Source organism: Homalodisca vitripennis, chromosome 8 (assembly GCF_021130785.1).
Source record: "Homalodisca vitripennis isolate AUS2020 chromosome 8, UT_GWSS_2.1, whole genome shotgun sequence".
In the NCBI taxonomy this organism is placed as follows: Eukaryota; Metazoa; Arthropoda; class Insecta; order Hemiptera; family Cicadellidae; genus Homalodisca; species Homalodisca vitripennis.
In genome coordinates, this window is record NC_060214.1 from 126,939,639 (window position 1) to 127,011,727 (window position 72,089).

At 35.5% G+C, this 72,089-nt stretch overlaps 1 protein-coding gene across 2 annotated transcripts; it reads left to right on the forward strand.

The window, feature by feature from the left end:
• The first annotated feature begins 22,243 nt into the window (after nt 1–22,243).
• Nucleotides 22,244–55,749, forward strand: LOC124368337. 2 transcript variants are annotated; one of them, XM_046825612.1, is made up of 2 exons: nt 22,244–22,387; nt 54,058–55,749. In XM_046825612.1, exon 2 carries the CDS (start codon nt 54,062–54,064, stop codon nt 55,262–55,264), a length of 1,203 nt encoding a protein of 400 aa, XP_046681568.1. In that variant the 5' UTR covers nt 22,244–22,387; nt 54,058–54,061; the 3' UTR covers nt 55,265–55,749. The 2 variants fall into 2 exon arrangements, with proteins under 2 accessions (XP_046681568.1, XP_046681567.1); XM_046825611.1 differs by having other exon boundaries at nt 22,251–22,400.
• The last annotated feature ends 16,340 nt before the right edge of the window (nt 55,750–72,089 follow it).

The window sequence follows — 72,089 nt, forward strand, 5'->3', positions numbered from 1 at the left end:
TAATAGCGTTTGATTAACATCAAATTATAATTCTAATATTGAAATAGGTCTGACGTATATCTGTTTCAATTCTATATTTATACATAATGTACGTTATTATCACGAGTGTATTTCCAATCCAAAAATGATTATATGTACTCTTCATTACAATATTATGATTTAAAAAATACTTTTTATATTTGTATTTTTCTAACTTAGTTTTGTATAAAATTGTAATTGCACTTATGAGGCCCAAAATGTTGTTAAAAACTGTTCAGACTCCTCTGGTAAAAATGAAACAACAAAATTCAATGTAGATTGGGAAATACTCTAATGTAATATTGTAATGTAATGTAAGTCTTTTACTCTAAAAAGATTAGACCGTGAATGATGCAATACATTCAGTGTAAAGTACAAGTCTACGTACTGCGACAGTTAGGTTGGTGAGTTAAGATTAGTGTCCGTGAATGATGCAATACAGTCAGTGTAAAGTACAAGTCTACGTATTGCGACAGTTAGGTTGGTGAGTTAAGATTAGTGTCCGTGAATGATGCAATACAGTCAGTGTAAAGTACAAGTCTACGTATTGCGACAGTTAGGTTGGTGAGTTAAGATTAGTGTCCGTGAATGATGCAATACATTCAGTGTAAAGTACAAGTCTACGTATTGCGACAGTTAGTTAGGTTGGTGAGTTAAGATTAGTGTCCGTGAATGATGCAATACAGTCAGTGTAAAGTACAAGTCTACGTACTGCGACATTTAGGTTGGTGAGTTAAGATTAGTGTCCGTGAATGATGCAATACATTCAGTGTAAAGTACAAGTCTACGTACTGCGACAGTTAGGTTGGTGAGTTAAGATTAGTGTCCGTGAATGATGCAATACATTCAGTGTAAAGTACAAGTCTACGTACTGCGACAGTTAGGTTGGTGAGTTAAGATTAGTGTCCGTGAATGATGCAATACAGTCAGTGTAAAGTACAAGTCTACGTATTGCGACAGTTAGGTTGGTGAGTTAAGATTAGTGTCCGTGAATGATGCAATACAGTCAGTGTAAAGGACAAGTCTACGTATTGCGACAGTTAGGTTGGTGAGTTAAGATTAGTGTCCGTGAATGATGCAATACAGTCAGTGTAAAGTACAAGTCTACGTACTGCGACATTTAGGTTGGTGAGTTAAGATTAGTGTCCGTGAATGATGCAATACATTCAGTGTAAAGTACAAGTCTACGTACTGCGACAGTTAGGTTGGTGAGTTAAGATTAGTGTCCGTGAATGATGCAATACATTCAGTGTAAAGTACAAGTCTACGTACTGCGACAGTTAGGTTGGTGAGTTAAGATTAGTGTCCGTGAATAATGCAATACAGTCAGTGTAAAGTACAAGTCTACGTATTGCGACAGTTAGGTTGGTGAGTTAAGATTAGTGTCCGTGAATGATGCAATACATTCAGTGTAAAGTACAAGTCTACGTATTGCGACAGTTAGGTTGGTGAGTTAAGATTAGTGTCCGTGAATAATGCAATACAGTCAGTGTAAAGTACAAGTCTACGTACTGCGACAGTTAGGTTGGTGAGTTAAGATTAGTGTCCGTGAATGATGCAATACATTCAGTGTAAAGTACAAGTCTACGTATTGCGACAGTTAGGTTGGTGAGTTAAGATTAGTGTCCGTGAATGATGCAATACAGTCAGTGTAAAGTACGTACTGCGACATTTAGATTAGTGTCCGTGAATGATGCAATACATTCAGTGTAAAGTACAAGTCTACGTACTGCGACAGTTAGGTTGGTGAGTTAAGATTAGTGTTAAGATTAGTAAAGTACAAATCTACGTACTGCGACAGTTAGGTTGGTGAGTTAAGATTAGTGTCCGTGAATGATGCAATACAGTCAGTGTAAAGTACAAGTCTACGTATTGCGACAGTTAGGTTGGTGAGTTAAGATTAGTGTCCGTGAATGATGCAATACAGTCAGTGTAAAGTACAAGTCTACGTATTGCGACAGTTAGGTTGGTGAGTTAATATTTGTGTTCGTGAATGATGTAATACAGTCAGTGTAAAGTACAAGTCTACGTACTGCGACAGTTAGGTTGGTGAGTTAAGATTTGTGTTCGTGAATGATGCAATACAGTCAGTGTAAAGTACAAGTCTACGTATTGCGACAGTTATGTTGGTGAGTTAAGATTTGTGTTCGTGAATGATGCAATACAGTCAGTGTAAAGTACAAGTCTACGTATTGCGACAGTTAGGTTGGTGAGTTAAGATTTGTGTCCGTCGGGACTACTCATCACAGAACAGTCCAAGTAGGAAAAATAAGAATGAGCCAAACAAAATTTAAATAACCTGGAAATGTGTGAAACAATATTCGATTACTATATTCTTAGGCATACATTGCAGTATTGCATAAAATGCCACCATCTTGAATATTTAGTTCTTAGACTCTATAACTCTTAAAGCAAAGCTTCAAATATAGTTTCTATGCCATAAATCAAGCCATTAACTCGTTATGAATTAAGCATTTAAAAAAGGTTTAATGCAATTAATTGTTTAAGAATTGCTGTTTGTAAGTTATATTATAATAAAATGCAAGGAACTTACCGCTTTGTTCGGTGACTGAAGAGTGAGACGACAGGATCGCCTCTCGCAGATAACGGGGTGTTGGCCTCAGAACAAAAACAAAACTTGCTGATAACGTTTATTAGGTTAAGGCATCTGCTGAGTATTGTCGTTTTATTGTGTACTGCAATAAAACAATAACATTGCCAGTTCACTGCGCTGTATCTTTAAGACGTACGAACGATTACTATGGGTTCAATTAAATGTAGAAATCGATTCCTAGTCAGTCTTAATATTTATTGTTAGTATGAATAAGCTCCAGGATCCATGTGGATTAACTTGTCGCCAACGGGTGTAAAGAAAAATATTTAGATGGTTAAAAAATGAGGGCTGAAAGACAAACTTTGACCGGTTTTGAAATCATCTCTCAAGGAGTTAAGAGACAGTAAAGTGCTTTTTGTCTCTAATGTTGGTGTATTTAATGTTAATATCGAAACACACGCTACCACGATTGTTTTTCAGATATTTTAAAACAAATTTGAATTAATTCCACTATTAACACTTTAATTCAATTTGTACTATTTATATTCCACTAGATAAGCATTATACAAGTCCAGTTTCAAATACACAATACATATCAAAAACTCATAAAAAATTCAATTATAACGTTATATAAAATTCAATTTAACTGCTATACCTTCTCATAACGTAGCTATGGTAGGAAGGGTTGATTCAATGTAAATGTTCAGTTTAGCACCAGATCACCTTCCTCTTAGTACAGCATCTGAAATCTGACCCCGTTAAGCCGCGTTTACACTGGAAACAAAACATGTTTATAAACAGTGTTTCGGAACAATGTTCCTCAAATCGAAGAATAACTACTTGGAACAATGTTTCGGAACAGAAATTCGGTGTTTCTCCACATGTTTCTTGTTTCCCGTAGAAAGCGGTAAGATCAAAGGGTGTTTATAAACATTGTGGAATGTTTCGGAAACACAAGACGTTTAGATATAGGAACATTGTTGAGAAACATAAATCATCAGGTCTACCAATAATTTTTTATGCGTTCTGTTGGTAGAACAAGTTGTCAGTATGTTTTGTTTCGATGGAATGAAAACAATGGTTTCATACAAAGGCAAGAATTCCAAAAATGTGTTGCTTCTATCGACTTGTCATGAAAAGCCATCAATTGATAAGGATTCAAAAAACCTCTAATCATTGAGACATACAACGCAACCAAAGGTGCAGTTGATACTTTGGATCAAATGTGCCATCAAATGACGTGCATCATGTGAATTTTTTGGCGTGATTAATATCATGCTAGTAAATTCCTATGTTATTTACACTAGTAAGTAACATGGTGAAAATGGGCCCGAAACCGCTTTCAAGGAGAAACTTTGCAATGCAAATCCAATATGACCTCATCACACCATGGCTTCAGCACCGTATGAACTACCCAAATTTGCTAAGAAAACTCCGCTAATCAATTGCTGAAATAATTAAGGCACCTCTTCAAACAAACAAAGTTAATGTCCCTCAACACCCCCGTTGAACAATTTGTGGAATATGTCCATCAGCAAAACGGAGGATGACGTCAATCTTTTGCTGCCGATGTGCCAAGCCAATCTGTGCCGAGCATCGCGGAAAATGCTGTGTCCATTGTACAGATGAGATTTAACCATAGACTTAGTTTAAAAAATGTTTACTAAGCTGTATTATAAGTGTTTATACGCAATTAAATGGCATTTTGGTAAAATAAAATGTATTTGTACATTTTTTGAATCCTGTCGTAATTTTTACGATTCGTTAGCTTTAACGTAACTTTTTGAACACGTTAGCTCTCTAGGGTTAAGTTCTTTGAATAGGTCACTTCCACTATAAACACCTTGTGACACAAGTGAAGGCCTTACCCAGAACCTCCTGGGTTCTCTGTCACATAACAAAACACAGGTAGCGGCAGCTAGAAGAAGAACATCCTCCTCGTCAGACGACATCTTCAAGAGTGGCTGTCCTAAAATGTTTAGGAACATTGTGTGCAACATATTTCATGATAGTAGCAAAATATAAACAAAGTTCCAGAAACATTGTTTCTGGAACTTTTCCAGAAACAATGTTTATAAACACGTTTTGTTTCCAGTGTAAACGCGGCTTTACAGACTTATACTTAGTGTTCCCATATTTTTTAACTTTTGAAACGATGGAGGATTTTTAAATCCCTTTAGAGAGTATTTACACGACCATGCATGAATTTTGTCAATGTTGGATACAGGTCAACTAGTATCATAGTTCATAGTTCAATAATTGTTCTTTTTTCTAAACAGTTATGAAAAAGAAGAAGCCGTAAATATGAATTCACTAACTCAACTCAGAACAACAACATAATACTCAATCACATTTCTGATCAATAACAGCTGTTTGATATACAGCAGCTGTTTATAATGCGACAATCAGTTCAAAGAATCTCGTACATATCGACAATCTTTCAAATGTCGTTAATTAATTTCCGTCTCGCGTTTAGGCTGATTAGGGGAATCACCGCAGAGGTTGTGGGTGAATTTAACACGAGAGTTTCCATCCCACAAGCTGATTTTAAATTGGTGGAATTATGAGTTAATTATCTTAGGAAAATAAAAATGGGTGATTATTGTTGATGAATTATCGGGTGCGTTAACATGAGTTGATTATCGTGGGCGAATTAAAGTGGGTTAATTGTGTGTGATTTGTGTTAGGTGTATTAACATGAGTTACTTATTGTGGGCGAATTAAATGGGTAATTATTTTGAGAGTGAATTATTGGGTGTATTAACATGAGTTGGATTATCGTGGACGAATTAAAGTGGGTTTAATTGTGTGTGATTTGTTAGGTGTATTAACATGAGTTACTTATTATTGTGGGCGAATTAAATGGGTAATTATTTTGAGTGAATTATCGGGTGGTATTAACATGAGTTGATTATCGTGGGCGAATTAAAGTGGGTTTTAATTGTGTGTGATTTGTTAGGTGTATTAACAATGAGTTACTTATTGTGGGCGAATTAAATGGGTAATTAATTTTGAGTGAATTATCGGGTGTATTAAACATGAGTTGAATATCGTGGGGCGAATTAAAGTGGGTTAATTGTGTGTGATTTGTTAGGTGTAGGTGTTAACATGAGTTACTTATTGTGGGCGAATTAAATGGGTAATTATTTTGAGTGAATTATTGGGTGTATTAACAATGAGTTGATTATCGTGGGCGAATTAAAGTGGGTTAATTGTGTGTGATTTGTTAGGTGTATTAACATGAGTTACTTATTGTGGGCGAATTAAATGTGGTAATTATTTTGAGTGAATTATTGGGTGTATTAACATGAGTTGATTATCGTGGGCGAATTAAAGTGGGTTAATTGTGTGTGATTTGTTAGGTGTATTAACATGAGTTACTTATTGTGGGCGAATTAAATGGGTAATTATTTTGAGTGAATTATTGGGTGTATTAACATGAGTTGATTATCGTGGGCGAATTAAAGTGGGTTAATTGTGTGTGATTTGTTAGGTGTATTAACATGAGTTACTTATTGTGGGCGAATTAAATGGGGTAATTATTTTGAGTGAATTATTGGGTGTATTAACATGAGTTGATTATCGTGGGCGAATTAAAGTGGGTTAATTGTGTGTGATTTGTTAGGTGTATTAACATGAGTTACTTATTGTGGGCGAATTAAAATGGGTAATTATTTTGAGTGAATTATTGGGTGTATTAACATGAGTTGATTATCGTGGGCGTATTAAAGTGGGTTAATTGTGTGTGATTTGTTAGGTGTATTAACATGAGTTACTTATTGTGGGCGAATTAAATGGGTAATTATTTTGAGTGAATTATTGGGTGTATAATCATGGAGTTGATTATCGTGGGCGAATTAAAGTGGGTTAATTGTGTGTGATTTGTAGGTGTATTAACATGAGTTACTTATTGTGGGCGAATTAAATGGGTAATTATTTTGAGTGAATTATTGGGTGTATTAACATGAGTTGATTATCGTGGGCGAATTAAAAGTGGGTTAATTGTGTGTGATTTGTTAGGTGTATTAACATGAGTTACTTATTGTGGGCGAATTAAATGGGTAATTATTTTGAGTGAATTATTGGGTGTATTAACATGAGTTGATTATCGTGGGCGAATTAAAGTGGGTTAATTGTGTGTGATTTGTTAGGTGTATTAACATGAGTTACTTATTGTGGGCGAATTAAAGTGGGTTAATTGTGTGTGATTTGTTAGGTGTATTAACATGAGTTTACTTATTGTGGGCGAATTAAATGGGTAATTATTTTGAGTGATTATTGGGTGTATTAACATGAGTTGATTATCGTGGGCGAATTAAAGTGGGTTAATTGTGTGTGATTTGTTAGGTGTATTAACATGAGTTACTTATTGTGGGCGAATTAAATGGGTAATTATTTTGAGTGAATTATTGGGTGTATTAAACATGAGTTTGATTATCGTGGGCGAATTAAAGTGGGTTAATTGTGTGTGTGATTTGTTAGGTGTATTAACATGAGTTACTTATTGTGGGCGAATTAAAGTGGGTTAATTGTGTGTGATTTGTTAGGTGTATTAACATGAGTTACTTATTGTGGGCGAATTAAATGGGTAATTATTTTGAGTGAATTATTGGGTGTATTAACATGAGTTCATTATCGTGGACGAATTAAAGTGGGTTAATTGTGTGTGTGTGATTTGTTAGGTGTATTAACATGAGTTACTTATTGTGGGCGAATTAAAGTGGGTTAATTGTGTGTGATTTGTTAGGTGTATTAACATGAGTTACTTATTGTGGGCGAATTAAAGTGGGTTAATTGTGTGTGATTTGTTAGGTGTATTAACATGAGTTACTTATTGTGGGCGAATTAAAGTGGGTTAATTGTGTGTGATTTGTTAGGTGTATTAACATGAGTTACTTATTGTGGGCGAATTAAATGGGTAATTATTTTGAGTGAATTATTGGGTGTATTAACATGAGTTCATTATCGTGGACGAATTAAAAAAGGTACTTATTGTGCGTAAAGTGTTGTGTGTGGATTAAAATAGGTTAATTGTTGGTTATAATCCTTACAACAATAAAAATAATGAATAATATCTCCCGGAGACAGTTTTCGACAATATTATTAATTATTTTCATTGTTGTAAGGATTAAAACCAGCAATTCACCTAAATCCACCAGCCCTCAATAACTAGCTAATGTTGGCCACTAATTCTATGTAACCAATAACACCTGCTTAAGAAGTGTATATTAAAAACAAAACGTGAACCGAAATTAAAATGTAATGGTAGACGTGTAATATCAGTTAATCAAGAGCAAAAAGCTAATTTTCGACTAAGGTAACGTCTCGAAGCAACACCACGAAATCCAGCTCAACGCCTACACATCTGCCCGGCAGTTTGCATGTCATTTGTGTTTATCACCGGCATAATTAAAAATGAAGGCGCTTTTGTAACGTTGATTAGGCCGAATATAACACTTTAGTATCGAAGTACAGAATGGATGTACGGACAACGACACAATTTTAAGAAGACCCTCTTGCGTCTTTATTTTATTTTTTTTACATCTGTTTGTACTATATGGTTTAAAGTGCAGGCTTAATACTTTGTTATACAAACAAACTTTTTATCCTAAAGTTTACGGTAATTCAACTTTTTTTTTTAAATCATAAGCAATTAAAAGTATTGCAGATTAGTTACATACATGTAATAGATATCTGGTAAAAGCTGTATCCTTTAGCTTCTGAGAAAAGTGTACAAAAGTGAACAGAAATTGTATTTTCCGGAAACATGAATAAAGTGGAAATTATTACTGCAATATGCTATTAGTTGAATTTACTGATTAAAACATTCCAGGTCCATAGTCTCTGTGCAAGTCCTTCTTTTTTTTGACAGTCTGATGTTTTTTTATTTTCTTCTCTTCCACTTTTTAAACACATTTTTCAGCTTTACACACACTTTTCCTGTCGATCATCTAGAGGCGTAGGCTACACAGTTCACTGTGTTTTAGTCCTATAGCAGTTAGCACATCAAGTTTTCCAACTGCAGCTTTGTTTAACGAAATACCAGCATTACATATACTAATTTTCAGTTTTGTAATTCCAACATAAATAGTTTTAGAATTCGTTTCCAAATAACCCCGTCGAAGAACTCGTTCAGGGTTTGAGTCCTTCTCAATGTACACCTACTAAAAATAGTGCTGTTTGCCAAATTTGAAAAATGAATTTCATCTCTTTTAGCATCACTTCAAGAATAGAATGATTATGGATGTACTTTTCCTTGGTTATTTTTTCTTTGTTAAAATCGTAAAAACATAAAACCCCTATTTTTTCTGTGAATGCATTTACAGTTTTATTTTTAAGGATTTAACTTGACAGTAAAATATGGGAATGGTGTCAAAAGTTTTAAGATAACAAAAGACCAAAATAACAAAAAAGATTTAAAACAAAAATGTTTTAGTACCATGTCTCCTTAATGAAGGCCACACCACTTGACGTGCAAAACACTGCAGACATATGGAATGCAAATAGTATATCTTATAGATTAGTCTGACACCAACATGTTGAGGCAGGTGTTGATATAACGTCAGTCCGCGTTTCTGAGTTCTAAGGCCGTCTGTCTCTGGTTTCATATGAAAGTCCTCACTGCGAATCAAGGCGCAGCAAAACTTAAAAGGAGCATAATCATCTTAAGAATATAGAGAAAGGCCAAAGTCGGAAAACCCAACTCCCTGAAAGACTCGATTATTAATTGTTCCGATGATTCTGGCCCTTTGGGGCATTGCTAGGTTACAAAGGGCATAGACGCCTGAGTTAGCTCCAGTAAATTGTCTATGAGCCGAGATCCAATTTTGATACTATAAGAACACAAACTGGGTGTTTTTTAAATCTATAGAGGAGTTTTCCTAAGAAGGAATTCAGGATGAAAGGATTATCAGCCACGCTAGTTTAATAACGATCAGTCGATCAGTCTGGTAAGTCCATCAGTCTGGCAAGTCGATCAGCCTGGTAAGTCGATCAGTCTGGTAAGTCGATCAGCCTGGTAAGTCGATCAGTCTGGTAAGTCGATCAGTCTGGTAAGTCGATCAGTCTGGCAAGTCGATCAGCCTGGTAAGTCGATCAGCCTGGTAAGTCGATCAGTCTGGTAAGTCGATCAACCTGGTAAGTCGATCAGTCTGGCAAGTCGATCAGCCTGGTAAGTCGATCAGCCTGGTAAGTCGATCAGTCTGGTAAGTCGATCAGCCTGGTAAGTCGATCAGTCTGGTAAGTCGATCAGTCGTAAGCTGTAGCTGACTTAACATTTATTACGTGTCTGACATAGTATTTTTAGTACATAAAGCTATGAAAAATAGGAGTTGAAAAAATATTGTTTCAAATAAATATAAATACAAGTGCTGTAAAAGTATTCATCTAAATCAAATTTATCCACGGATTTAGTAAAATATGTGGAATATTTAACAGTCGAATGGTACGTTGTTACTTAATTCACGTGGGTTGTTGAATGGGTAACAGCTAGTTACAGATAAGATAATGAAAAGAGAAAATTGCATCAGTTCAGGAAACAATACACACTTCACTGTTATCATAGTGATATGTGTAAATTAAATCTTATGTACCTATTACAGTAATTATTATTGTGCGTCAGGTGCACAATCGAGTGCACTACAATGCCTGTTGAGAAAATAACAGCACCTATTTATCTAGATTTTATTTGTTTTTAGTCGAGGTGTCTCTGATGTCGAAACGATGTAAAGGGTTCGTCCTGAGCATCTTTGTCGTTGACTTTTTTGGGTCTCTTCAGACGAACTTTCACTCCAGATTGTCAATGAGTCAAGTCTGTGACAGCGTCATATTTCAAACGCTGCATTAACGAAACGTGAAAGGATCTGAAGTCAACATTCGTGTTAACAATCTTAGTTTCATATTCCTAATCCAATTTTATGTTCATCCTGAAATGACTCGTGTTCCAAACATGTTTACAGTATTTCTGGATTATTAAACGATTGAACGTGTTTGTTTAGAGCAACGGTTCTCAATATGAAGTCTCCCCCCTTCGGGGGAGGCCTAGATTTTCAAGGGAAACGTTAGTTTGTTTATTAAAATAATATGAAAATGTTGGGAACACGGCTTGGCAGAGGGATTCTTGTACTAATTACTTGTCAGTTTGTTTATTGTGCGATACCTCACGCTTGTGGCTAATAGTGTAGGTCTACTGCAGTTTGTTTATTGTGCGATACCTCACGCTTGTGGCTAATAGTGTAGGTCTACTGCAGTTTGTTTATTGTGCGATACCTCACGCTTGTGGCTAATAGTGTAGGTCTACTGCAGTTTGTTTATCGTGTGATACCTCACGCTTGTGGCTAATAGTGTAGGTCTACTGCAGTTTGTTTATCGTGTGATACCTCACGCTTGTGGCTAATAGTGTAGGTCTACTGCAGTTTGTTTATTGTGCGATACCTCACGCTTGTGGCTAATAGTGTAGGTCTACTGCAGTTTGTTTATCGTGCGATACCTCACGCTTGTGGCTAATAGTGTAGGTCTACTGCAGTTTGTTTATTGTGCGATACCTCACGCTTGTGGCTAATAGTGTAGGTCTACTGCAGTTTGTTTATTGTGCGATACCTCACGCTTGTGGCTAATAGTGTAGGTCTACTGCAGTTTGTTTATTGTGCGATATCTCACGCTTGTGGCTAATAGTGTAGGTCTACTGCAGTTTGTTTATAGTGCGATACCTCACGCTTGTGGCTAATAGTGTAGGTCTACTGCAGTTTGTTTATCGTGTGATACCTCACGCTTGTGGCTAATAGTGTAGGTCTACTGCAGTTTGTTTATTGTGCGATACCTCACGCTTGTGGCTAATAGTGTAGGTCTACTGCAGTTTGTTTATCGTGCGATACCTCACGCTTGTGGCTAATAGTGTAGGTCTACTGCAGTTTGTTTATTGTGCGATACCTCACGCTTGTGGCTAATAGTGTAGGTCTACTGCAGTTTGTTTATTGTGCGATACCTCACGCTTGTGGCTAATAGTGTAGGTCTACTGCAGTTTGTTTATCGTGTGATACCTCACGCTTGTGGCTAATAGTGTAGGTCTACTGCAGTTTGTTGGAGAAACATAAAAAGTGGGACAGACAAGTACGTTGTTGCAGTGAGCCTATAAATGTCAAAATATTGGCAAAATAAATTATTGTTTAGCGATGATTATACTAAACGTGGGGGGCTTCAGGGGAGAGGGAAGCCTAATACATGGTCACAAGCGATCACCTAGCCGATATTTTATGTACTGTGTTTAACCACCATTGTCCGGTAGTAAATGTTAAGTGTAAAAAAACCAGTGCTAGGCCCAACCAAAGCTCAAATACAAAAACTGGTTTTACTCCGCAGCTTGAAATGATGCGGGAAATTCTTGCTAGTAATGTATGATAAGTGGAAATGTACAGAAAGACTTAATTGATTAAAAAATAGATACGTAACTTTCAGAAAGCTATATAATAGAGAAATTACAAATGCAAAGAAAAACTGCCAATGAAACCTCATTATTAATGCCAAAAACCAAGTGCCAAATGGCATGGAAAGTTATCAGAAGTGAATCATGCTATATTAAACCTAAAAATGTCATACCTATTTCTCCTGATTGTCTCAATAGCTATTTTGTAAATGTGTCAAAAAATGTACATAGTGATGTTGATCTAGATTTAAATGACAACAACCATAATGATTTTATTGTAAACTTTGATAAGCCTATCCCTGTTTCTGGTTTTAGCTGGCAACCGGTCAGTATGGAAATAGTGTCTCAAACTATTTCACACCTTAGCAACTCTAAAAGCGAAGATGTGTTTGGTCTGTCAAACTATGTTTGTAAAAACTGTTGGTGAATTTATTGTCAAACCGTTAACTTTTTTTAATTAATCTAGTACTAAGACATGGAAATCTTCCCTGAAGGTTTAAAAAACTTACCAAGATCACACCTATTTTTAAAAAAAGGGGACTTAAAGGCTCCTGAATGCTATCGACCCATAGCCATCGTAACCCATCATTGGAAAGATTATAGAATCTTGCATGATCCTACAACTTCATGAATATTTTAATGGTAATAACTTATTGTATAGCCATCAATATGGGTTTCGTCCCAAACACAACACAGTTTTAGCTATGGAAGCAATTGTAGAGTATATTATTAATGGTTTTGAAAATAGACACATAGTTGCATCTAATTTGATAGATTTGACAAAGGCGGTTGGACTGCCTGTCTTTTAATATTTTTGTACGATAAGCTATATTTCTATGGTATCAGAAAAAAGGAAACTAAAAACTTGATCAAATCTTATTTATCTGGTCGGCAGCAAAAAGTGGTTGTAGATGACATCAGCTCGATGTATGATGATGTTATAGCTGGTGTCCCACAAGGCTCCGTTCTTGGACCTTTTTGTATCTAATCTTTGTTAATGATATATATTGTAATATTCCAACTTTTTGTGTACTCTATGCCGATGATACCACTCTACTCTGTTCTGATAGTAATTTTGAAATTGTAAAACATAACCTGTCTAATGCCTTTACTTATGCAAAAAGGTGGTTTGATTCTAATAATCTAGTTACCAATAATAGCAAAACTGAACTGATCTATTTTTCTCTCAGGGATGTTCCTGTTACTAGTAATGTAAGTAGCGAAGTAAAATTACTAGGCTTTTACACTGGACAACAGCTTGAGCTGGGAACCCCACATTTTAAATTTGTGTAAAAAACTATCCCGCATTGTCTTTCTTCTTAGGAAACTTAAATTTTCTATAGGCCAACAAACGTTGTTAATTGTATACTATGGTCTTTTCCATTCACAAATGAACTATGGAATTCGCCTTTGGGGCAACGCCTGTCATACCTCTAAGGTCTTCATTGGCAAATGGCAAAAAAAGGCCCATGAGAGTTCTGGACTGCCTAACCTTGAGACAATCATGTAAGGGCTAGTTTTTAAGAAATTAAAAATTATCACAGTTCCATCCTTATATATTTTAAGTACTTTGCTTCATGTTAAACAGAATATAGACTCCTTTGCTGCTCAAAACTTGAATTATGACCATTTAAATAGAAATAGAAACAACCTTATAACTCCATATGTAAGACTCTCAAAAACTTTAAATAGTCATGTTTATCAACAGCTCATATTGTATAACAAACTACCATTGCCTATTAGAAATCTGCCTTTTAACAAGTTTAAATGTTTTTTTATCAGACTGGATTAAAGACCAAGCCTTTTATACTGTGGCAGAGTACAAGGACTATAATTTTTTCCGAAATTAGCTAGGCAACTGATTACTATTTTTATACTATAGCCTATAAGTTCTATAAATTGTAAGATCTTATTATAAGTAACCTAATGATCTCAAAAATGCTGTTTGTCTTCTTGTATTTGACGTATCCAATTACATTGTAAAATGTCTTAAAGGAAATAAATAATATTGTCTATTGTCTATTATCTATTGTCTATTTGTCTATAGACTCTCCCTCTCCAACTCCACTCTCACCGACAAGCTGGCGGGCCCTGTTAAACTGAGCAATCCAAGCTGAGGTTGTGGTAACCAATCCCTTCGGAGGTTTGGTTCAGTGAGCAGACGAGAGAAGGGGGTCCCCTATCCTAGGGGATTTAGATTGCAACCTGGATGGTGCACCTGCACGTCCCAGGCTAGTATGCTGGGCCATGACACCAAGGCAGCTGAACCATCCAAGGCAAGCCTGGAGGTCTTAAGGAGGCAACCTCTCCACCAGGCTAGGATGCTATTGGCCAATCACCAGTACATCTGAAGACTATTGATTAAGGAGTCTAACACAAGGAAACGCCGGACTGATACTTTGGACTCGACCTTTGCAATGAAAACTCGGACTAGGATTGGATGTTGAAACATTAAAACACTTTATGAAGCAGGGAAAATGGAAACTGTGAGAAGGGAAATGGAAAAATATAACTTGCTGATGTTGGGGCTGAGTGAAGTCCGGTGGACTGGAGCTGGGGAGAAACGTATGGAAAAAGGGGACGTATTGTTATATTCAGGGAAGGATGAGGGTGAAGCCCATACAAGTGGAGTTGGCATTATGATAAACAAACAAGCAAGAAAAGGATTAATAGAATGGAACCCAATTTATGACAGGATCATAACAGCAAGATTTGTATCCAGAGTTGGGAAAGTGTCTATAATTATGTGCTATGCACCAACTGAGGTTTCTGACGAGGAAGAGAAAGATCATTTCTATCAGCAGCTAAGCAGGACACTATATAATATAAAAAGAGGAGATATACGGATTATGATGGGTGATTTAATGCCAATATCGGAAACGACAACACTGATAGGGAGTCTGTGATGGGGAAACATGGTATGGGTACCATGAACGACAATGGAGAAAGATTAGCAGACCTATGCTTAAACCAGAGTTTAGTAATAGGCGGATCAGTATTCCCCCACAAGGACTGCCATAAGGTAACTTGGCTCTCACCTGATCGTAAAACAGAGAACCAGATCGATCATATTTGTATCGACAAATCTTGGAGGAAATCACTTCTTTATGTGCGAAATAAAAGAGGAGCGGATGCGGGAACTGATCACCACCTGATAATAGGAGTCACACAGCTTAAGATATCATCGACTGCGGTAAAACTCCAATGTGCTCAGAGGAAGTGGGACTTGGTCAGACTGAATGATGAAACAAAGAAAGTGCAGTTTAGCATGCAGTTGAAAAATAGATTCCAGGCTCTAAGGGTGGACGACATTGACGATGAAGCTCCTCACGAGAGAGAAAATCCCTCAGAAAAAAATAGAGGAAAAATGGAAGAATTTCAAGGAAATCTTTCAAGACACAGCAGAAGAAGTTTTGGGCTATGGGAATAAGAATAGGCCGGACTGGATCTCCGAGGAAACATGGGAGGCAATACAGAATAGGAAACAAGCAAAACATATACTCATTCAATGCAGAACTCGAGATCAAAAAGAAGCTGCATCAAGAGAATATAGCAGAGCAAATAGAAATGTTAAGAGACTTTTTAGAAGAGATAAAAGGAAGTATATAAATTATCTAGCTGATAAAGCACAGGAGGCAGCTGACAGGGGAGATAGTAAGACGCTCTATGTGTAACTATGTGTAAGCTCTATGTGATAACTAAAAGTCTCTCGAGAAGGAAAGCCTTTGCGGACAGTAAACCTATTAAAAGTAAAACAGGAGATTTGTTGGTGACGGAAGAGGCGCAGTTAAAACGGTGGAGACAACATGTCCAGGAAGTCCTAAACCGCACTGTAAACCAAAATGATGAAGAAGATAGAGAGCAAGATGCAAATGTTGCAATGGTAATGAACGAACAGGTTGGAATAGAAGTGAATGCACCAGGGGAAAGGGAAATTGCTGAAGCTATCAGAAAGCTGAAAATTGTAAAGCCCCAGGAGAGGATAATATCCCAGGAGAGTTTTTAAAGCTGAATGCAGATGAAACAGCACTTTTTATCCACCCCCTGATAACTGATATCTGGGAGAATGAATATGTGTCAAAAGATTGGAATACTGGTCTGTTGGTGAAAATACCAAAGAAGGGGAATCTAGCAGATTGCGACAACTGGAGAGGAATAACTCTCACATCGGTCCCGAGCAAGATACTTTATAGAATAATTCTAAATAGAATAAGAGAGTCTGTAGATGACAAGCTAAGAAGAGAGCAAAGTGGTTTTAGGGCAGGAAAATCTTGTGCAGACCAGATCAACACACTGAGAGTTATTGTAGAACAATTTACAGAGTATCAAGCAACACTATACCTTTCATTCATAGATTTTGAAAAAACATTCGATAGTGTGGATAGAAGAAGAATATGGGAGGCAATGCAGACGTTTGGTATCCCCCAGAAAATAATAAATCTAGTTAGGGCATTGTATAGTGGTCATTCCTGCAAAATAGTGCATCATGGTAAAGTTTCTGAACCATTTCATGTACTTTCAGGAGTTAAACAAGGATGTATTTTGTCTCCTATTCTCTTTCTTATGGTTCTTGACGTTGTTTTGAGAAGGGCGCTTAACAGACCGCGAGGTATACAATGGAGGTTGGCAGAGAGATTGGAAGATCTTGATTTTTCAGATGACCTATGTTTCCTTTCTCATACCTTTGGTGATATGCAGAGCAAGTTAAATGACCTCAGATTGGAAGCAGCTATAGATGGACTCAGAATTAATGTTAAGAAGACAAAAGAAATCCGTGTCAATAGTCAAAATCAGGAAAATCTCAAGTTCGGGGATGAAAGTGTTGAGAGAGTTCCTAATTTCTGTTATTTGGGAAGCATGATAAGTGAAAATGGTGGGGCAGACGAGGACATAGCCAGCAGAATACGCAAGGCAAAGCAAGCCTTCTCACAATTGTGGCCTATTTGGAGATCGGCAATGATAAGAAAAAACACTAAGTTACGGATTTTTAATAGTAATGTGAAGTCGGTTCTCCTATACGCCTGTGAAACATGGAAGGTAACTTAACTGCTCACAATGAAGATTCAGGTGTTTGTAAATCGCTGCCTACGTAATATTCACAGGATATGGTGGCCAGATACTGTGACAAACGAGGAACTATGGCGTAGGAGTGGGCAAGAACCAATCGAATTGACAATCCGACGCAGAAAATGGGGCTGGACAGGTCATACAATGAGACGAGGCCATAACAACATAGCAAGACATAGTTTTGATTGGAACCCTCAAGGCCATAGAAAAAGGGGCCGCCCAAGGATGACCTGGAGACGGACAGCAGAAAAAGAGTTGAGAACTGTAAGAAAAACCTGGCAAAACGTGAAGCAGATGGCTGAGAACAGAGAAGAATAGCGTGACTTTGTGGCAGCCCTATGTTCCACCTAAGGAATAAAGGAAATAATCAATCATACTAAACGTGGATTGATTTTCACTGACAAAAACTGTTGTTATTTACCTCAGTGTGTAATTTGGAATGTTGTTTTGAGTATAATGTCATGTGGCGCCTACTGGAAGTTTTAGAATGAAAAAACGATAAAGCAATTTAAGATACATCTACCGCTGCAATTCATTAATGAATTTAACAACCTTCCTTGTATCACGGCATTTGGTATTACTAAATTATAGAGATGTTAGGATAGAGAGCTGGCAGTTCAAGTTCACAAGAGATCAATTTAAAATCGGCGTGGGTGTACTTTGTGACCACCACATTCCGGAACTGGCAACAGACATGTGAATCTCAAGCATTGGCGGTATTTCAAAACACGGGCGTTGAAGATTTTTTTCATCACTTCTTGTTTACCCACAAGTTGCTTTGGAAGCTGCAAAGCTGTCAGTGTATTTTCATCCACACACCTCTGTCATTATGGATTTTCATCATTGGCACATCTAAAGTCAAAATATCCAATAAGACTAGACGTCGAAAGTTATCTGCGATGTGCTTTGTCACAGTAACAATCAGACATTTAAAAAATATTTAATAAATTGACTGATATAATTACATCACTAACTACATTTTTGTACATTTCATAAATAATATTTTACCAATGGCACTCTATGATTGGTCTGAGAGACAGCCAACAAAAATAGGACAACAAATTCCTTTTAAAATTCGCTGATTCTTTATCCTGTCAAGATAAGTTTTAAAAGGTCTTTAATTCTTTATCCCTGTCTTCAAATTCATACAAATTGCTGCTGGTAACTATTTGTAATCGTAAAATGTCAAAATGTTGATGTTTGAAGAAACTTTAAATAACTTATAAAATATTTATTATTAAAAAATAATAATTTGGACTTAATTTTTATGTTTCTTTAATTTTTATCCTTAAACATAAATATATTTCATATTTGACATAACACTCATAACTTTTCGTTTTTTTTTACAACCTGAAAAACTTCTCATTGCAATTAGTCATAAAAGGACGTTTGCGGTTGTTTCCTTAGTGACAGGATACTTGGGATGTGTAAGAGGAGGCCAGATCTGCACCAGCCTTTGCAGAGCGGACAGAGCTAGCACGCCCTTATGTCTGTTCAGTCTATCTTATGACTGTATTTAACACAGAGGGAGCCCCACCTACTTCAACAGTCCTCCCGCAGTAGAATAGACATATCGATCTACCTTTGTTTCCCAACATCTCGTCACTTGTGGTTAGTGATGTGCCGCTTCTGGACATCCTTAGAATTGTGACAGGTTTTACTATACCCAGTGTGGGTTAAGTCGAAAGGTATAAACCAACCAGATGTGAACCCGTTGGAGACATGTGCGTTGACATATTCTATATTTCTGATTAAAAAAGGGGTTTGTGGGCTCAGCGTTATTGAAGCCTATCACTCGAGGCTCTGGAAATATGTATCTCTCTTTATCCATCTGCCTGTCTGTCTATCTGTCAGCACGATGTCTTGAAAAGGAACTGACCTATAAACTTACATTTTTACGTAAAAATTCATTTTAACAACACAGAGTTCGATTATGGTGTCTGTCACTCCGTGAGATTTTGCTGTGGGTTAGCAATTATTTTTGCATTGGTCACATGGGTTACCATGATGGCAACGAGAAAATAGCAAAATAAATACATTTTCAAACGAGCTGTGTACAATAATTTGAGAAACGGCCTGGTCAATTATTAATAATGCATCAAACCTTTCTAAAAAACCCAACAAAATCAAAATTATCGACAACGGTACAAAAGTAGAGGATCCCTAGGTACAAAAGTAGAGGATCCCTAGGTTGCTGGATTATTCGGTCGTTATTACGATTCGATGACTGTGATGGGCGGAGGCACCGAGGGACCTCTCCCCCGCGTAAGAGTTTTCCGGCGGCCGATGATGTCCATGGCTTTGGTCCCTTCGAGTGGGGGGGAGGTGGCTCGCGTCTTGCGGAGTCTCAAGGCGAAAAAGTCCTGTGACATCCATGGGGTATCGGCATGGTTAGTTAAACAATGCTCCAAGCAATTGTTGGCACCATTGACCAAACTGATCAATTTTTCATTTGAAACAGGCACCTTTCCAGACAAATTAAAAATTGCGAAAATCACTCCGATTTTCAAAAAGGACGATCCTTGCGTGACTAGCAATTATCGTCCAATTTCTGTTTTGCCTGCCATCAGTAACGTCTTTGAAAAAATTTTTTTGGCCCGACTGGAAACCTTCCTTTCAAGATTTGAAATTCTGGATCCAGAACAATATGGATTCAGAAAAAACAGATCAACAGTCGATGCAGTCACAAACCTTGTTGAACTCGTTGTCGATGGGTTGGAGAGAAGAGAACATGTGCTCAGCAAATTTCTTGAGCTCTCCATAGCCTTTGACTGCGTGCACCATGCGACATTGCTGCACCAGTTAGAGGAATGCGGCATTCGAGGTTTGCCGCACAAATGGATCATGTCTTATCTCAGTGACAGGGTCCAGTGTGTACAGATCGAGAATGTCCTGTCAGACAAAACACAAGTAACCCAAGGTGTTCCCCAGGGATCAATTCTTGGCCCAGTTTTTTTTTATCTCTATGCCAACGGACTGAAATCATCTATCCAGCATGGTAAAGTGATTCAGTACGCTGACGACACGACTATTTGTGTATAGGCAAAATCAGCTGCTGAATTAGAACTCTAATCATTTCTTGATATAAATCTTTGCATTCAACATTTCAATGAAATGAGCTTGCAAGCAAACAATTCAAAGTCAAATTTCGTCAAATTTTGTTTTCAGCAGCGCAATGAACAGAACAAAATCACTGTGATGGTGGATGATGAACTCATTGAGGAAACATCTTCCACAAAGTTCCTTGGAATACATCTTGACAAGGAGTTGACTTGGAACGGTCACATTGACAGCGTTTGCTCTAGAGTTAACTCAGGCATTTATGCTTTGCGTAACCTAGCACAAATCTGCTCCCTTGAACTCTTAAGAACAGCCTATTTTGGCTTGGTCCATACTCACTTGAAGTACGGAATCAGACTTTGGGGTAGCTGCTCTAAATACAAGCTGGAAAGGGTATTTAGACTTCAGAAAAGAGCTGTCAGAACCATCTTGAAATTGAAAACAAGAGAGTCGTGTAGAGAAGCATTTAGGGAGCTTAGATTATTGACTTTACCCTTCCTCTATATCTTGGAGGTCGCCCTATACTGCAGGTCAAGGTGCACCTTGACTCAAGGCAGGGATGTTCACTCATATGATACTAGAGGTAGGGACAACTACAGAATTACAGCCCTCGAACGGCTGCCATCTCAAGTTGGTGTCAAAGTAATCAATTGCCTTCCTGAATGCATAAAAAATCAAAACCTGAATCTTTTCAAGACTCGTTTAAAGCATATTTTGGTATCTAGGGCCTTTTACACGATTGATGAGTTTTTTCAATACCGCTGGGACAATTAGTAACCCCCCTACCCGATATTCTGGTGTTGAGAGTGTGATTGTTTGCATGATTGTTGAGAGATGTACGTATGTTTGAGTGAGCTTCAATGTGTATGAATGGCTAGGATGAATATGACGCTTGCAACACAATTGTAAAATTGTAACAAATGTAATAAAGAATTTATCGTAATTATTATTATTATTAGATTGTAATAAGTGCAATTATTATTCATAGAGTAAAAAGAAAATATAAAAGACTGTAGTCAATGTCAAATCATTCACTTCAACGTACCCTTGCACTGTAATACCCTCACTAGCTTACCCAAAATTGTATTGTTTGGACACTGCTGTAAAATTTGTCGTACTAATAAAAATGTGAATGTTCCATGTGGCGAAATATCTCGAGAAAGACTATATCACTAGACTTTAAAATTTGGCATTACACCTCATTTCGACATAGAAAAAACTATAAATTTGTTGAACTTAAAAAAACTCAACAGGCCGTTTGGCCACTTTTCATCATTCTAATTAAATAAAAATGAATCGGTAAATGCATTTCTAAGCTCTAATCTTCAAAACGACTGGGCCAATTCTTTTTTACAATATTTGTTGGAGTCCGATATAGGTTTTTATGGAGAGAGAATCACAAAAGTTTCCTGGAATACTTTAGAATTTGGAATAATAATCATAATATTTACGGAACACAATCCAAATTTAACTAACAGTTGACACCTTCAGCTGAAGTTTAACATTGAGGCAGAAACATTTCTTCACATTTAAATTTTAGAAAATACTAAGTACACAGTGCTTGATTTCTAGTATTATAGAGGTTGGAAAGGCAAAGCTACTATCTAATTTTTACTACAGATTTCACTAGTGACCCAATGCAAAGGAAATACTACTGTACTTAAACGTTATTACAAAACTAACATTAATGAACGAAGCTGTGAATGTTTGCACGTAAAGTACTTGAAACTGGTTGGTACAAATATGCCTCAACGACTCATTCTTTTCTAGGCTATAGTCCTAGAGGAACGAAAATTCTACAAAACTTATTACAAACGATTATTTAGAATGAACATACCTAGTTGAAGAATTTTCAATTCAATAGCCTACCTTATACCGGTAGAACACAAGCGACCAACGTAGTCTTTTTAAGCTTTCAAGCTTTTCAAGCTTTTTTAAAGCCTGGAAATAAAATTTTTCTTAACAAATAATTTGTGGACTTATTAAGTTAAGTGAAAAAATGTGGCAACCAACTAAAATCAGTTATTAAAATTTTAAAATAAAAGTTTCGCGGCTTCATGTTACTAATACCAAAGCCAAACGATAAAAAGGTATTCCCCATCTGTACTGTTGACCTTGGCTTGAACGCTGTAGAGGGGGAGATAGTTGATGGCGATGGCGCAATATAACATAACAAAATAACATAACCAAAACTATCTCATTTACCTCTTAGTGGGTGTTGGCAGCAGAAGTCATTCATTGCTTTTGTGTTGTTCCTTATTGATCTGGTGAGCAGCTCTTGTAAGTACTATTGAATTTATAAATGTCTCGTCCTGAGAAATATAGATTTCATATTGTTGGTTGTCCTCCTGAAATGTCATATTTTTAATTACACTGGAGTAGAGTCTAGTTCTTACCAAATCCACCATCTATTTTCTGTTTCGAGAGGTAGATTATCATTGGAATTAGAGGAACGTTATCTATCATACTATCTTGTGTATTATCAACCCAGCTCTCTATTAGGATAGCAGGAAGAAACAAATTCCTCTCTAAATTAACCTTAACAGTGCTATGGCCAGCAAAATTCCTTAATAATTGGTTCTATTTCAGGCAGTTACAGGCCTCCACCTGAAAGTCTTCAAAAGTAAAAGATGAAATGATTGTGTATACTATATTAATATAGTTTATTTAATTATATACAGGCTATGGTTAGTCCTTTTAGGAGTGAAAACTATCACTGAGATATGTCTATTCCAGATTTATTTTTGGCTGCAGAATAGGATAATAAGGGTTCAATATTGAATCATTAATTAGAAAAATTTAAATGCTGTCAGACATGTTTACCCTGTTAAGTAATTGTTGTTACACAAACTTCGCAAACTTTGTATAAAGAAAGCTGTATTATTTTCTATAATCTAAAATGCATATATTACTTTGACATTTAAAACTGTAGCTTCACTATAATACAATCAAGTCTATAATGTAATTCAATTATATTATATTCAGACATTATTGTTCCAAAGTATTTGAAAATGGTTAAATCATGTGTATGGTATTTGAGTAATGGCCCCTGGAGATGTAAAATAGAGGTTGTTTGTCAATACCTATTACAAAATAAAGTGTTGAGTTTTTATGTTCCTATAACCTGTTACTGTGGTAGCATGTTAGAATACAAAAGTTTAACTAACTTAGTACAATTTAACATATACTGATTAACTAATAAATTTATAAACAGGTTAATTCAAATTTGACCAGCCTATTCAACTCAATTATTAGATACTATGAAGTCTTTATCTACAATTTGTAATTAGGCTATGTATACATACCGGTAGCCTATGTAGGCCTATATTTTATAAATATAAAAGTTAAAGATAACCTTAACTAGTGCTCACTTGATCTGAGCTTGAATTTGAGAACTATTGCGAGGGATGTTTTCTTTATTTTGCCAGAAGCGTGGGGTGGTGCCGGAGGCGCACTGAAGCCCGCACTGATGGCTAGAGGAATTCTGATTGGAATTTTACCGACCTCAGATCATGTCCCAGATAGTCTAACTCTATGATGTCAGCTCACGTGGCAAGATTTAAGACGTGATCTAAGATCGGTCTAAAATCACCCACCATCTATCAGATATCCTTCTCCAGCAGCGTGGACTTTAGTGGTGCCTTCCGTTGGCACCACCCCACACTGCTGGTGAAAAATGAAATACATCCCTCGATATACAGTGTCGCTAAAAAGTTTAGGGACAGGCTTAAAAAAAAACACAAATTTCTGACAAAAGTTTGTTTTTAATGGAAACAAATATTTAAATTATACAAAATAGTAAAATGGACATGAATACATACAAATCAGTAATCAATAGGTCCTCCATTAGCTTTATAACATTCTTTGATCCGTTTTGGCATCGAATCAATGAGTGTCAGACAGTCTTCCTTCTTTATACTCCGCCATATCTGTGCCAACATGAACTTCAGTTCAGCTTTGTTCTTGGGTTTGTTCTTCGCTAGACGACTGGCCATGGTATTCCATAAATCTTCTATCGGATTAAGATCCGGGCTTCGTGGTGGCCACTTCAGAACCTCAACATCATGATTACTGAACCATTCTTGTGTGTGTCTTGATTTGTGGCACGGTGCATTGTCTTGTTGAAAGATGTAATTTTCACCAAGCAATTTATTGGCAGATGGTAACATGAATTCTTCTAGAGTTTGACAATATATAATACTGTTCATTGTGCCTTCAACGAACTGAAGCTCCCCAGGACCCTCACTTGAAATGCAACCCCATATCATTACTGCTTCGCCACCGGCCTGAACTGCAGGCGCTACACATGCTGGTAGAAATTTTTCAGTATTGGTACGTCGTACCCTAACTCTGCGCCTTGGAAATAGTTCAAAACGGCTTTCATCAGAAAACAAAACACGCCGCCAAGCTTCTTTTGTCCACCCTAATCGAGCCTTGCACCAAACTTGGCGTGTCTTTTTGGCCTTGTCATTTAACAAAGGTTTGCGGATAGCGTAAAATGATTTCATACCTGCATCTCTAAGTCTGGAACTCACAGTTGCTACACTCACATTGTAACGATCATCATCTTGTTTCATGCTGCTTAGTAAATCAGGTGCACTTGCATTTCGGTCCTTTTTGCTCATCACGAGTAGCTTACGATCCTGCCGAGGCGTGGTTTTACGTGGCCTACCACTCCGCGGGGCATCAATCACGGTACCGGCTAGGTTTAAAACGTCGCACTGTATTTTCAACACATGTTTTAGACACATGTAACTTGGATGCAATTGTTCGGTATGAACTACCGGTTTTATACATACCGATAACTTGCCATTTAATGTCCTCGGACACAGATGAGCGGCCCATAATCACAGCTTTAACTTTCACAAAACAGCGAAATAAACAAATCACAAAGAAGATTGCAGTACAACTGTCACAATGGCAGTGTGGAATGCGCGCGCAGGCTTGTTTCACAAAACAACCGCCAGAGGAACAATGACGTGCAGACCGCATGTCTGTAAATGAAGGCGTCTACTTGTAGAAGCGAAATTAAAACTCACATTTTTTGTTATAAAATGTTCGAAAATAAAATTTTATTTGTACCCTGACCAGTTGAGTACAAAATTTATTTGTAACATGACATATTTTTTTAAATGATCATCATATTATAATAAAAGTACTGTGCAAGTTTCATTACAATATGGCAAGCCGTTAAGAAGTTATAAAAATAAAATATCTAAAAAACAAGGTTTTTTTGGCAGTTCCTTAAAATACATTAATGCATGCTTCTTCCACATTTTTGGAGATAAAATATTGAAATTTTGAATAAAAACTTGAATTGATGTCCTTAAAACAGCCAACAATCAATAGCATTGAGAAATTAGTTAATTTAGGGCCAACTGTAACATTTCTCTTTCAGACAGGTGTCCCTAAACTTTCTAGCGACACTGTAGTACCCAAATTTATGATTAGGATCATTTAAGCGCTTTTGAAGGTTATGTTTAACTTGGTACTACTAGTAACATATTTACGATAACCCAATTTATTTGCTTATATCTTATAATAACATTACATAGTGTAGTAATTTTTACTATTAATAGCCTCATTGCTTGTGCGAAATGGGGTGTTAATGGATACTGAGTAACCAAAAATAAAAATTCGTTATTAGAACACCAAATTATTCCATCCAGCTGTTACTGAAACAATATTAGGGTAGGGTACGATAAGCGGACCTGGTTTTTTATATCGAAATTGGCAAGCGATATTACTTAATCATAACCATCGATATAATCAATTGATACTGTTTAATTATTTTGAACAATTAACTTAAATAATCCAAATCAACAGCCGTAAACACTTTCAAGAAGTACACGTAAGGTTATATTCCAACTTTACATAAAAAAAATATATATATTTTATTTTATTTTTTAAAAATTTAATTTAATTTTTTATTTTTTTGGTACTTTGGGATTATACCGACCACACCCAGACATGAATCGTTATTTGACATTTTGCTTCTACTGATTACTAGATTAGCGTAAAACAATATTTCGTCAATATAAAACAGGAATTGTCTTATCGCAAACTCCTCCCCATCCTCAGACAGAGGTCAAAGTCGAGCGGTCTGGTAGATAACGTGATTGCAGAGTCTCGCCGCCTGTTCAGCTGGTGCGTCGCTTTGTTGTACTTCCGTGTTTTACCCCTACATTTCTCCAAACACAAAAATTCAACAAAAACAAACATTACCAAACAAAAACTAAACTCTTTATTGAAAAAATACACACAAAGCTTGTTTTAATTCTTGATCACACTCCGCCACCCAAATTGCGAGTGCTTCCGGCCATTAGCGCGGGCTTCAGCAGCACCTTTAGTGCTGCCCCGCGCTGATGTCAACGAAAGAAAAACATCCCTCGAGATAGTAGGCTACCTATTAGTAAAATATCAAATTCTAGAGGGGTTGATCAGAAATATAAATTGAATTGTAATGGAAAGACAATTATGTACCGTGCAAAAAACGTAGATAATCATGTGATGCCGTGCGACCTGCCGTAATCGGGATTCTCGAGAAAGATAAGATAACAGCGACAACAATACCAATCACAATACCTGGAAATGCTTGTTGATTGATGGAATGTTAGTTCTGTTACTCAACTACATCGTTTTATAACGTTCTAACTTCATACTGGTGTGGTCGGTATAATCCCAAAGTACCATTTTTTTTTTTTTTTATTTGATTATTAAAAATGGCAGTAGGCCTACTACACGACATCGATTTTTTAAAGATGATAAGACATGTTTTTCGTGGCTTCAACATGTTGGACTAGTACCAAAAAAACCATTGTTGAAATTTGTGGGAAAGAAACAACTGTAACTGCGAGGGGAGCAAATATGGTCGTCTTCAGTTTTCCTAATTTTGGTTATAATATTTTGTCTGATCACTGTAAATATTAAATTCGCTTATTAATTTAAAACATATGATTGTTATTGAGGACTATAGATACTTTTATTTTGATTGATAGTCTAGGATTTGAGATTCGAATATTAGGTATCGATGATTACATTCTTCGATATAAAAAACCAGGTCCGCTTATTGTACCCTACCCGCAAAAAGTGTTTAGGCAAAGATTCTAGCACTCATAAGGAGTAAGAAAGATTAGCAAAATCCAAATAGTGAAAATGTGTTGAATTTTATTAAAATATTTGTAGCAAAATCCAAAATAATGAAAATATATTGAATTTTATTGTAAGTAATATCATATGTAGTATATTTCAAAGCTGTAGTGTAGTAATCGGCCATCAAGACAACCTAATCATCAATATTCATGAGTATCGAATCCTTGATATTCATAATTATGTAAAACTACTGAAACCGAAATGTCAAACTAAATTACGTTTTATGTATTTCAAATTACAGTATAGTTCAATTGTTTTATATCTTATAAAGTAATGATGAATAAAAAACTATCAAGGCTATGTTTATTTGAAAAAGTAATAAACAGAATAATTCAACATATTGTTACTTTTCTATTTTAATGGATAAACATTGCACTTGCAACTCTTACTGAAATACCATACAATTAATTTTACTTTGAATTAATTCTAACAGTATTGTTATTGCATTAATTCAAATTGTAAATAACTATAATTAGAATGTTTGTATTTAATAGTTTAAGCATTTCGAATCGATAATTTGCTTCCCTTATTCAATTGTGGTGGTAGCAGCTTATTATACTCTAGCCAATGCTCATACATTGAATAAGTTTTGGTTGAAAAAAAATGAAACATAAAACTTTTGACATAAAAGTAAATTATAAAACACTTGATTTTTCAAATCTAATGATGTTGTAGACCATAAATAGCATAATTAATTACAATTACGGTTGATTATGCACTACAAAATATCATGTTAATTTTTTTGTAAAGTTTTATGGTAGGCCTAGGCCATTTGAAGTACCATATCAGAACAGTAATACTAGTTGTAGAAAAATACTTATAAATTATTATGAATTGTAAATAATGAATACGTGGTTGTTTTTACTCTGAAGGTAAATACAATGATGCTGCAGTTTCAGAAATCTAAGGTGGCAATTGTTTCAACAGAACAATGGTTTTCCAGACAACTCAATCTATAGGCCTAGGCTACAGTATAATAAGCGGCCACCAAACAATCAGATGATGAGTATCAATTTTAAATATTGATACTATTGAATACGACATTTGACCTTTAAAAATATTTATTATTAATCATTGCCAGCTTTCTTTATTTAGACTAGTGATGTCATTACCAGCTGTTGTTATTTCGTTTATGTAGGAGAAGGTTAGTGACAACAACAAGAACAATTGCAATGAATATACAGATATTGGCTCAAAATGTGTTTTATAAACACTGGGCAATGTTTTAAATGGCTGCTAGGAAAGGAGCTAGCTTCTTAAATTGCAAGTATCCTGTTTGTAGTGAGGAGATGAAAACTAAAATTAAAGGTGGAAATATTGTTTTGCTGCAAGAAATGTCATGATGTTGTAAAAAACACACTTGAGAAGACCTTTTTTTTAAACAATCTAAATTTGGTATTATGAATATACCGAAAATCATGTACTATTTTAGTTGAAATCAAAGAAACTATGACATTATATTTAATGAATGTAGTTTTCACAGCAACAGTATCTGCAGAAATACCATTCCAGATGGGCTAAAGTAATAGTAAGTAGGCTACTAAGCTGCTCAAACTTCAAAAAAAGTTTAGTTATTTTATGTTATCTGAAACAAATACATTACTTTTACACATAAAAGTATAGGATCTCTATATTAAAATTTTTAAAGCCTAAAACGTAATTCACCTTGACATTATCGTTCAAAATTTATTCGCTTTGAGCATCTTCTTCATCGCCTTTTTTGTATTTAGGTTGCCGATTGCCAATGTCATTTAGTTAGTGATTTAAACCATTGGACAACTATCACTCTGACTCATCTAGTCATAGACTGGTGACAACAATCAAACCCCATATGACATTGACCTTGAACATATAAACAGGTTCATGCTTAAACTGCTTTTCTGACAAGATTATCACCAGTTACATTTTTACTAATTGACATTTTTACTGATTAACTTTGCTTGTACATATATTTTATAAATTTGTAATTTGTATATATAATAACCTGTCTATATATTTGGTTTATATTTTATTGTTTGTAACTTGGCACAAATTAAGCTGGTAAAGTATATATTGATTGATTTTAACTGTGAAATTTAACTTCTACAATGGCTACTCCAATGAGAAATATATCTAAAAACTGATATTAAAATCAATGACTTAATATTTGCCAAAGTGAAAGGGTTTCCCCATTGGCCTGCAAAAGTAACTGGCATTGATGATGAAACTTACAAAAATATAACCAAGTATAAAATTACCTTTTTTTCAACAAATGAAACTGCTTTCGTTAATAAAACTGATATTGTTAATTATAACGAATGTAAAATGAAATATACTCTCGACTCTGTAGCAAAAAAACATAAAGAAAGTTACAAACTGGCTCTGTCTCAGATAGAAAAATTGGATAAAACACAAAGGTGTCAATCATCAAATGCTCACATGACTATTTGCTAGTAATACTGAAGAGCTGAGTAATATATTAAATGGCCCCTTGAAGAACTTGAAAACAACACAACTTTGACTACACAGGATGTTCAGCTTTTTGAAGACTTAAACCCAGAGATCTCTCTTATGGAGGGCATTGAAACAAAATACAGAATAGCTGTGACGGTGATTTGGAAACATCTATAAGTCTTGCAGCAGAAGCTGGGAGTGTACTCCTTGCTGAAAACAGCAGATTGAAACAAGACTTACATATGATGACTCTAAAAAATTCGCAACTGGCCAAAACAAATAATGGACTCAACCCAGCTGGGAGTACTGAGTTACCAAACACAAACTGAGGAGCTGGAAAATGAAAGAGAATTATTATTACACCGAAATGCGAAACTCGTTGAAACTATAAATCAACTGGAAAATCAACTATGTAAAGAAAAGGAACTGCGGACCCAACTTCAAACAATTTTTGAAGAACAAGATCAAGAAAAGAAAAAGGCTATCTGCGAGTATGTAAAAGAAATATCTCAACTTAAGCGCACTATAGCGTATATGAATCAAAATAATTAATTACCAAGAAAGCCAAGACAAAACGGTTCAAAATAGTGTGGGAACCCAAACGGATAATGCCCATTTTCCAATCCACAAACGTACCCCATTCCCTCGTAACACAATTTGTGCAAATTAAAACTTCGCCAAGACCAAGTAGAACAACAAATGAAAGCAATGCAAGAAAAAATGGAAAGTCAAAAACACCTGGACACATTAACTCCCACTGAGTTTGGAAATATGAATTGCTACAACCTCAGATCGGAAATTACAACAGAGCCCACAGGAGAGTTAGTTAGACAACCTCATACTAAACTGCAGAACGAAGAATTATCTGGGATCATAAAAGCACTAGAAAACACAAGACCTAAAATATCATATCCTGTCAATTCCATTGTAAAGCCTAATGTAGGAAAACAAGAAGAGGGAAAAACACCTACAGCGTGTCCATGCAAGTAGCAAGAGGTAAAGCTCAACACACAATGAACACAACTGCGGAGCAGAAATTGTCTTTCAACCAAAATGTGGAATTAATACAAACAGGATTAAAGCTTTGTAAACCTCCCCCATCTACAGCAATACCTAGAGACACAAACGAATCTGTAGAAGAATTCTTCTCAAAGCATATTGAACACTACAAAATAAATAAACACAAAAATACTTACCCCTTTTGACAAGAACTCTCATGAGAACGATCCCACAAACCAAAACACCAATGAACATGTCGATGGGCAACTCTCCATAGACCATACAAAAAACTCTCCAGAAGAAAATATTTCTTTTTTAGAACAAGGCCAACTAGAAAGAAAATTAAAATAGCAAACAATAACGCCCTCAAGTTACTGCATCAAAACACAAACCTCTTGTCTAACAGAACAAAAAATCTCCAGAGGCTCTCTCCAAAGAAACCCTTAGTGATCTTCCATCAGAATATAGACCGTCTAAGCAACAAGGTTGACCGTCTAAATCACTGTCTCGCCGACTTAAAACCAGATTTTCTTGGTTCTTACTGAACACGGTCTTGACAAAACATCCATGGAAAATGTAAACCTCCTAAATTACACGTTGACAAGCAATTTCAGTAGAAGTCATCATAAAAAAAAGGGGGTGTTGCCATATTCGCTCAGAAAATCCATGAAAGCAAAGTGCAAATGGTCAACCTAAAAGGCACCAGCACAGAACTCACTTGCGAAATGGCAGCAGTGAAAATAAACCTAGGATATGGAATGTGCTTATACCTTTTGGGTGTGTATCGCCCACTAAGTGCCCCCATTAGAAGAAGCTCTAAATCTTCTGTCAGAGGCCATGGAAGAATTTCCTTTGGGTAGTGATGCTGTCTGCATTTTGGGAGACATCAATGTGGACGGCCTACGTTGTTCAAGAGAATTCCTTGATCTCAACGAGACACTGGCCATCTTTGACATTAAAAGACTTAATTTACCAGCGACCAGAATCACTCGAAATACCTCCTCCTCAATCGATATTGTATGTACTAATATTGAACAAGATCTAATAGAGGTTGACATACTGAATACCCATCTTTCTGATCACACAGGCCAACTGTGCACACTCGAAATACCATCAGTCATTGAGCAACAAAATATTGTCTACTGCAGAAAATTCAGTAATGGAAACTTACTGAAGCTCAAACAATTACTTGCAGAGCAAGCATGGGAGGAGGTGTACCAGGCAGTGGGTGTGGAAGAGGCCTACTCAAATTTTTCTTAACATTGTGACATCAGCTCTTGACCTCACATGTCCTCATAAGTCTTCAAGAGCAGGACCTAAAGACAAAACCTGTTGTATTATAATGATGAAGCCAACGAGTTAAGAGCAAAATTTATAGAAGCCAACGAACAGTCTCTCTTGTCGGGAGGGACTGAGGACAAAAAAGAAACAGCAAGAAGAAAAAGCAGTATGATCTCCATCTTAAAGCAATTAGACGAGAAGCCAATGAAAACCTCATAGCTGAATCTTCAAACAGAAGCAAAGCAATTTGGAGGGTAGTAAACACAGAAAGGGCCTCAAAAAATAGTTCCAAAAACTCCTCATGGAAACTTAACACAGCTGAAGACATGGTTGACAATATATCGATCATAGTGGAGCGATTTAACTCTTACTTTATTGATATTGCTGAGGAAAACATTGCTGTCTTCAAACCCCTCTCAAAAACCACGTCTGAGAAGAATACAGTACCATGTGCATACGCCACTTGCTAAATCTCCCATTAACCACACAAGAAGATGTGGCTAAAATTATAAGATCCACCAGACTCTCATCATCATTTGGAATTGATGAGATTCCCTCTAAGTGCTGAAGTTCTGTGAACAAGAGCTATGTGGGCCTCTAACACATGTGGTAAATAAGTCAATGACCCAAGGAGTGTTTCCTTCTAAGATGAAAACTACCAAGGTCTACCCCTTACACAAAAAGGGCGATACTGATGACATAAAAAACTTTAGGCCAATATCATTGGTTCCAACCTTTTCTAAGGTGGTGGAAAGAGTGGTACTGAGTTCACTTATGAACCACCTGCAAATTAACAACCTACCTATCAAAGGTCAACATGGGTTCCTTCCAGGAAGATCCACCATTACAGCATTGGTGGAAATGGTGGACTTTATGATAGACGAAATTGACAGCGGAAATACTATCATAAGTACACATCTAGATCTAAGTAAGGCATTCGACAGTCTTGATCATGATCTTATCATAGCAAAGCTTGAAGACTTCGGAATTACAAGCACTGCACTTGGTTGGTTCACAAGTTACCTCAAAGATCGAACGCAAACTGTTGAAATAAAAGAAACCACCAAAGGTGTAAATAGAAGTGTGAGATCAACGTTTGCAGAAAGTGAAAAGAGGCGTACCCAGGGCTCAGTACTGGGACCAGTGCTGTTTGCTCTCTTTACGGCGGACCTTCCAGCACAGTTGGACGGCATCAGTCATACTGTAATGTACGCTGATGATACAGTTTTACTCACCAGCAACAAATCATCTGAGCCCTTAGAAATCTCTGGCTTCATTTCTATCAGTGTAGCCCAAGACTATTGCATAGCGAAACGATCTGGTATTCAACGAGAAGAAGACAACTCAAACTCATCTTAGGAAAAAAAAAAAGCAGAAGTATCCGGCCCACCCAATGTTCAGATTGTGGACTCTACCAAGCACTTGGGAGTAATTCTCGACACCTGTCTCTCATGGAATCTGCATATAGACTCTCTGTGCCTTAAACTTGGTTCTGCCATTTTTGCACTTAAAAGAGTGAACTCCGTCTGTACAGAGAAAGCAGTGAAAATGTCATACCCACGCTTTATTCGAATCCCACCTTAGATATGGCATCATACTTTGGGGTGAATCCTCATGCCAAAACATGCAACGTGTTTTTCTAATGCAAAAGCGGGCAATAAGAGCTATGACAGGACTCCCACCTAGAGAAAGCTGCAGGGAAAAGATTTTGAGATCTACAGATATTCACTGTTTTCTCCCTGTACATATATGAGGTTATGCTTTATGCCTCTCAACAGAACCTGACCAGAAATATGGATATCCACAATCACCAAACAAGATTTGCCAGGAACTTCAATATCCCTGCCCACCGCACTGTACTTTACACTAAAAAAAACCATCCTACGCCGGCGCCAAGCTTCTCAATCTTCTTCCGGCAAGTACCATGGATGTTCCAGCAAGAACCTTTAAGAAATGGCTGCGGAACTGGTTGCTGGAAGATCCAGTCTATAGTATGGAGGAATTCTTTGAACGAGCTCGCGTTTCTTAGAGAAGAATAAAATTGACTAATAATAAAAGAATAATGTAAAATAACAAAATGTATTTTTTGACGCCATTCTGTTCTCAATGATCACGAATAAAAGCATTCTGTATTCTGTATCACTTCAAACAAACATGATTCCAGATTCCAGGTTTGAGACAGTGTCAGATACCAGACGCTGTAATAAAAAGAAGGTGACCTGGAACTAAGCTCAACATTCAATTGAACTACCCTTCCCACCATAGCAACGTTATGTGTAGAAAACTATGTTACTCCACCGTGCTTAGAGATTGTGTCTATCCCATCGTAGTGCACTCAATTGTGTACCTGATAAGACAATGAGACTACCACTTCACCTATTTATAGGCATCTCTGATGTAGAAACGATTTAGATGTTTCGTTTTGAGCTTCATTGTCAACTTTTTTCGGATCTCTTCATATAATATGACTAGATTCCAGGAGTCAAGTCTGAGACAGAGTCAGATACCAGACGCTGTAATAAAAAGAAGGTGACCTGGAACTAAGCTCAACATTCAATTGAATCTACCCTTCCCACCATAGCAACGTTATGTGTAGAAAACTATGTTACTCCACCGTGCTTAGAGATTGTGTCTATCACATCGTAGTGCACTCAATTGTGTACCTGATGAGACAATGAGACTACCACTTCACCTATTTATAGGCATCTCTGATGTAGAAACGATTTAGATGTTTCGTTTTGAGCTTCATTGTCGACTTTTTTCGGATCTCTTCATATAATATGACTAGATTCCAGGAGTCAAGTCTGAGACAGTGTCAGATACCAGACGCTGTAATAAAAAGAAGGTGACCTGGAACTAAGCTCAACATTCAATTGAATCTACCCTTCCCACCATAGCAACGTTATGTGTAGAAAACTATGTTACTCCACCGTGCTTAGAGATTGTGTCTATCCCATAGTAGTGTACTCAATTGTGTACCTGATGAGACAATGAGACTACCACTTCACCTATTTATAGGCGTCTCTGATGTAGAAACGATTTAGATGTTTCGTTTTGAGCTTCATTGTCGACTTTTTTCGGATCTCTTTATATAATATGACTAGATTCCAGGAGTCAAGTCTGAGACAGTATCAGATACCAGATACTGTAATAAAAGGAAGGTGTGAACTGGAGCTAAACTCAAAATTCAAATACTAGCAGTTACCTGCTACTGCGTGCTCAATGTAGATTTGCACCTGAATGAGCACTTGTAGTTCGAGTGAACTATATTTCTGATGCCAATGTTGATTTTGCTTTGTTGCCACAATCAATAAAATATGTCAAAATGTGTATATTTATTGCATTTGTAGTGTACTTTGTTCTTAATATTTTTGTTCCATAGTTGACTTAGATTTATTTTCCAATCAAGAAAGTATATATCACAGATCAAAGAACACTTGTGTTAAAAGACAACTAAGATGAGTTTTATAACAGTCTTTAAATTAGTAAACAATACTAACTTTATTTTTTATATCTAATACGTAATATTTGCAAAACAAATACAGTTACAAGTACAACATTAACAAAGTTACACGTTTGTTCCTTTATAAATTGAAAAATATTTTAAATATTTTAGAACATTTGAAGGGGTCGGGGGAAGAAAGAGATAAGTCCACTTTTGAAAATTTTTTCAGGAACAGCAGTTTACGATATCTAAACCTAAGTACACAACTGTTTTCACACGTAAAATAAAGAGTTAAAAGCCGGTTTTTTATGTTATAAGTTATATGAAACATTATACTTGCGCAAAAAGTGCATAAAATCTTTGTTAAATACTTTTTGTTTAAGTATTTATGAAATATTTTACATATACTGGGGGAAATAAGGGGATATGTACAACGGACTTATCTCTTTCATTCCCCAGTTTGTTGTTCTTAAATGACTAGACCATGCCACTTTCAAAGCAGAACTTAATTTTATTGTTACATTATTATAAAATAAGATACATTTAAAAAAGAAAACATCCTAAAGAAGTTTTTTTTTCACTTTTACTTATATTTCAACTTCCTGAATATGTCCTGTGCCTCTGGACCACAAAACTTTGATAAGTGCTGCAGGTCAGCATACTTAGCCGCACTTATGGGAAGTGGTCCCTGAAACATAGCACATACCTCCTAAGTGCTGTAAAATTATGAGTAGTTTTTTTAATGTTTATATTATTGACAATTTAATTTTAAATTTTAAAACTTCAAAGGCCGTTTACAGAATTTAGTTTAGTTACATCATTTATCTAGGATACAAAGAAATGACAAAATATTGTATTAAAATAGTAACTAACCATTGTAGCTAGCCTCAGGCAGTGTGAATTCAGCTGCAAGATTCTTTGATTGATTCCTCTTTAATTATTCCTGTAGATTTCCCAAGCTCCATGATATGTGTGCCGATAAAACATGTTTTCAAAGCTCTTATCATCAAAACATAATCTCCCTTATTGGCCTAATTTTGAATTCTCTCTTTGCATAAAATGATTCGAGATGTTTGGTCCAACTCAATAAAAATACACTTTGTAGCTGGATTTTGGTCATCGATTGGATCAATGGAGTTTACAACGAACGGAGTTGGTTCTAGCTGCCTCAAAATGTTCTTGCCAATCTTTTTGTGTTTCAACCACGCTTTAGGGTTTAGAAGAGCCATGTGCCTGTCGCAGTCGAGGTAACTGTGACCACGAATAGGGTATGTTACTGTGACACTTGTAAACCGCTTCTCAAAATGTACAAGGTAGTGAAGAAATCTGAACATTGTAAAATTCTTATTTTGGCCTCCACAGGCATCGGAGAATATGTGAAGCTTTTTTACATTCATTGATAAGTGATTGTAAAGAAAGTCGTGTACAAGAGAGCAAACATCATCGCTTTCCTTTTTTCCCTGCTGCTTCAGTAAACAAGTAAAATATTGATTCACCTGTTTGACAAGATTGTTATGTTGAAAAACATACAAAGACAATTGTCGCTTATAATAAACGTCATTCGTCGAGACATTTGGGGATGGGCAGGTTGCGTCCAAAATCAATACAAATTGCTTCTTCTTGTGGATTTTTTCTACACATCTTTGTCACAGCTCTTTTCCTATTATAAAAAGCATCTGCTTTTCTTTTGTGCAAAGTTAGTTCAGTTTGTATTTTCCCTACTTCTTTTTGTAAGCTCATCTCTTTGATTTAAATCACTACAATTATTTATTTCCAATTCAATGGACCTAACTTTTGAGTTTAGCTCATCGCAAGCCGAGCAAGTGTCTATACGTGGATATCCAAAATCCAATGTTGAACTCTTTGCAAAAAATCTCATTATACTTGTCAAAAGATACTTTAACTTGGGGGTTTTTTCTCTTGGAAAAATCTGTGCATTTTTGTAACATTGAGGTTTTGGTCAAGGTAAACTTTTTGGTGTCCCTCAGCCCATAGTGAGAGTTTCTAGATGAGAATGACGTAATATGAGTGCGAATCTTGTCTAAAACTTCATCACTAATTTTATGTGGGCGGTTTCTCATGTTTTCCTCTTCTATTTTTTGGGGCTGAATCCAGTGTCTTTTAATGCAGCAGCAATACGCTCAACTCTCTTTTTACCTATTCCATGAAATGACACAAAACGCCTTTTTACATACATCATACTCTTTTGTTTCCACCTTCAATTCGCCCCCTTACTCTGTACTTGTAAGTAGCTTCATTTTTTCTTGCCTCTTCTTCAGGTTTCCTATTCCGTCGACGAGCAACAGGTACAACAGAGATTAGCCCGGATAAGTAGGAGTCTTGTTCGTCAGAGCTAGCCATCAAGTTAAAGGCATTTAGGACTGATTTTTTTGCATCGTCTGGCACTCTCTCAAAACATTTTAACCTACAATTGGCAGTCTTCTCCTAACTCATGACTCGATAAGTTAATTTTTTTTCATTACATCAGAAATTCTTCCAAAGGCTTTTTCTTTTTCTACTTCCCCCTACTCACCCCATTACCTTCATCAACATCAATGTTTTTCCATGTCACTATACTTATAATTTGTACTTATATAACCTACCAACACTTCACTCACTCAACACAATCACTATACAAAACAAAATCTGAATTGAAAAAAAAACACTTCACAACACCATAAGGAAATATACTAATTGAAATTCACAACAATAATTATCTTATCAACTGTTCTGCAAGAAAGCAAGCAACAAACTAAGAATATTGTCCATAAAAAGACAAGTCCCAACCAGTCTGTGGCGCAGAGGACCATGGGAAATCCAAATGAGCGCGAGGACTGATCCCTTTATTGCAACTCTTCGTAGTTCGTTTCATGGACTGATCTCTTTCTTTGCCCTTAGACCGTGGACTGATCCCTTTCTTTGCCCTGAGCGTAATTATTTATTTATTTTTTTCTGGTGGACTGGTCCCGTTTATTGCACAAGAAATCATCATAAACTGTGTATTTGCTACCTAAGAATAAAGTGGCATTGATATCTCTAATTTGAAAAAACATAGACTTATCCCCTTTTTTTCCCTCGACCCCTTCATTTATAGCTGGAATTTCTTGTTTAGATTAAAAGCACAATCCAGCAAACTTTTATCTAGCATAGTTCTTGTCAACTGCTTCAAAGGGAGTCTTCAGAGTCAAATTCTGACCATATTATCGTTTAGGACATTTTCTAAGGTAAATGAATACTTACCTAATCGCTAAATCATAAAAATGGTGTGAAAACTAATATTTACTCAGAGAGTTTACACACTGTAAGTGTAAACAAAGTTAAAATGGTTGTAATGACATAAAACAATGCTTACGTAGAACAGTTTGACCTTTGACAGGCTCTTTGAATTAACATTTAACAACTTTGGAGACCAAGATGGGATTTATTTACCACTGGAGCATAGCCCAGAGGAATTTTCAAAATAAGAATAGGCCTATATTCCTACCAGAGACTGTAAGAATGCCCATGTAAATTTTCAGTATAATCAATTGAATACAGTATTGTGTGAATTAATGTGAAGAAGCAGAATTAATTTGAAAATATGATTTATTTTGGCCAAAGCTACATTTAGGTACACTTACATGAGATTGTTACCATTAATTAGTATGGAACATGTACGCCTTTTACGTTTATGACTCCCTGGACTCTTCTCGGCATGGAAGTTTTTTGCAATTGTTTGTTATTGCTTTATCTCTTAACCACAGCTGAATCAATACTTCCACGAGTTTTGTTATTTCTTACAGTCCATTTTTTCAGTCTAGCTTTACATATTGCCCACAAATTCTTAATAGGATTAAGAAAGATCAGGTGAATTCCCAGGCCGACCCAGAAGGGTAATATTATTAACCTTGAAGTATTTCATCATAGTCTTCGATACGTGGCATGGAGCTGAGTCTTGAAAAATTGCAGTCCCATCCTTTCTCTTTTTCCTGATGTGATATCGACATCAATATAAACAGTTAAACCTGATTGCATAGTTTTCACAAAATCAATGAAAATAACACAAACTTCCGTACATAACCTAAGATACAACGAAATATAATACTAATGTAACACAAAGCATGTGGTTAGAACAATATGTCAGTAAGGTTGTAAAGAAAAATCCATTAGAAAAAGTTTTGCAGAGTTTTTATTTGGTGGCCATTTTTAAATTGTTGGTTTAGTGAATTTAATAAACAAACAGGGTTTGCAAATAATTTAATTGTGAAGTTATTTTTAAAAATATCAGAATAATTTAAAACTAGTGTGTTCAGAATGAAATGGCCTTCAAAAAGACATTTTAATGTCCCTATCATGCAAGAAACCCAGTCAAAGTCTTATTCTAAAAACACCCTGAAAAAAATTATCAATCGTTAATTTTTAAGAGTATAATTTTTATGACTTATTATTGATTATTAAGACTCACTAATAATATTTTATTTCTGTGTTGAGTACTCATGATACTACTAGCTAGCAGCATAAGTTTTATTTAGCCTTGAGAATGAACCGTTTTTTTCATTCGGCTTTTTAAAATTGGCCAACATTGATGCCAATTTCCATCAGTCAATACCTGAAAAAGGACTGAATGAAAAGAAGTGAAAATCCCTTGTTTAAAGTTTGTTATTGACAATGGAAGGTTGAAAGGATAATAGAATTTCGTACATTTGCTATCGTTATATGTTACAAAAAGAAAGGTATAACACAACGTTTCGAGAATCTATCCTTTTCATCAGGTGGGGGAGGTATTAACACATACAAAAATAAAGAACAGCGTTGTCATTACACAGAGTGCAAGTCCTGAGCATGAGTACGAGAATTACAATCGCACATCACACTAAGTGGGATACTAACAAAAATATCAATGTCTACTCTTTTGTTGGCACTGCGTAGTGTCATCTGAAACAATCTCTAATTTATCAATACAATTTTAATTACTTCTTCTTTTTTTAATTAAATACAACAGTTTCTATACAGAAAAGGTTTATATTATTTTATAGATGTAAGCATCATATAACTTTTCAAACTAAGATAATTTTAAGCATATAGTTGCTAATTTCGCATTGCACAAGTGTATTTAAAAAGGTAACGTTTTTATTGAAATTCACAACTCTATAACTCAAAACGTTGAGTCTCAATCATAATTTTTAATGGGATATTATTATTAGTATGAAAAACATATACAATTTTCACTTCTTTTCATTCAGGTCCTTTTAAAATATTGAAAATTATATTTATATTGGGTTATTTGAAATGGAGAGACTCTTAAGTAATACCCCTAACCTCAAAGTGGTGATAACTCACAAGAAAGTTACTCAGTACTCAAAATCAATTGTTGCTCTGCTGAATTAGATGTAGAGGAGAAGGACGGGCATAGCCAAGTTGAGTAATGCCTGCACCTCAAAGTGGTGATAGCTGACAAGAAAGTCACCAAGTTACTCAGTACTCAGAATCAGTTGTTGCTCTGCTGAATTAGATGTAGAGGAGAAGGACGGGCATAGCCAAGTTGAGTAATGCCTGCACCTCAAAGTGGTGATAGCTGACAAGAAAGTCACCAAGTTACTCAGTACTCAGAATCAGTTGTTGCTCTGCTGAATTAGATGTAGAGGAGAAGGACGGGCATAGCCAAGTTGAGTAATGCCTGCACCTAAAAGTGGTGATAGCTGACAAGAAAGTCACCAAGTTACTCAGTACTCAGAATCAGTTGTTGCTCTGCTGAATTAGATGTAGAGGAGAAGGACGGGCATAGCCAAGTTGAGTAATGCCTGCACCTAAAAGTGGTGATAGCTGACAAGAAAGTCACCAAGTTTATTCAGTATTCAGAATCAGTTGTTGCTCTGCTGAATTAGATGTAGAGGAGGACGGGCATAGCCAAGTTGAGTAATGCCTGCACCTAAAAGTGGTGATAACTGACAAGAAAGTCACTAAGTTACTCAACATTTCAAAGTTCAAGTTCAGAGTTCATATTGATTACTGAATGGAAATTGTGTAGTAAACAGTGGTGCCGGATATTGACTTGCTTTATGCTTCTTGTATCTAATCATCTTCATTATTCTGAAGCCTAGAATTTATTGACGTCTTTTTATTACTTTTTGTAAGTACTAATAACTCATTCATAATTTTGTTGTATTACATATTCTTGTACTTTTTGTCAAACGGAAATAGATTTGTTGTTTAGTAACAATACTTACTTTAATATTTACTTTTGCCAGTACTATACCTAAAGTGATCTAAAACCACATTTCTTTAAATAGTAAATTTTTATGTCTAGAAACGATTTTTAGAGCTGATATCCTTAATGGTGAAGAGTATGGTTTTGAGCAAATAAATAAAGGAATTTTCTATTAAGAAAACAAGATATAAACCTTAAGTTTTCATTAGTAACACAGTCTACTAGTTTTTCTCATAATATAAATATTAAACACTATATTCCACATAAAAAGTTCATTAATAATAAGATTTAATACTAATTTTTTAACTATATATTATATAAAAATCTAAAAATGAATTTCTCTTGTTTGTGGAGAGTATTACTTACAATATTATTGAAAGTTGTCTCATTTTGAAACTTCTTCACATTGAATGTGAAAAGTTATGTATGTATATTCAAAATATATTACATTAAAATATTTATTATATCTTATTATTACTTGTATATATGTATGTATATTATAAAAGTTTATTTTAATAAAATGAATTATTATGAAATTATATTATAACTACTTAAAAACATAACAAAAAGATATTTTGAACAGCCTAAGTTAGTTTTAAATTTAACCACGTAATTTTTCAATTACACCTGGCAATTTATTTAGTCATTCATAATGAAAAAGAGTGTATATGACAGAAAATGAAGTCTTATATTACGTTGTGACGTTTCCTTTTAATTCAAGGAGCGCAAAGGGGCGGCTGGCTGAATCATGCCTAGAGCCGGCGCCATAGTAAAGTCTGCTACTGGTAAAACTTCATTTTTCTTGAAACAGCTGTGCTCCTGGCATGACTACAGGTTATGTTTGGAGGTAGTCAGATCAAGGTAGCTTTTTGGACAATAGCATGAACGATAATCATTGCCCCGAACCTTAGTAAAGTTTGTTATATTACACTTGGGTCTGGCGTACTTGTACCTCGTTTTTCAAAACAATGAATTGTTATGGGAATGTAGTTTGTTAAATTTTTAAAACTTATTATTTAAGAGAGCTAGTGACATTAAAACAAATCATTAAAGCTATATTTTTAGAAACTTTTGGTTTACAAATCTTATCAAAAAGATAAAAAATACAAGAGACAAATAACACACAAGTGTTAAAGACAAAGAAAATATTTAATGGTCCGATGATAATTATTACTTAATTCTAGCAGTTTGTTTGGTGTGAGCTAAGCCATGGATAACAGCCAGTCACAGATAAGATAATAATGAAGAGAGAAATTGCATCAGTTCAGCAAACAATATGCACTTTACTGTTATCATAGTCATATGTATAAAAAAAAGAAATCGTATGTATTACAAAATTTTAACTATTCATTATTGTTTATTCTTTGTCAACAGTACTTCGACTTTATCAGATCTGATCAAGGTAGGGTTCTCTCTGGTAAAGCTCTTGAATATCAAATAATAATAAGTTTACTTTTTGTACTTTTTTTAGAGCTTAACCCTTTCAGGACGAAACACAGACACTGCACGGCTGGTGTAGTACGTCATATCTTGCTGACGTATGAGATTAGTTTCACAGGTTTTACTGGCTCTGCATTGTGCTGCTATCTCTCGGGAATAGTTTAAACCTTTTTAAACAATATTGCAGGCGATTTTTCGTAGTACTTTTATTGGTTTGTTGATGAGCAATAAAAGTACCAGCTGAGTGAATTGTCTGCAGATTTAAACAAACTAGTTAAGCGTGTGAATCAGGTTCTTTGTACTTTTAATGTTATTTTCATCGTAATACAAATTTTGTTTTAAATCTATTGTAAATATGAATTTAGGCCTCATTTTGACGTGAAAATATGTAACTTTTATTATTTCTGATTAAGTTACTAGGTTATAGTGTAGATCAGTGCATAAATTTTACATTTAGTGACACAAGAGTATCTATATTGAATATTTTTTTAAGCTAGAAGCATATTTTTCAAACCTGACTGGTTACATTGCTAAAAATACAGAATTAACTTCATCAAAACAATTTATGGTTCAATATATATTATATCCTTAGATCTCTTAAGGTTAATTTTGAAGACATGTTTTTTTCACCACTCACTGTCTGGAACTTGATTTTGATACGTTTCCTAGAAACATACAAACTTCAAATTTGGTAGTAGGTGGGTTTTACATTGATATTCCGGGAAAATCAGACGATTAATATAAATCAGATAACACTATATATTTTCAAGCACTTTATATTTAATTTTAGGCTTCCTAACTTACAAATCACATAATTTACAACAAACTTAACTGTATTTTATTTTATTTAAAAATAACTACAACTCTATAGAAACTAAAATTTGCAGGTCTTCAAGTCTCCAAAAACAAAATTATTTTCAATATTTTGAAAAATTATTATTTAAAAACAAACTTGAGTAGAATACGTCCATCGAATTCTATGCATGATTTCAGTATCAAATCAAATATCAAAAAAGAATATAAACAAGGGAGGGGTACACCACATCACATATCGAATATGGGACATCATATCCACCATATCACAACAAGCCAAAATCTGTATGGAACCTGTATTAACAAAGCAAGAGTCAAGAAAAATCAAACACTAATAAAAAGTGTTAAGATAGAAGGAAAAATTATCTATGATGCACAACAAATTGCAGCACAACTATACAAGTTTCTTCACTAATATTGCTGACGAAACTTTAACAAATATTAAAAACAAGGAGATTACAGCAAGACCCACAAACTATATACTTTCAACTGTATCTCATACATATGAAGCGGAAGTAATAGACGCAGTGAGAACCTTGAATCAAAGAACTCATCCAGTAAAGATGAAATATTATCCAAACTCCTAAAGTCACTCAGCATTTCATTGGTGATGTGATATTCAATACATCATTAGAACAAGGGTAATTCCTCTCAGACATGAACATATCTAAGGCATATCTAAAAATACAAAAATGGATGCACAGCCAGCAGCTACTAACCGATTGACCTATCTCTCTTGTATCAACCTTCTTGAAGCTCTGTGAAAAAAACAGCTCTTAAGAGACTAATGATTTCTACACAGGAAAATTCAACAACTGCAATGATTGACTATCTGTAATAGATGACCTAGAAGACAAAAACGTACAACTGCACTTTTCCTGTATTTCTCTAAAGCTTTTGACAACCTGAATGACAATATCATCACCAAAAAGCTTCAGGCTCTATGCGTATCTGGAAAGGCTAAAGAATGGTTCAAAAACTACTTAACTGGATGACATCAGCTCATAGAATTACAGCACACATTTAAAAAATTACAATAAATATACAATCTAGTAAACTGCAAGTAACCCAAGGAGTACCACAGGGCTCTATACTAGGACCAGTGCTCTTCATCTAGTTCACCAATGACTGACACGCCCCAACATCTTCAGGGCTAATGTTTTACTATCATGTATGCATACAACACCACTTTATTGGTAAGTAGAAAAACAACCAACACCCTAGCTGTCAACTCATATATATCTCACAACTCCGCCTTCCAGTACTGTTACAACAATGATCTAGTTGTCAATCCCACTAAAAGAAGCCAAGTAGGTTTTGGACATAACAATCAAGAGCTACAGCAGATTCCAGGTTCTGGCTGGACTCCACTTCTGCAGAGAGGCCTTTAACTCACTTGGAATCTTAAACATTATCAAAATAAACTCTATACACAAGAAGTTGTGATGCTTGCTAATGGACAAAATATGGTGAGAGGCTGTGATTTACACAGGCACAACACTCAACACTTTACAGTGTCCCAGCACACAGCCTAACACAATATGAGTAAAAACCAACATATAAAGATATTAAATTCTTTAATCACCTAATTCTTTAAGACACCTAAGGACAACAAATGGAATGAAACTGAAGACAAGACTCCACACCTGGCTGGTTGAACAGCCTTTCTATTCAATGAATGAGTTCCTTCAACATGAATAGACTGAATAATATTTTAACTCTTATTCGGTAGCCTACATTACCAATAACTTTATGTACATAGCAAAGGGTGGGGGTGGGCCGCACTGGGTGTCATCTTTTTTGGGGTGACACCCATCCGGTCTCAACTTTAATAGCAATGTGCAAACAAACAAAAAAAACGCTAGCACAACAATTTCTTTTTCAGGGATTCCTCTACTAGCACTAGCTCAGCTCTATGTATAATTCGTAGATTCCCACAAAAGAGCCTGACGCTGTCATGGGGGATTCTTCCTAATACTCGTGATAACGTTTCAGTTGCAACATTTGTTTCGTGAAGTGTGTTGTGTTTGGTTGGCATGAATTGTTAAACATGTATTATTCTATAGTGATAGATAATAAAATATAAAAAAACCTCGTGCCTGCTGTGTGTAATTACACACTTTATGTTATCTTTTCTTCCGGTATAATGTTCTTAGGGAATTAAATGCTGCACAGGTTGCATTGCAAAGTAAAGGCTTGGCTGTTGACAAAACTGCTATAAAAATAGAGGCACTTGGTTTTTATATCGAAGAAAAACGGGATCACACTGTGGAAGAGGTAATAGATATTGCAACCAAAAAATCAGATGACTACGATATTCCAGCAGAAAAACGACTTCAGCGTAAAAAATGGATGGTTGGTGAGATGGCCAGTGATGCAGGACTCATTATACCCGGGCAACAATGACCCAATCACGGCTTAGCAATCTTGGTATGATAGCCATCGGACATGAGGCAATACAAAATATAAATTTCAATGAAGAGTTATTGCTGAGTTTGTAGCTGTCAAAGCTATATACTTACTATATATATATATATATATATATATATATATATATATATATATATATATATATATATATATATACTTTATATAGAAAAAAGAAATTTTAATTGTATAGTAATTCCTTTTCTGTCAGTTATTATTGTTTTTCTTCTTGATAAAAATGTAATAAAGTATATTTTTATTGACTGATTGAATAACAGACTTCACTGAGGCTGCGTACAAAATTTAAAGTTCATAGCCCATTTCAATTTCAAAATGTCCTATGGACAGAAATTCAGACAAGACATTTTTACATCCACAAGTAGACATAAGAGGAATATGTCAGCCTACTTACTGATAGGCTTCAATGATGCTCAGCCAAACCCCGTGGATATACATCCACCATCATATAACTCATTCATGTCTATGTATAAATTTAGTTTAATGTAAAATTTAAAGTCTATAGAAGAAATCATTCGAAAGATGTCCTGCGATGGTTAGGCTATGTCCATATCCCATCCCATAGTTTGTGCCCAATATCAACTATAAAGTTGCCCATTTAGATATGAAGTTACATGCTAAATTTCATGGCTTTCTCACTTGAAGGCAAGTAGCTTTCACTTTTAGTCCACAGAAATGAATTAGTTGCCTTTTCTTTCTGTTTCTAATTTTGTTTTCACTGGCTTGACTAAGGACAGTTAACTCAAGCCAAGTTATTAGATTACATTATCATGCTAAGTATGAGCAGACCAACAAATGATAACAGAAAGATACTGTACTTGATGTTAAACTCATTAGTCATAATTTTCAGTGGCAAAGGTCAAAGCACAATATTCTCTTCTGAAGATTTTTGTAGTAGTATACCATATTTTAGGCTAAAATTGGGAATCATCAAATTGGTAACATTAATAGAAAACTTTTACTAAGGTATGGGAATACCTTAAATCTTTTGATACAAATATATTAATAGTAAAATGTTACATCTATCTTAAAGTTTAGTAAGTTTTGGAATTGGTACATTGTACTAGTTTTTATAGTAATTACTGAATTCTCTGTATTATTGAAAACAGTTTACCACAGATTACTTATGTCATAACATGAATTAAAAAATGCAAAACTCAATGTTTAAAAATTAAAATAACAAGTTTGGTTCATTAGCAGTTTTGTGGTTAAGTACTAAAGAGGAATAATAACATTTCGTTATCCACGGCTTCGCACACACTTTTCAGAATTGAACTCCTCATACTATTACTTGGTAAAAGCACTTAAGTAATATGATGCAGTCCTATGACATTCTTGAAACGTAAATAGGCGTACACCAAGTAGATAATTATTTAAGTGTTGTTCATCGTTAAGAGTATCAGAGTTTAACTTGACTCATACAATGTTTTGCATGTATATGAGTATTTCTGGTTCAAAATAACGACATTTCCAATGTCATGGCTAAGTCTGCCTTGTTGCCGTGATCAAAAATACAAATACATAGGTCTTGGAAACCTACTTTGGTCAAAAAACTTTGACTTAAATCCATGTAATGTACTTTTGATCTAAGGTATTTCCAGTACCATAGTAGAGTATGCCTTGTTCCAATGAAGGTAAAATATATAAATATAAAGTATGTAGGACTGAGAAGCTTACTGGTGGGTTAACTGGAAGGTTTAAACCAGCCAGAAGTAATCTTATGAACAGTTAATTATTTATTACCTTCAGATATGTTTAAGTATAGATGTAAATACATGAAGTAAACTTGTGAATCGTCAGTCATTTTTATGTATAAATATGTCATATCTCGTATATACAAGAACTATAAACTTTAAAATTTCTTTCAACGAATTATCACTAACAACTAATTCTACATCATTAAAACATTCTACCATAGAATAAAACGCCTTGCTTATGAGGTGGTGTCTGAGGGAACCTTTAAAAGTTCTCATGTGGTCTTCACACTTCAGATAGATAGGGTATTGAAAAGTTTCATGGCCGATTAATACGCTCCTTCCTCGTATAGTTTAAACCTGTGTATTGGATACTGATGGTGTAATGAGAACCACTACAAATAATTGAGAGACATGCTAACATAATCTTGTAGACAAATTAGACATTCAAAAGTGTAAATTGAGGAAAGTGTTATAATATGTTTTTGGAAATTTGTTTACAGGAATCTCTGGGTTTCAGGTTGAAGATTGTCCTTATAGTCCTTTTCTGAATTAAGAAAAATTGGGTGTGACTAAATTTTCCCATACATCACCCCATATCTCAAGTGCAATTGCATAATAAGCTTAATAGACTGTTATCCAGTCCATAGACTAGGCCAGTATCATGGTTGGTTGATACTCCGGTTACCTGTCTTGTCAGCCAATTATGACAAACTAGCTGTTACCTGCGGCTTTGCACACAATTTTAGAACCAAAGTCCTTATATTACTTAGTAAAAGCAATTATGATGTAGTATGATGGGAGTCCTATAAAAATTTTAAAACGTAAGTAGGCATACATCAGGTAGATATCATTTACGTTCATGGTATCAGAGTTTAACTTAATTATTATATCATGTTTGGCACGTGTAGGAGCATTTCTGGTTCTAATTAATTTATATACATAACGTTACAGCTGAATCTGCCTTGTCATCCCGATCAAGAAAACACAAATCTCAGATCACACAGGTCTTGGAAACTTACTTTGGTCAAAAAGCGTATATTTCCAGTCCTTCCAGGTCTAAGATATTTCCAGAACTATAGTAGAGTTTGCCTTGTTTTTCTGACGAAGAAGAAATATATGTATATATATATTGTATATATACTTACGTAGGACCGAGATGCCTACTTCGATTAAATAGTGCCTACTTAACCCTCCATCAGGCGCTTAAAATTAGAAACACCATCAGGCGCTCACGGAGGTTTCCTCCAGGTTAGCAAATAATGGATATCATAGTCGTTTAAACTGTTTTTATTTGTTTAAATATTCATACTGATTTAATTACAATGTAATATATTCATTTTTAGAAATTAAATAAAAATTACTCTCTTATGTAATGAATTTTCCAAATAAGAAATTCAAAATCTTAAAAAATGTTATTTTATAATAACAACATGTGTTATTTTAAGAAATAATGCAATTAATTGTAAAAATGTTTAAACTAATGTAATAATATATGAAAATTAACTTAGTTTTTAACTTCTTACAAAACCAACTTACTTTAATTCTTGAGATATTATGCAATTATTACTCTAAAATAAAAATTTATTCTTTACTAAAATTTTTTTTAAACACTACACAAAGTTTCAAAACATTTTCCTTCTGGTTCTTATAACGACAATGTTCACTCTATAAACAGTACTGAAATGTTCCCTAGCACACGGGTAGTGTACTGACAAGTTAGTGTCTCGTCTTCATTCTACATTTCACAAAATTCAAATAAAATATATTGTAAAACTTAAAAAGAAACCATCACAGGTCACACATTTAGGCGCACACGGATTATTATTCCATAAAAACTAAACACTATAAGGCGCTTACGGAGATTTCGTCCAAGCACTACAAAGACAATATCGGGCGCTAACGGAGGAATCGTCCAGTCTCGCACGGAAGTAGACCTCATACTGACAGATTTTGACAAAGATAAGCGGGAGGCTATTGTTTCGCTTCCCCGAAAGATGCTCGTGAAGTACACTGCGGGAAACGACTGACAACATCAGAAAAGTAGTACTATTTTTAATAATAAAAAAATACATGGAGAAAAACTCCGTTTAGCGCCCGATGTAGGGTTAAGACCATTTAAATTCACTTACCTACTATGTTACAGTTTAGCTTGCCATATTGCCTCGATCAAATTTTTTATACGTTCGATTATCTAGTTCTCGGAAATCTACTTTGGTCAAAATCGTGTTAACATAGTTGAGTTTCCCTTGTCCTGATGAAGAAAATACACACATAAGTAGGACTGAAAAGCCTATTACGACCGAGGGGAGAGTCCTACCTACTTACTATGTACTTTCGGTATAAGAGGAAAATTCTTATTAAGGTTTTGCAACTTTCAAAAATAATCGTTATTAAGTTTTGTGTTACACTTGTTTTTTGGACTGTACCCAGGGAAAGAATGAATCGTTGAGGCATGTTAGTATTCATTTCTCTGTTTTTCCATTAGCCATTGTTAAAATGTAATGTCATAATGTCAAGGAAGCCCGCCAGTTTAAAGTAACTTATGTGAAAACATTCACAACTTTGTTCATTAAGATTAGTTTTATAACAGTATTTAATGCATTAGATGATTTTAATTTGACACTGGCACAATCTGGAGTAAAATTTATATATTAATGTTTTATTTACTATCTGCATTACACTACCGATCAAGCACTGTCTACTTATTATTGATAAAATTCAAATGTAAACAGAATATGTTTCAGAAAGTTTGTCGAACTATAGCTGTCAGCAGCTGTCAAAATACGTTTCGTTTTTATCATAACATTCAAATGTAAACAAACTAATTTTTCAATTTGAATTCGACTTTATTTGGTGAAATGAATGTGTTACGGGTGGAAAAAACACTCTAAATGTTAATTCAGACCAAAAGCTATACCTGTTCCAAATTTCAGCACAATCCGTATAGCAGTTTCAGCATGATTCGAGGACAAAGCTCCAAACATCCAAATATCCAAACATTCAAACTTTCGCATTTATAATATTAGTGGGATGATCACTTCATTACAGATTTTGATTAAGTAACACACTTCAAAATTTCACAAGACACTCAATATATTCAGATTTTACTTCCACTTTAGGGCTTTGTAGTATTGAGAAATGTATGAGTTGAATTTCTATGTTATTTAATAAGAATTCGTTTATCACAAACCAATACCTACCTTTTATAACTTAGTCTACATATTAATGTAGTAGCTCATCATCAGAGAACTTTGGGATTGCCTAGTTATAATACTCTGTTTAGACAAAAAAGATATTCTTCCACAATGTTTTTTGATTTACAAGTTTTACAAGTATACATTTTATTTTGGAAAAATTTGTTTCTAAAAGGCCTTCATTCTTTTGTGACATTAGACAAATTTATTTATTTACTTTTTCACAAGAACAGTTTTGGCATCAAACATGTTAAAAAGAACTAAAATAAAAACAAAATAGGTGATACAGTTCATCTCAAATGAGCAGCCCTTGCTCTTCCAAAATATTCTTCAGTGCTGTAGATGATTCAGACATAAGCCATCTCTGCAGTCTTTTCCTCAAGATGGCTTGATGGTTCCTTGTTACGAGGTGGGAGTATGTTGTACAGCCTTGTGCCTGCACAGGAAGACTTTGTGGTGAAAACTACTTGTTCTGTGTACTGGGAGTACAAAATCACTTGCGCATCCAGTGTTGTGGTTGTAAGGGTTAGCGTTTTTAAATCCCCACTTCCTGATTTGTTGGTATCTTGTATGTGACGATTGCCACTTTTAGCCTTTATCAGTTTTCAGGAGTTGGTTGTTCAGTGCAGATCTAGTGCGACCTGTATTCTTTAGTTCAGTTTCCATGTCAGTGATTTGTTTATACGTATTGAGTGCTTGTCTTTGTGACAGTGTTTCTGACGTACACATGTCACTACACTCTGGTATTATATGTTTGTTTTATCACATATTGTAGGTAGGCTCTGTTTGATTAGCTATCCACAGATTGATTAGTTAGTGAACAGACTGCAGATCCGTGATCCGGAAAAATCCATTTCCTTCACAGTCCTCCTTCCTTTTTCAAAAACCAACTTAAACAAAGGAATGTTTAAAATTGTTTCATATATTCAAAGAAATCGTTTTATTCACCAATGTGTATGTTGTGGAATATTTAAGATAAAAATGTCGTGTAAACAATTAATGCCTGCTATCTTGAGACTATTTCTTCATTGATACTATCTAATGAACTGTTCCAGTTAGTACCATCTCCATACCAAGTGTAGTGTAGATCAGTAATTAGAAATTATTGTATTCATTTGTTATATCATGTATGGCTACTATTTTAAAACTATATGTGGTTTCATAAAACTTCTAAAAACAAAATTTGTTGTAAATGACGGGATTTCTAAACATTTTGTATTTTGCTGCATAAAATGATGAAAACTATTTCAAAAATTTTGAAAAGCTGCAAAAAATGAATAATGTAATGAAAAATGCCTTTATTAAAGAGGTGGACTTAAACCAGCCAAGCCCTCTCACCACTCAACCTCGTATGATATTCAATAAATTAACAATAATTGAATGCAGACACACAAACTTTTAACATACTTAACTTTAATGTAATTCTTAACAAAAGATACAGAAACAAAGCTAATAATGTAAAAGAGAACATAAAAAGAATAATAACACAGTCAACTGCTCCAACACACTGTTCAAGTTCAAAAACTCTTTATTCAAAAAATTACAAATAATACAAATAAACAGTTTTCTCGCAATGCGCAATATGCACGTCCAGGAGTACAGTTGGTTTTAGAGTTTTTCTTATATTTTAAATGCAAATATCAAGTTCAATACTATAATACCACATACTAAGATTGTTTACTACTATGAGTCACAAGGGGCACTGTCTGCAAGATGTTGAAAGCTTAAGAGATTGAAATAATGAGTTATTATAAAAGTTCTTTTTAAGTGCTTCAATGTTTCTAAAAGAAGTTCAATTTGTACCATTTATTACCCGGTACTTAAGGAAACAAATAATATCTTCCTTATTGTCTTGATACCTTTTCCTTTTGCTGGTCTATGTTGTGAATATTCATGATTAACACTTTGGAACAAGTAAGATAAAAATAAATAATTATTTTAAAATGGGCTCATTGTACACTATTCAGGCAGGCAACATCTTAGTGCAATATATTTTGACACAGTGTGCGCAAGTCTTGGTGAGTTTGGATCCGTCTTCTCTAAAACAACTTTTCTGTTTCTGGTCTTAAGGAAAACAAAGTATTAATAATCATACACTACTTGTAAAGGAAAAATTCTAAATGGTTTTAACCTTTAATTAAAATTTTATCAAAAGTTTACACAACAGGCAAAATTTTTATTATTTTACAAATTCATAGAGAATTATAACAGCGTCATTAAACTAACAATAACATTTTGTATTACACTTGTAAAAGTCTTCTGATAAGTGGTTATACAACTGTTTTCCCATGTATGTGACAGTTTCTCCTGAAGCATGTGCACAAGAGGATGGAGGTGTTGTAGTGATTGATGCCACAACCTCTGGCTAATCCACCCTCATGAACAAATTTTACTGCCTCCAGAACATACATTGTACAGGAACGGTTGCCTCCTCCGATAAGTTGACAAGGGCCATCCCTTAGCCTGACAGCTAACGCCCATGCGACAGCTATCTCTCTGTTGCAAGCCAGCAAATGCCCTAACACCCTGAAAAACCCCTTGGAACTGGCAAAGGATAGGATCTAATTTGCAGGACTTTATATTGTTGGGTATTTTACCTTCAAACACTTGCTTCTCTCTATTGGTCAAGTAGGTCTTAAATCATCCTGTGGTGGTTCTTTATACACCTGAGGAGAGTAGTTTATGTCAAGAATTTTACAAGTGTATAATCTAATGTGTAGGACTGGAATCTAAAGATCTTTACAAATAGATTGTGTTTTCAACACTTTAATGGTTTGTATGTTTTATAATTAGGATAAAATAACGGCTTATTCAACAAGAGAGGTTTCTCATCAATGCTATGTTGTTGCAGCACCATGGCAGACAGAGTTCCCTCTTGGATGGATGAAAGTTTTGTCACAGCTGCACTTCAAGGTGGACCAAACAATGAGCCAACTGTGTCAATTGTCAGTTTGAAAGTCATTCCACCCACCACTGTAGAGGGGTTCTCAAGTGACATCTTCAGGGTACAAGTAAGCTACAGGAAGGGGGATTCAACTAACGAGGAATCTAAATCTCTAGTGGTAAAAGTGCCTAACTCATCTGCCTTAATAAATGTTTTGCTCGGTCCAATAAGTTGTCAGAAGGAATTCCGGCATCATAAAGAACTCCTACCGAAAATGATGAAAATAGTAAATTGTGCTTTTGCTCCTCAGACTTTCTATAGCACTGTTGAGAAAGTAGTTGTCATGGAAGATTTAAAAGCAGATTATCGCATGATCGCTAGGAATGTACAGTTGGACTTTGAACATTGCAAGTTGGTGTTGACTACCTTGGCCAAGTATCACGCGAGTTCTGTTGCATTATACAAGGAAAACAAAGAACTGATCGAGTTTGTAGGCAAGGAAGTCTTTTTCCCTGAAGGTGGGCCACTGAGACAATGGGTGGAGTTGGGAACAAGGACTTTGGGAGAGTCCTTACAAAAGCAGGGTTACAAAGAGTACGCAGACGTTTTTCTCAGCAGAGCTGACAACATTTGGGATCTGTTAGTGGAGAGTATGAAACCACAACCGGGTCACTTGAATGTACTAAACCACGGAGACTTGTGGTTGTTTAATTTGTTTTTTAAATACAACGAAGCAAAAGAACCGGTGGAAGTAAAATTTATAGACTATCAAGCGTCTCGATACACTCTCCCTGTGATGGACTTGGTGTATCTCATATACGGAAGTGCCCAGCCAGATGTGAGAGAACATCGACAGATAGAACTCTACAACCACTACCTGGAGGTGTTCAACGGTACTCTGGAGCAGCTCGGGTGTACTGAGCGGTTGACGATGAAGCAGTTCAAAGAATACATGAAGTTGGCGATTCCTTGGTTTATCGGCGTCATATCGTTTGCCCTGTCACACATGTGGTCTATTGACACCAAAGATGAACAAAGTTTCGATGCACTGACCACAGCAGAAGACTTCCATTCAGGAAGAGCGAACCCTACACTTCTTGCACTACTTCGAGGAGAAGTCTTGAACGCTCGTCTCCCCGTTATCATGAGGCAATACTTCGAAGTTATGAACTAAAAAAGCTTCTACCATATACGAGTATCTGTTATACTATTATGTTATTGTTTCATATACAGGTATCTACTATACTATTTATGTTATTGTTTATTAGTATACGCAGTATTGTTTATTTTCATTAATAAAAATTAAGAGCCTTTTGCATTTAAACAAATTGTTATATTTACACAGGGTTCTAAATGGTTTTGACATAATAAGAATAATCTGTCACAGTTTGATTGAGTATTATCATTTTTGCAAGTAGCTTTTAACTAATTGGATTACTGTAAAATTAGTGTTATATTAAAATTATCCCTTGAAAAGCAAAACATAATTTAGTGTAGTTTAATCCTATTACAAGAAAATGTTTGGCCTTTAAATAAGTGATATTGATGATTGCTACTGTTATATAGTAATGAATGCTATTTAGCCATAAGTTTTGTATGTTGTTTACCTTATTGCACTGTTGAAAGAAAATGTCTATATTAAAGTTTGTATACAAACCAGTTGTTAGAGTAATTATTTAATCCTAAACATGATTATTATAGAAAGTTGTTTAAGGACTGTGCCAGGAGATGCCAAGAAAACTTGGTCAGTAATAAACAATGTTACAAATTTGTATTTGAATGTGAATAATGTTCTCATTAAAGATAAGCTACAGATTGCAAATACCTTTAATAACTATTTCATTTCTGTTGTTGATAAGTTAAATCAGCACAAAAAAAAAAAACATGACAGCTTTTATAACCTGGAAGCAGGAAAAGTGTTTAATAGTAATCTACAGGGGCAGTCTATGTTTGTTGATTATGTGTCTGAAGAGGAAGTGGTTAGTCTAATTCACAATCTAAAAAAAAGTAATACTACAGGGGTTGATGGAATAAGGTCTGTGCTTGTTAAAAACATTTGCTCAAACATAATAAAAATTCTTGCATTTATTATAAATTTAAGTCTGTCTACAGGAGTTTTCCCTGGTGCATTAAAAACAGCCATAGTGATTCCTATCTTTAAAAAAGAGGCAAAGCAAGACTACAGTAATTATCGTCCAATTTCTTTGTTAAGCACCTTTTCAAAAATTTTTTTTATCAATCAATTTGGTTTCTAAGCGGGTATAAGCACAGAGACTGCATTATTGCATTTTATGAATAATGTTATAAACAACATCAATTTGGGTCAAAAAGTTAGTTGTTTATTTTTGGACATAAAGAAAACGTTTGATTGTGTGAATCATGATGTACTGTTAGATAAATTATATAAGTATGGTTTTCGGGGTAAAATACATGATTGGTTTAAAAGTTATCTCCAAAACAGAATGCAATGTGTAAAAATTCAAAATTTTACTAGTAATATTAGTGTGCTAAAAAATGAGGTGCCACACAGGGTTCTGTTTTGGGTCCAATTTTGTTTTTAATATTTATTAACTATTTGTGTGATGGGAAGTTTAGAGGGCATGTTACTTCATTTGCTGATGATACAGCTCTTACGTATGTTGCTGGGAATTTGAATCAAATTGAGTTGGATATGAATTATGATTTAGCATCTTTAAAATGGTGGTTTACTGAAAACAAATTACTACTAAGCCCTGAGAAAACTGTGTATATAAATTTCTCTCTTGTAGGAGCAAAGTCAGATTGTTTTAGTATAACTTACCCTTGCACTGATTGTTTGGGTAGGTCAAGTAAATGTAACAAAAACTGTGTAAACATTGTTGATTGTGAGTATATTAAATATTTGGGGCAATATGTAGACAGAAGATTAAATTGGAGTATACAAATTAAAAATGTAAAAAATAAACTAAATAATGTTATAAGAACTATGTATATTTTGAGAGATCTCTGTCTTCCAGATATTTTAAGATCTGTTTACTTCTCATTAGCACAAAGTAGGTTAGAGTATGCATTGGTATGCTGGGGTGGAACTTACATCAGCAACCTTATGCCATTGATAATCCAGCAAAAATATCTAATTAGAGTTATGACTAGAAAAAAAGTTTCTGACCATTCATGGCCATTGTACCTTAGCTTGAGAATTCTACCATTAAGACATCTTTTTGTTTTTAAAGTTATGGCAGCGTTTTACAAGCAGAGTGGTAATTCCCCAAAAAAATTTGAATATGTTTAGAAATAAATTAAGAAGTAGGAAAAATATTTTATGTCCCTAGACCATTCATAACCTTTTACAAAAAAATTATATGTTTATTGCACCAAAAATGTACAACTTGCTACCATATGATTTAAAAAGTGTAAGAAGTTTTAACAAATTTAAGAAGGCCATTTTAAAATGGCTGTTTACCATAAGGAACATAGAATATCTGCTGAATTAAATATAAGTTCTTATGTGATAAAAGTATTATTGTTTTTTTGGTCATTGTATCTGTTATATAAATAGTTTGTATTGTATTATGTAAATTGTATTTATCTATTTGTGTCTAGTTTGAGTTGTACAAAGACAAATTGTTATTTAAGATTGCACAGATTATATCTAAAGAGTATAAATACCATTATTTAATTCTGATGACAGCAGGTTATGCTATTAAATATGAAGGAACCTCGTAACAGGCTTGCCTTTGAGGCCCTATTGTTTTCCCTTTGTGTGGGTAAATTTTTGGTAGAAAATGGAATTATTGTAAGCTTTGTATTGTTTATACCTACATTTGAGGAAAATAAATTATTCTTGATATGCAAAATTACAGTCTTAATGTTTGGGCAGGCACTCCATATGAGTCAGTCTTAGAAGTATGTCAATATTTATTGGAGAGGTAGTTGATAATTATTGAATAGGTAGTCAATACTTACTGAATACATAGTAAGTACTTATTGAATAGATAGTCAATACTTATCGAATACGTAGTCAACACTTATTGAATAGGTAATCAATACTTATATATATATATATATATATATATATATATATATATATATATATTGATAAAAAATAAAATGACTGCTGATGCCAGAAGTTAATGATGCATTTAATTGATTTTACAACATATGAATGATAAAATGTCCGTAAAAACTAAATTCACATCAAAGTAAAGAAATTATAGTCTCTTAAATAATATTTGATTTGAGGTTTGTATTCTTTAAAAAATTAATTTAAAACAAGAGAACGTTATGTATTATTTGTGTTTATCAATAAAGTAAATAATAGTATAAAAATATTATTAGTAAGTAATTAATTGTTAAGCCCCTATTCAAATCAGTAATGTCACATGATTCATCTATAGCCAAGGCACAAGATTCGAAATTTTTTCATATAACAATGGTTTTCTTCTGCCAAAACGTGTTTCTTGAGCAGATAACGGAATTCGTCGAATAGTTTCAACATCTTTTCTGCTATCGAACAAAACATTAACTGCCTTGAGCATGCATTCCTTAACACAGTGCATTATCTGTATCGGTGAATGGTTTATATGCTTAGGAAGAGCTCAAGAAATACATAAAGAAGCTTCTCCACATTTCTCTTGTTCATTCACTGAACGACTCAACATTTTGAGTCGAAGATACGTAGCTTGACAGTAAACTCGCAATTAATTGTAGATATACACAGGTTACTGCTACGTAGAAGATTGTCGGCAACTAACGCAACTGTTCATTGACAAATGAAACATCAATGAACAGACAAGATTTTTTTCTGCTTCTACAAGATTTGGCAGCATGGAATGATATATCTTTCCATTATTCTGGCAAAAACTGTATTTTCTAATTCCACCTTTCTTTTTTCCTGTTTCATGGTAAAAAGTAATTGATACTTTAACTCATAGCGAATGATATTTCGGTCCATTATTCTGGCAAAAACTCTATTTTCTAATTCCACTTTTCTTTTTTCCTGTTTCATAGTAAAAAGTAATAGTTACTTTAACTCGTAGCGTAACCAGTTAAATGTTTTTTAGCTCACGCGATGTTGGCGTCTGACACTCAACATAAATGTAATGTGCATTTAACACAGTCTATGTGCGTATGGTCTATGATACATCTCTAGCTGCATAAAAGAAAGCTTAATTCATAAGGTTCCTTCCCTATAAATGATTCAACTACAGATTAACAGGTACTCCAGTGTTGGTCACACATTTCTTCAATAATTTATAGGAAAGAAAGCTTATGCAAATCATTAAAATTGATTTGATTTATATATCTGTCCGTATTTGTATTGCTGAGAATATTCAAGAATAGGAGAAAACACAAAAGAATACAATTTTATAAGACAAATGACATTATTTCAATAATGCATGGAAATTGCCAAAAAAACTGGACTAGGCCACATTAAAATAGAACGAGATGTCGGGTATTTCTTAAAATTCGTGTTCATTACATACATATCTTTACCATGAGGGTTCTAGCACGTTGCTTAAATAATTTTAGTGATAAGGATTTAGTATCACATGGAAAAACATTGCTTATATATGTGTTTCTTATTAGTCAGACTAGACACACCCTGAAGCACTGGTAGTGTCTCAGAGACGTATATTGCAAAAAGCAGATTGATGACGATGGCAAGAAGCTCTTTTCGGACAAGACGCTTATAAATTGCACTTATAATCCTGTAACAACCTCAATTAGCGCTGCTTCCGAAATGACGTTCAGGATGGGTAAGGTTAGGGGGTAGGGGCCACCTCTTATCGAGATCCATGAGGAAGAACTAGGGCACTAATCTTAGAGTCATGTCCCTCCGGAAGATGAAACCAGCTCTGAACCAGCCTCTCCAGTCAAAGTAGGCAGGAAGTGGCACATCCTTGTTGAGGCTAGCAAGAACCTCTGATAGGGAACAAACTCCAACAGTCATCTCCCACAGTAGACTAGACCTATCGAACTGCCCTTGCACCCCAGAATCTCGACATTTGCGGTTAGTGATCTGTCGCTCCTGAACATCCATAAGATTGCCCAGATTTAAGAGACACATCAGTTTTTGCTTTGCCCAGTGGTAGGTTCAATTGGAAGGCATAAACCAGCCAGAAGTGATCCCTGCTGGGTGGACAACATAATTAAATACTAGCTTAATTACATGAGCATTCAAACCATAAACATGTAGACGAGTACTATATGTAGACTCATTATAGCTTTGTACACATAATGAGAGGAAAAAACTTAACAGTGTTGTTTTTTTGAAGTGAAAACTTCTTTAGGCGCGTTGAGCGTTTTGGTAGAGGGTAAAATCCTCGGTTCGCGTCACCGACATGCTAATGATAATAGTTTTAACCGTAGACTTGTTTATAATGTTTAATAACCATAGTTACTAATTTTAACAATCACACAATAAACATATAAAATTTTAATAGTTTAAAAAACTGTGTGGCTAAATTTTGAGGCCCCTGATTCCGAGTGTATTTGATTAATACAGTTTTTCAGAAAGAAAATGTTTCATTTTGATTTTTAGAGAGATTTTAGTTTTTGATAGATTTTTATTGTGAAATATATATGCTATTATAAATCCTCATAAATAATAATGCATTTCAAAATTAAAGTGATTTGGTGACCGTTCTCAATTTATTCTGTGAGAAATAAATCGCATTCGTTACTGGAGATGCGACAAGAATTACTAAAATCCATACATGTTTATAGAAAATAAAGTGTTTAATTTATTATAATGATAATCATTTTTGAAGTGAAAACTTCTTTAGGCGCGATGAGCGTTTTGGTAGAGGGTAAAATCCTCGGTTCGCGTCACCGACATGCTAATGATAATAGTTTTAACCGTAGACTTGGCCGCGGACTACTAACCTGCATGAAAAAGTCAGTCTCGCTGTGTTAAAACTGTCCCGGCGGAGTATGAAAACAGACTGCGAAAATCAGTGACCTTTACGGTTTCCTCTCGCGATTTAAAAGTGAAGCCAATGTCGTACAATTCTGTAAGCGTCAAATTAAAGCTCTTAATATTGGCAATCTATTGGTTACATTTTTAAATATTAAAAAAATTTCGAAATAATTTTGATTATTGTTTACATTTTACATAGCGTTTATAATGACAAGAAAAAAGTAGTAAGCGAGGATTTTTTTTTATTTTTTGGTCAGACAAAATTTGTCAGCGAGAAAGTTGTGTGAAAATAGATGAATATTTTTTTTGTAATTTATCATTTTTTTATTGGAAGTTTAGTTTAGCCTGTAGTAGCGTATGAAGTGATGAGTGAACGTTTCTGCCGGAACTGTAGTTGGCGCATTGGCTCACTGATACCGTATTAACTCAATAAATTAGTTTATTGTGCAATAAAAATACCTTTACGAAAGAACCAAGTTAATTTAACTAATTTATTAGTCTTAAAAATATTGTGGGTTTAATTGTTATTGCAATTATATACTTTATTTAATATTTAACCTCTTCATCATGAAATGAGTATTATTACGGTATAAGATTTATCTTACTAGCGTGGTAAAATAGATTTCTAGTTATTTGATAATATTTTTTCGTGGATTTTAAAATTGGAAAATTAAAAAAATGTTATAATAATTTTAGATTTTATGAAATATGTTCATTTATTGTTTTTATTAAGATATTGTTAAGATAATTGTATATTAATTATTTTTTCAACCACTTTGTATTTATATTTTGTTCATGATTTGTTTAACCCATGATATTGTTTTGCATATAGTTTTAATTACTCTCAACTTAATAGTTCCGTTTTCACTTCTATCGGCAGTCCCACGACTGCTTAAACGTTATTTATCTAAAATTCTCTGACATCAATTAAAAAAGTGTTGTTTTTATTCATATAGACAGAACTATTGTTATTGCTAGATGCTAGTAGATGTGTTGGAACTCAGCTCATTAACACTAGTGTTTCATTAAACTGCTAAGCATTTACATCGCGATTGTTTACTTCTCAACAGGTGTGCCATTAGGTTTTATGGTTTTATTATCCACATTCCAAGTAGCCTTAAGCCGCTTTTACACAGGAATGCCGATGGAAGTTTGCAATTTGTATCTGCAACCATGAACACAGTTTGCTTAATTGTTACTGCAACTTGCAACCAAAAAATTAGACAGTATATAGAATGTCGAGTGCGGAAGAGGTTGTACTTGCTGCGGCAGCGTGTGTTGTTCTAGGTAAATTGAGAAGACTGAGAAGATTCTGGGTTCGACCTTCATTGCAGGCAAGAGCAAGGTATAGTGGCAGCGATATATTGAATGATTTAAATAGAGATGATACAGATCCTTTGACGGGAGAACTGAGATGCAATGGCAGTATAAAAAACTTTATAAGAATGTCGAGCAACGATTTTGAATGTTTAATTGTTGGTATTGGACACATAATTAGCAAAAAGGATACTAACTACAGGAAAGTAATTCCAGTGCGTGAAAGGATAGCTATAACTGCGATTTTTGGCAACTGGCGACTCTTATACAAGCATCAGTTATTTGTTTAAAGTTTCAAAAAGTGCGATATCTCTCTTTGTGCCAGATGTTTGTGAGGCTTTGATATGTTTCCTGAAGGATAACATACAGGTGGGTAAATGTTAAATACCTATCGACCACATGGAGCCGATAGGTGGGAGGGGTAGCGGGGTTAGTTGCAGACTACGTCATCACAAATGTTCCTGATGTTTCGGTCTCTGTGATGAAACAAAAATCTGAACCTCCCGCCATGAAAACAAAACGAGATTTAAAAAATGTAAATCTTTTAAAAAAATATCTCGAGAAAGAATCATGGTCTTTCTTGGATTCTTTTGACCGAGTAGAGGACGCCTTCAACGCGTTTCTTGACAAAGTAATTTTCATTTTAAACATCACTTGCCCGTTCAAAAATTTCAAAGAGCGTATCAAAGAGGGCAAAAATACCTGGATTACCCAGGATATTCTTGAACTAAGAGAAAGGCTCATGTTTTACCATTCGATATATGTCAAGACTCAAAATGAAGAGTTCAAAAACTTTTTCGCAATTACAAACAAAATTATCGAAAAGAAATAAAGAAAGCCAAGGCACGAGACGTCGAAGACCAATTACAACAATCAGAAAACTTTTCAAAAAGCGCGTGGAACATCATTAATAGCAGCAAAAATCAACCACAATTTTCCAAATTCTCGGTTCCGACACTAAAAACAATAAATGACACAATTGACGATCCCTTTAAAGTGGCAAGTGAATTTAACACATTTTTCTCGACCGTAGCTGAACCAGATAACTCGTTTATCTTGGACAGCTCTCGCGAAGAGCCATTGACGGGACCGGTCTCATCTATGGTTCTTTTTCCTGTAGGTGAGGCTGAGGTGGCCCGTATCGTGCAAGATCTGAGACCAAAAAAGTCTTGCGACATCAACGGAATGTCTGTATGGTTAATCAAAAGGTGCTTCAAGCACTTTTTGACACCAATCACAAAATTGATTAATCTCTCTTTTGCACAAGGCGTTTTCCCCTCTGCATTGAAAACAGCCAAAGTCATTCCAATTTTCAAGAAAGACGATCCTTGCATCTCAAGCAATTATCGTCCGATTTCCATCCTCCCTGTTTTCAGCAAAATTTTTGAAAAAGCATTTCTCAAACAATTCGAAAAATTTTTGAACCGTTACGAAATTCTTTGTCCCGAACAATTCGGGTTCAGGAAAAACAAATCGACAATCGATGCTGTAACGGATCTCATTCACAATGTTGTCGATGGCCTGGAAAGGAGAGAACATGTGCTAAGCATATTCCTCGACCTTTCCAAAGCTTTTGACTGTGTGCATCATGCAAAACTGATGCACCAGTTGTGGACAAGTGGTATTCGGGGTCTGCCGCACGACTGGCTCTCGTCTTATCTTCAGGATAGAGAGCAGTGCGTACAGATCGCGAATGCCATGTCAAGCAAAGTGAAAATGCCCTATGGTGTCCCTCAGGGATCAATATTAGGGCCAGTCCTTTTCATAATTTACGTCAATAGGTTGACGTCATCAATCCACAATGGAAAGGTGATTCAATACGCTGACGACACGACTCTCTGCATCAGATCAAAATCAAAACACGATCTCGAAGTGAAGGCATTTATTGAGTTGAATTCATGCATCGAGCATTTCTCAAAACTCAATCTGAAAACAAACAGCTCGAAATCAAACGTCATGAATTTTTGCCTCCGGCAGCAACAAGACCAAGAACTACGGCCTGCAGTGATGGTGGACGATGTTCTTCTTGATGAAGCTGAATCCATTAAGTTCCTTGGAATGCACCTTGACCGAGGACTGACATGGGACGATCACATTGAAAAGGTTTGCTCCAAGGTTGCCTCGGGCATTTTTGTCCTGCGCAATCTTGCAAAATTTTGTTCTTTGGATGTATTGAAAACGGCATATTTTGGCCTGATACATCCACATTTGACTTACGGCTTGAGACTGTGGGGCAGCTGTTCTAAGTACAAATTCGAAAGCGTATTTAGAACTCAAAAGAAAGCTGTCAGAATTCTTTCAAAATTGAACCCCAGAGAGTCGTGTAAAGGTTCCTTTAGGGAGCTTGGATTGCTGACTTTACCCTGCCTCTATATTCTCGATGTCGCCCTGTACTGTAGACTCAAATGTGAGTTGCTGCAGGGTAGGGATGTCCATCAGTACGAGACTAGAGGCAGGGACAACTTTAGAATCGACCAACACAGAACAATTGCTTTTGAACACTTGCCGTCACAAGTTGGTGTCAGAATAATCAATAGGCTCCCTGAAGTTATCAAACAACTCGATGATCCAAAAAAATTCAAAGCTCGTCTAAAACACCTCCTGGTATCAAAGGCATTTTATTCTGTTGATGAGTTCATGATGGGCCGCTGGGATGAAAATTTTGAAAATTAAGAGCAACGAAAAAAATCCCTGGTTCTGATTATTGCCTTTCATTAAATAATAATTTTAGTTGACAAATCATCAAATAACTGATGTATTTTTTGTACCATTACTGACGCTTGCAATGCAATTGTTGTAAATTGTTTTTATGCAATAAAGGAATATTATATTATTATTATTATTAGACTCAAGTCGCCGCTCAATTTGGCACTGCAACTCGTATTGCCGACCGAGGTTGGTAACCACCTCTGATCTTTACCACTTCAGTTGGAAAACCAAATTTTGGTTGCCAACTCGTAAAATCGGTCTGCAACTACAGTTGGCAATGCGAGTTGCAGTTGTTTTAAGGCGTTCGACTAAAAATTGCCGATAAAAGTCTGCATCATTGGATGCCAAATCCGGTGTAAACGCGGCTTTAGATTTATTGGATAACATATACATTCAATTACAGATGGCGAGAGAAAAGAAGGGACCTGGATTCTGGCCTATCTGAAAATTGTAGGCGCTACTACTAGTATGTTGCCGCGCCTTGTTTCGTAATTCCATTATTGTTTCACTGTTTTGATCAATTAAAATTGAGCAAAATGTATGTTACCTTACTGACTAACACAATATTGAATATACAGTAAACAAAAAACCTCTAACGAAAAAAATAGGAACATTTGTAATTGGATAAAAAAAGTTTGCTTCAACAGCTTTACAAATACCAGGTCAAAAGAAAATTATTACATTTTGCTAAAGTTGTAAATTGTTGAATATGAAACCGAGAGAACACAGTTTAATCCTCCAATGGCAAGCATGTTCGGAAGATAACATAAAAAACTTACTGTTAGTAATGTTGAAATTAACAACCCATTATTTTACATTTAAAATTAAACAAGTGTGTTCACATTCATTTACAAAACATTTTGTTCTCTGTGCTTGTATCAGTGTCCATCGGCAATGGTACTGCTAATTCTTCATCAGACTCAGGGTCACTAGGGTCATCCGAACTGTCAGAGCTGGAACTATCATCGTCATCTGCTAAGATAAACAATTCGCAGGGCTGGCTGTGGGGCGAAGCGCCTGAAATTACCGCGCGGCAACACACTAGTACACAGCTGTGCGCCGGCACGGGCCAGGTCTCTTCTTTTCTCTCGCCATCAGTACTATTGTAGCTTAGCTCAGCTCTCCTTATCTCAAATTTTTACTCCTTTTTAAGTAGCTTGTATTTGTTGTTGAGTTACAGTAAGTCAGCATTAGTAGTATAAAATAAAACCTAGCAAGTCTGACAGGTTTAATTGACCCATCGATGTAATACCATCTGTGTCATCCCCTTTTATTTCTACAAGCTACGGGTTTCATAGGCATTGAATTATTTACAGTATAGGTATTTACTTACATTTTAATTCAAGACGTAAATAAACACATCAGACAAATTTATTCGACGAAGATTAAAAGTAAATAAGGACCTTGAAGTACTATTTACAGGTCTAAACCTCCTACTTTCCATCAAAGTCTCAGGAGATATGCAGTTTTTGGTAGCCTGAACATTGAACAACTTCCATTGTGGTCCGAGGATGCATTGTGATGCACATAAGGCTTTCATCTATCAGGGTGTATAGAGGTTAAGATGTTATCAACTCATGCTCCATCAGACCCGGTACAACAAGGCCTATTGACATCATGGGGAGTCCAAAACTGTCTAATTCAAAGCAAAGTTCCATAACCTTATTTTGTGTTGATAGAAAATTGACATTAAAGTCGACGGAAGTAATAATATTTAGTTAAACACCATATATAGTTGAAAAACACTTGTTTGTTCATTAAAACAATAAAATTCTTGTCTAAATTAGTACAATTGCAAATGTTCAAAAACTTCCTCTTCACTCAATCAGGTTATTTTATCGTACAGTTTCAAGGCACTATTGTTTTAACGGAATTAGACAAACCACGATGCACTTGCGCTTTGGCAAGAACGCAGCAGGTAAAAAATTTGGGGGTGGTCAAGATAACTGATATTTTACCGTAGTGGACTGAAAGTAAGACAAGTGCATACAGCCGCTCATTCACAATTCAATTTTGTTCCTTAAACAGTTCTTGACCCGTTTCAATGTTGAGAACGATCTTCCAGCAGTACATGTCTATAATATTGAATTATGTTAATAATAATAATTGTTTGGTAAAAAATAATTGAAAATTGTGGGAGTTGGACCCCTTGGCTTCATCCTTGCCATCTGGTTGTTCTTACATAGCTTGAGGCCAAACCATTACCACAAATGCTTAGGTAATTTCACTGTGAGCTAACCAATATTCCACAACACACTAATGTTACCATTGAGCAGTAGCTTATAATTCAAAGTGTCAAAATTGTTATACCTTGAGTGTTCCAAAACAAAAGTTTAGGCTATGCGTATAATTGCCTAAGTCTAAGAACTTGACACAGTGAATTCTTATAGTTCTAAGGCTGATACATTTTTTAGTATTCCCTTTGTTAATGCTCCGGCCTTCCAAAAATCAGTATTATCTTGATTGGGGCAAGCTAACTTCTTTTGGGTTTTAAACGGAAACGAGGAATATATACACCAATAGGAAAAAACTGTAACCTTTATTTCGTTAGTAACAAAATGTTATAAAACACTAAAGGTCACTTAATACAATTTACAAATTGGCAAAATCTTGACAGGAATTCTTGTACAGAATATGGAGATCTATCTTTCTAGCAAAACGGTTCCAACATTTTTAGGAAATGTTTTTCAGGTGCCGAGGCAGTGCAGAGTTGAATAGTGCCGATTGATACCCTTTTCAAGAAGTATCAATCGATGTATCGGTTAGACCATGTTCCCCTTTTGGCGGGTATTGTACTGATGATTATTGTGCATAGGGTATCAATATTTTTATACCAGTGGGGATTATAATACAAAATAAAACCAAGTACCACTTACACTGAAATTCGTTAATTGACGGATATATGAGAAAATCGTTATTTTAGTTTTTCCTTGATTCAAGTGAAGACCATTTGACTTAAACCATGTATTCAGGCCAGCATATCGACTGATTGATGATCATTTATTGGCTATGAATATGACGACAAAAAGACAGAGCAGTTATGTCGTTTGCATAGCAAACAAATTAATGTCTAAGCTCATATTAGTAGGAGGGTTATTACTGTATATGGAGAATAAAAAAGGGCCGAGTATGGAGCAATGAGGCACTCCTGAGTTGAAACTCATAGAACCACCTAGAAATGGTTCTTTATTTATTTGTTAATGAAACTGTGCTTGCTTCCTTTCAGAGAGGTATGAGAAAAAAAGTAAGAGAGCTGCACTGTTCAAGCCTTTCCAGCTTGCCTAAAAGAATGGAATAGTTGACACAATCGAAATCCTTGGATAAATCACAATATATCACTGTATATCACACATACACATTGCTACCCAACCAATGCTCCCAAAATGGCTTCAATTACAATATTGACAGCACTAGAAGTTGAATTTCACTTTATGCAAATAAACTGTGATGCAGTACATAGTGCTAATGCAACCGAAGTATCGTTGAAGTCTTGCCAGAATGATCATTTCAAACATTAGCAATAGAAGAAAGCTGATTTATTGGTTTATAGTTGGAGATCCCAGGGTTTTGTCCTTTTTTATAGTTTAGCCGTACGATAGATAAATTTAACGTTTTTGGGAAAATATCCTCAAAAAGGATCTGTTTATTATTATGGTTTTATGGTTATGCTATGAGATTTACACATTTCTTTACAACTTCCGATATAACACCAATCCATCCACTTGACTTTTGAGTTTTATGGTTTGAAATCGTAGTTGTCTCAAACAAATACAGAACTTTGTTGTTGAAGAGCTGGGATATTCGCAAGATACTCGAGAGACGTACCAAGAAGCCAGTGTGGTAGTTGGTTTTTGAAATGAAAAGAAATATTCGTTAAACCTTCTTTGTACATCGGTTGGGGTCCGAATACCTGCATCAGTAAGGACAGTAGGATTTGTTTGAAGAGTTTGAGTTACCTAGCTAATTATTTACAACTTTCCAAGTCGCTCTATCCAGATTACGGGTTTCGCATGAGAAAGTACCTTATGGAGAATTGATTTATACTTTCTAAAATAAAACGTGACAACTGGTTAATAATTCATCTTACTTAAAGTATAACACATACTGGAAAGGATTTATAACCAGATTACTCGGTTGTAATGCCTAACACACCGTAATTAGCGTTAATACCATTATTAAGGTAATCTGTAACAGCTTTGTAATGTTATCTGTTAGCCTTGGCACAAATATAGTAAGTTGTTTTTATCAAGTCTCTTGTATTTTCATGATACCTATATCAATGTAAAATGGTGTATACCGTATGTAAATAAATAAATATAGATTAAATGCCTTTTTCTCCACGATATTTTAAAATTTACTAGCGTCGGATGAGACAGTCCTAGTAATGAACTTTTCGCGTCTTTGACACTTTTTACTATGCCGTCAATATTCACTTGTTCTTCTTTGGTATGAAGATTATTTTCGTGATCATCCTCCCTATAATACTTGTGTTTACGTGTGATTGCAACAAATTCGTCGTTTGAACTGCTACGGTTGGTAATGTTCACACCAACATCACAATGTCACAGTCAGAAACGTCTACTTTTGTGTTCCTCCATTCCACTCGCTCCTTTTCAGTAGGATGAGGTTGACTCAATCTTCCATTTTTTTCTGTCCTCGTCCAATCTCCTACCAGCTGTGTGATCACTTTTAGTAACCAGCGGTAAAATGTCATCGGTTTACTCTGCGCTAATTTTCAACCCCTCCAGATCGTGTAACTGCAAACTGTTGTTAGGATCCTGACATTAGAATCCTCATAAACAACATTGGTCAGGTTTTGCTCTGGACACTGGAGAAAGGGGAAAAAACCCGGTGAAATAAGAAGATTGGATAATTTAATAAGTTACCTAAATATTTACATCAGAGTGTTTAAAAATGTACTGATTATAAACCATAATCCATGAGAATAAAAACAGTGAGTTATAATAGTTACAAAAACAGCTGTTGTCAAAACCATTTGTGAAGAATTTGTAATTGTTCCGTACACTGAATTTAGAAGGACTGGGCCATATTTAAACTAAACTGAGAGGTTCGTGGACCTTTTAGAAAGGCAGGTAACGATATTAAGGATCACCGACACTGTACCGGGTCGTGGAGGGAGAGAGAACACACGCCGTTCACTGCTCACTGCTGGCACTGTTTGGCAGTCTGCAGTAGAGCTCGAGCTAGCCAAGCTAATCAGGAAAACTAGCAATTCTAGCAACAATCAAGTAGAGACCGTAAGTCTAAAAGAGCATCCAGAAAAGTTTCAAATAGACTGGGCAGACAGCTGTAACTGTGTGGCTGCCGGCTAGCAATCCTAGCAACAATCAAGTAGAGACCGTAAGTCTAAAAAAGCATCCAGAACAGATTCACAATCTAGACTGGGCAGAGAGCTGTAACTGTGTGGCTGCCGGCTAGCAATCCTAGCAACAATCAAGTAGAGACCGTAAGTCTAAAAGAGCATCCAGAAAAGTTTCACAATCTAGACTGGGCAGACAGCTGTAACTGTGTGGCTGCCGGCTAGCAATCCTAGCAACAATCAAGTAGAGACCGTAAGTCTAAAAGAGCATCCAGAAAAGTTTCACAATCTAGACTGGGCAGACAGCTGTAACTGTGTGGCTGCCGGCTAGCAATCCTAGCAACAATCAAGTAGAGACCGTAAGTCTAAAAGAGCATCCAGAAAAGTTTCACAATCTAGACTGGGCAGACAGCTGTAACTGTGTGGCTGCCGGCTAGCAATCCTAGCAACAATCAAGTAGAGACCGTAAGTCTAAAAGAGCATCCAGAAAAGTTTCACAATCTAGACTGGGCAGACAGCTGTAACTGTGTGGCTGCCGGCTAGCAATCCTAGCAACAATCAAGTAGAGACCGTAAGTCTAAAAGAGCATCCAGAAAAGTTTCACAATCTAGACTGGGCAGAGAGCTGTAACTGTGTGGCTGCCGGCTAGCAATCCTAGCAACAATCAAGTAGAGACCGTAAGTCTAAAAGAGCATCCAGAAAAGTTTCACAATCTAGACTGGGCAGACAGCTGTAACTGTGTGGCTGCCGGCTAGCAATCCTAGCAACAATCAAGTAGAGACCGTAAGTCTAAAAGAGCATCCAGAAAAGTTTCACAATCTAGACTGGGCAGACAGCTGTAACTGTGTGGCTGCCGGCTAGCAATCCTAGCAACAATCTAGTAGAGACAGTAAGTCTAAAAGAGCATCCAGAAAAGTTTCACAATCTAGACTGGGCAGACAGCTGTAACTGTGTGGCTGCCGGCTAGCAATCCTAGCAACAATCAAGTAGAGACCGTAAGTCTAAAAGAGCATCCAGAAAAGTTTCACAATCTAGACTGGGCAGACAGCTGTAACTGTGTGGCTGCCGGCTAGCAATCCTAGCAACAATCAAGTAGAGACCGTAAGTCTAAAAGAGCATCCAGAAAAGTTTCACAATCTAGACTGGGCAGACAGCTGTAACTGTGTGGCTGCCGGCTAGCAATCCTAGCAACAATCAAGTAGAGACCGTAAGTCTAAAAGAGCATCCAGAAAAGTTTCACAATCTAGACTGGGCAGACAGCTGTAACTGTGTGGCTGCCGGCTAGCAATCCTAGCAACAATCAAGTAGAGACCGTAAGTCTAAAAGAGCATCCAGAAAAGTTTCACAATCTAGACTGGGCAGACAGCTGTAACTGTGTGGCTGCCGGCTAGCAATCCTAGCAACAATCAAGTAGAGACCGTAAGTCTAAAAGAGCATCCAGAAAAGTTTCACAATCTAGACTGGGCAGACAGCTGTAACTGTGTGGCTGCCGGCTAGCAATCCTAGCAACAATCAAGTAGAGACCGTAAGTCTAAAAGAGCATCCAGAAAAGTTTCACAATCTAGACTGGGCAGACAGCTGTAACTGTGTGGCTGCCGGCTAGCAATCCTAGCAACAATCAAGTAGAGACCGTAAGTCTAAAAGAGCATCCAGAAAAGTTTCACAATCTAGACTGGGCAGACAGCTGTAACTGTGTGGCTGCCGGCTAGCAATCCTAGCAACAATCAAGTAGAGACCGTAAGTCTAAAAGAG

Excerpts from the sequence above, each read along its gene's own strand:
- LOC124368337 (XM_046825612.1), top strand. The coding sequence starts at position 54,062 with ATGGCAGACAGAGTTCCCTCTTGGATGGATGAAAGTTTTGTCACAGCT.